The following is a 59,398-nucleotide window of genomic DNA, read 5'->3' on the forward strand; positions in this document are numbered from 1 at the left end:
TATATATATATATATATATATATATATATATATATATATTAGACCAAACCATCAAGGGGCGCCTAAGCGATCAGCAAAGATGTGGATATTGTGTATAGAGACGATCCATATTTTCCTGACTGGTATAATGCTATCTCCACGTTAACCAATGCTGCTCTGAATTGTCGTAGCATCTCAAGCAAGCTGAGTCGCCTGGGGTGGTTGGTGGCAGGATGGGGAGGGGAGGGGAGTTGAGATACAAAGTCGGGAGAAAAAAACGCAAAAACAGAATAGATTCCTTTTCTCACGAATGCTGCATGGCGCGTGCAAGATGTGAGCATAGTGAACATGTACATGATGTGAACATAGTGAACATGAACATGATGTGAACATAGCATGCAAACAACACGCCAAAATAACAAACGAACCGAAAAATACCATTTAAAAGAGGTAAAACATTCTCTTTTAGATCTTCTTTGCGCGGAAAAAATTTTCGGCCAGGATCCGTGATGGCTACTGGCTCATTCGTGAACAGCATGGATGCACCCTCTCTGCTCAAAGTGTCAAAATGTATACATGCGACGCCAGTTATCTCTTCCTCGTAAAACTCTTGGTACCCAAGTCGGCAAAGTTGAGAAGGTCGTAGGGGTCGCGTATTAAGCTCAAAATTCGCCATTGTGTTCGAAAAAATTTCCAAACCGGACAAGTTTGCTTCTAAATATGAGGACACTTTCTGTATGCATATGCAGGTGCCACCATCGTGTGCATGGTGGCGCCTACACTTAGTTATTCAGCCTTCCTTTCATTGCCATTGAGCACTCATGTCACTTTGATTGATAAGCATTGATATACACCTTCCAGCACAGATGAAATATAAGATTTTACATATCTTCCGAAACGACGGCCTTATACGTGTGTAGATGAAAAGCGATTATGCAGACACTGGGTTTCGCTACCGCTACTCCATTTGACACTATGCAACTGTTGGTGCCCATCCATAGCCAGACCCACATTTTTACAAGGTCAGGTTAGGTCAGATTAGGGTTGGTCAAGGACCGATTGAATTTTCGAACTTTTGAAAATTCGAACTTTCGAGCATTTACTTTTGAAATTGCCATCGGTGAGCATCGATCGCATCGGTGCTCTCTCGGCTCCCATGTGTTGCGTCATTTTTCGAGACCACGTGTCGCTTGTACGGTTATCTTGAGGACTCTTTTTAATTATTTATCAAAGGCTGAAATGTCCGTCGTGCCTTTGCGCTCACCAGTAAGAAAAATTGCGTTGTGTGCTTAACCAGGTCAAACGAAGCGACCTCTGTTGATGCACACGTGGCAAGTGCGATCGTTTGGTACATACGCTCGAAATTTAACGCTCCAAATAAGTGAAAAAGGCGTTTCAATCTGTTAAGTACGTTGGAAAAACGGCCGGTGGCACTACCTAGGCAATTGTAGAGTGGACGACATCACGGGCAAGATTTCCTTTACCAATTCCATCCTCTAGTCATGGGATGTGCTCACATAAGATACTTGACCAGTAATATCTTGCTAGCCCAGCGCACCCTTTACCATGAGGCTATGCACGAAGCGAGACCTAGACCAGCCCTGTTCAGTTATGCTCACCTAATTACCCACTCGTTTGCATTTTTCCAGGTGTTGAATTATGTATTATGGAAGAGTGTCAGGAACGTTCATATTACAACCTTATCGTGTTATGAGGGTAACTGCGAAAGCTGTGCAAATGACGCTTATTATCTCTAAATGAAGCGCAAGCAGTGACATTGTGTAGTAATTCCGGACAATCCACCTAACATTTCGTATACCTTACCCATGTCAACACACATATTTTCCCGAAATCCACGCCAACCCACTTGTTAGCCATATCACATAGACAACATGAGTTTGTCCAACCTGTGGAGCCTTAAGTCCACACAAACCCGCTACCGATTCTTAATCGGCTCTACCTTCACCTTGCTCACCGTTCGATTTTTCTTTTGCCCTATGCAACCTCTACATCATGGGAAAGGTTCAGGAGAGTTTTCGTCATTCTCGGCAGCTCGGTTGGTTTGAGCATCTCCCTGATCCATCGTCAGTGGCAAGTTGGGTTTGAGTCGCTTATGCACTTGCCATTTGCCCACGGGATGTCTCGCGGCATGTGGAGCAGCTGGGTTTGCGTTCAAGGGTTGCTAGAGAGCAGGAAGAAGCGTGCCGGGTATTCTGGCATGTAAACTTTTCTTCGCAGAATTCTGCCGATGACCCAGGTTTCTACGGTGAGGCAGCGCTCGCGCAACAGGAATTGCTGAGCACGGACTAATCTCAGGAATACATAATCCTGGCAAGAAACTCCTGATTGACAAGAGCTTCCTGCTTGGCAAGAAATTCCTGCTTGGCAAAAGTTTCCTGCTTGGCTCCTGCTTACTCCGGGCATAAAGTGGTGTCGTCATTGGCGTCAGTAGGTCTGCCGCCAGGACGTAACGTTACTCGTGTACCTACAATATGAGGCCAACCGAATTCGCGCGAACTTGGACAGAAATTCTTGTAAACCGTTCTGCATCTTGTGTAAGCCTAACGGCCCAGAGGGGTCATGACCTCCGTGGTCCCCCCCCCCCTACGCTACGTCCCTGAGTTCATATTTATGAACTGTTGAACACCCGTGCAAGCGAGACTTTTATATTATATAATTCTTGTAAAACCGTTCTGCATCTTGTGTAAGCCTGACGGCCCAGAGGGGTCATGGCCTCCGTGGTCCCCCCCCCCCCTACGCTACGTCCCTGAGTTCATATTTATGAACTGTTGAACACCCGTGCAAGCGAGACTGGACCAGCCGCACACTTCGTCCGCACCAGCAGCGCCGATCCGCGCTCTTAGGACACCGTATATCTATTCCCCGCTTGCCTCACTACGCGAGGCGCCGGCGCCACTGGCGTCACCATAGCGCCGCCTTCAGCCATAGAACAACAATCCGCATTTGAATGACGCACACCGTGTTCTGATCTCCCTCTCAAACTAGCGCTTTAGTGTCGACTCTATCGCTACACCAAAAAGGTGAGGATTCATTGCAGTTGTGTGGTGTATAAGTGACACGGATGTCACAGTGCAGCACACATACGCAATCCCAGTGAGAAAAAGCTGCAGAACAGTAAAAAAGAGGAAGGAAGGGGAGGAGGGAGGCAGATAACTGTGTAAATACTTTGTACGCCCTGTTAGCTGGTGTGACTGAACATAGTAACGCGGTGAACTTATAACGAAATGGCTCCTTTGATGATTTCCTTGATACGCAAAATGTGGTTAATTACTGACGCGACAGGGAAGCCAATATTGAATCAAGCTTCCAATTCTCGGCAAAGCGCAGGTGTAGGATGTCGGTATGACCGTGTTGAGAATGAGAAAATGCAGATCAGATTTCAAACAGCCCATACATTCCCAGCGGCCACAGGGAATGCCTGTCGGCAGACAGCATACGAGTCCAGGTACGGTACCAACAGCCATAGGCTGGCGCCTATTATTCAGGACGGCACAGACCTATGTCAGGTAATCGCCATGGTAATCAGGTACGAGAAACACGATGAAGACAACTGGCACGAGACCTTTTTTGCAGCAACGCAACCTTCAAGGCAAGGTTACGAGCAGATCCAATAATTTATTGGCATTTTCGCCAGCCTCGGCTGCTAGGACTCGTTAAAACACCATGTGAAGCGAAACATACCGCTCCAAATGACACTGCCCCTTCAGCAGCAGCAGACAGCTGGGGCCAGAAGCTCACGGCTGTCACACCAGAGCCGAGCGGCCCCAGCTGCAGGTAACTCGCGGTGGCCAACGGTCAAGCGAAGGCGCCGTATGGACCCCACCAGAGCGGCCCCAGCTGCGGGCACTGGCTACTCACGGTGCTGGCTGGTCAGGTGGACGCGCTGCAGCTGGCCACCCGGCTGGTCGTCGTAGATCAGCACGGCCGAGGCGTTGCTCGGTAGGCATTCTCCACTTTGACGTCGAACTTGCAGCGACCGCGCCGCACCAGCGCGATCCAGGGCTCCGCCGGCGGCTCGTTCTCCCAGGGCCAGTCGCAGCCGTGGTGGGCCGAGCCGTTGTGCGAGCGCACGTGCACAGCCGGCCCATGGCAATGGCCACAGGCCGGTCGAGTACTTGCCGATCTCGCCGCTCTGGTAGTACAGCTCGCGCGTGCCCGGATTGTGGTAGGTCACGTTGACGAACGCCAGCACGTACTCGTTGTCCTGAATGATCCAGTCGGAGCGAATCTGATGAGCCTGGGAGCGCACGGCTCCAGCCAGCGCCAGCAGTGCCAGCAGCCGGACGGCCCAGCACGCCGCCATCTCTCGCGCGCGCACTCACTGGCGCGGCCGGCAGCGGCGCTCTGCCCGCTCGGTCCGGCGATACCTGGCCGGCCGCCCGGCCGCAGCCCGCACGGCATTGATCGGCGCCCCGCGTGACGTCACCGCCTGAGCACAGCTGACGCGCAAGGTCGTCGCCGCGGGCAGCGATGCGTGCGGCCGGAGGCGTCCGGCCATTCTCTGCCGCCCGGCCATGGCAGAGGCGATGCCGACACACCACGGGTGCGACACCCCCGCCCTTCCGGCGGCGCGGGACACCACGCGGGCGCAGCTCACGCGACAGCTCATTGGCAAACCATAATTATGCTGCCGTAATGAGCGTAAACCAGACGCCAGCCAGCCGAATCGGACTGAATGGTCGATAGACGAACAGCGAATAAACCAACGGTCATTTTACGTTTGCACGACAAGATTTTTGTAGCCTGGACGGCGGGGCTATGGGTCTAGAGCCCTGGTCAGGCCCAAGAGCTATGGATCAGACCGACCGGTCAGCAACAGCGCGGTCAGCATCTGAGGCGTCTAATAGGCGAGATAATCTGGCGCTTTGAACTAGAGCGTGGGGCGCATTCTTTTCAAGCTCAACGAAACAATCCTTTTAATTCGGATGTTCAACCTTTTGTCTGGAAAGCTTTTTGAATCGCGTTCTGCTGCTTTTCAGAATCGCCCGGATTTTAAACTTCCCGAAGTTTTTAAAGCAATTATGTTTTATGTGGCATGACATGAATTGGTAATTGACACCCTTTACGCGGCGGAAAATTTCATATAGCTGTATGTGTGGTCAAATGAGCTTTTGTAAAATTCGTTTGATTTTGGTGGTGACTGGTGAAAGCTTAAAACTTTAACGTCTTCGAAGGCAGGATTGCGTGCATTTGATATGGTGTTTCATTAAAGCAAGACCAATACGGTGCGTAACATATTTTAGACATAAACTGCATGGGTAGATTACAATAGATAGGATGTTAATATGTGTTGACGCCATCAACGAAATGAAAGCTCATAGCATGCGTGTGCAGTCAAGAAAAGTGTGCCGCCTGAAGCCAAGTGGTTTCAGTCTCTGCTTTTGATGTTATTTTTCTTCGAAAAATAGATGTACAGACATTGGAACAGACGTAGAATTTTTTTGAATTCACGCTTCTTAGTTTTTAAACGTAACTTGTTTCTTTCCTCTGCCTACTCATGGCAACAAGCACAGTTTAAAATAGCGAGTATTTACAACGTATCCAACGTCTGCTTGATGAAATCGTTTATTCAGTATCTCCGGGTAGATTAAAGATTAAAAAAGCAAATACCTAGTTGCCGCGGCAACGAGGATCAACCTCAAAATGATGAATGACCAAGCGAACTCTGTGGCCAAGTGACCAAGTGTAATTGACTTCGCTGAAACCATGTCCTGATTTTGACCTGCCATAGGTCAGCCACCTTACAAGGTACATCTAATTTTTATACCAAGCGATCCGCTATTCAGTTGTCTACAGCTATGCAAAATTTGGCGCTGCCGCGCCGCGCTGTTCGGAAACCATTGTGGAGAAATCTTCGGTGGTGGTGAATTTGCCCCCTCCCCCATTTTTATTGAATTTTAGGCGCACGTTTTGTTTTGTCTCGCCTCTATGTGTACTAAAGGTCACATACAACCTAGTTACAATGAGTTCGTGTTGGTAACATTTCATTTCCACCAGGTTCGAAAACTGGCGCATTCTCGTAAATCGTGTGAACAGTGAGGTCGCTCCAACGCAGAAAGAAGGAGATGGTCTTCCACAGCGTCCATGCAAGTTTATGCGCCTCAGATGTACTGCGCCGGTCGTCAACTGAGGGAAGCGCCACGTGACTGTTCTCTCGTGCTCATGTCTCCTCGGGGTAGGTGATGGCATTCGTTTTGTTTTGCAGTCATAATTTTTCGTCTGTCAATTGGTCAATCATCAATTGCAAGGGTCAGCGTGTTCTTGGAAAACCTGTCTGAACATTTTGGGTGTCTTTTTGTCCCGCTGCTGCATCGGGCGATACATTAACTATTTGCAGAAGCTGGCATTGCCGTACGGCGGTTTTAGCCAGGCAGGCTGCTCGTCGTGGCCTCCGGTCTTCACGAACAATTGTGTACTGTGACCTGGGGAGGGGCCACGGATTTGTGAGGGGAGGGGAGAGGCAAAATTTTACGGCGGGCTTTCTGGAATAATGGAGTTTTCTCTCCTAGGCCTTCTTGCATATTGACGTAAGCAAGAGGGGAGGGCAAGCGCCCTTTGTTTAAAGAACACGGGCCCTCCGCAATTCATTTTTGGGTGATTCTTGACTCAGCAGACGGCATTCTTCTTTTTAAGAGGTTGCCTCTGGTTTCTCTGTTTTCACAAGCTATCGTGCATGCGTTCCCAGAAGATGGCACAAAGGCAACCATTTGCTTATCGCAAAGGGTCTCGGTAATAATTATTGCCACGGTGTGTGCAATTCAGGTTGGAGAACAAAGTACACGTTAACAGGGCAGCAGCTTCGTTTTTTAAAGGAGTTGGTCCGGGGTTCATTGGACGTTAATCAAAAGTGAACCAAAGAAGTTATCCATGGTGCTGAAGTAAAAGTGTGCGGGTCTAAGGGGTGAGGCAGGGTGAAACACGCCCCCCTCCCCCCCCCCCTCTGGCTGCACCCCAGCATGCTTACCCCTCTTAACGCCAACCGACAACGTCCTCTTGTTGTGTTGGGTGTTTGCAAAGGGACGGTGAAACACATGCTCCCATAAAAATATCTGTTTTGACCCATGTGACCCCCGTCTGCTCTTTCCAATGCCTAATATATATATATATATACATATATATATATATATATATATATATATATATATATATATATATAAATGTTGCAGCTCACTCCAATATAGGCCGAGGGCATTTAAAATAATACACTATGTTGTTGTGCTTTAGTTGGTTTTGGTCTGCTTTCAGGGGATGTTTTATCATTAGGCAGGTAGTTGTCAAGGCTTTGTAATAAATAGCAAATTTTTTCGCTGCCTTCGTCAGTTGGTGCAATATTTGTCCTGATGGTGTTCGGCAAAACTTTTTCTGCCCCTTATATAACGAGGACATTTGATTTCGATAAGAAGTTAATGGGCCAGTTTCTTGGCTTCTCGAGCGGTTTTAGGCTTCGGCTTTTCAAGTTAGACCTAATATCTTTGTCAAGGCACTCTAAGAAAGGCCGTGTTAACGAGCAATTGCTTCCACTGTTCAAGTTCGTGGTGCATGCTGGACCAGCTGGAGCAATGTTTTAGAGCGCGTCGTACAAACGAACAGATGACGGCCGTGCTGTAGTGCTCTGGACTTTCTCTAGCCCCATTTTCTCTATATCTAACATCTCTTTCTATCTACACATCATGAATTTGCCAGCATCAGTTTGTGAACCATTTCTTGACTTGGATGTAGGTGTGAGGCGTCCTGTGTCTGGTCGAGTGGCTCCGCAACTCGACATACATTGAAATGACTACATCTCTATCGCGATGCGTTACAATACACCTGTACGGGAAGCGCCGAACCAGCATATGCGCGAGACCCCCAATAAAAAAACGCATACGCTCCGACACAAAGCCCTATAACAGCCTTACTAACAAGGCTCTGACCTAACTGAAAACACACTGCTTCTAAAATAGTGCGCAAACAGACGCCGTTTGCACGCTTTCGAATCCATCTTCCTCAGAGAAAGAATGCCCGACTTAAACAAACAGCTTAGGTCATGCATCAATTTGGACCTATTCGGTCACCCAACGACAGCAAGGAGATTCAAGGAATTGAACTTGCCATGGTGTCAAACTGGCTGAAAAAGTGCGGTGCTTATCTGTTGTATGTGTTTTGTACTTTAACGTCACATCCGGATGCATTATCTGTAAACTGATGGTGCAACTTTGATAATGTCTCGTAGAGCACGCGAGGTATTTCGCCATATTCGCGTGCTTTCCGTCCGATTGACTTACAAGGTTTTGATAAGAAGGAACGAATGTCCTTGGAACGTGAGGTAGCTTTAGCTTACATGGATGACTATAGGCAAATTAATTTATGACTAACCGAAGACGACGAACGAAATACACACACACACACACATATATATATATATATATATATATATATATATATATATATTTATGAGTACACTTCATGTCAACAGCCATTCAGAAAAGCAGAAATTGTTGATCGATTGATGAATTCGATTGATCAACTGATAAGCTCCGTATAAATGGCCATTGCATATGCCTTGTTTTACCCGCCTGGTGTCGGCTCTGCACGTTGCATATTATGACGTGGGTATATGAGGTGCTGTTAGATTACAAACATGCATTGCATGTTATCGTGTGCATGCTTTAACAAACGAATAAAGTCCTTATTGTACCGAAGCTGTAAATAACTCATAACATACCTGACTTTCGGCTTCCCTTGGCTAAATCGGTACGATCATCAATTTACATGTCTACCAGCTTTTTACAGTTTTTCAAGCATGTTGTATCATTTGCAGAATATCACTGGCTGATAAGTTGCATCATTTGCAAAATTCTTGCACCGTCTGGTGGCAAGGCTACATTAGCCCTTTTCACGCAAGAGTTATGAAACAGGGACCTAATTTAATAACCAATCCGAAATGCTCAAATAATGAGATAAAGCAGGAGTGTCGCCGATAGCTTGTAGTCAGGGCTTTGAAATTAGCCGTACAGTTTCTCGCTGAAGCCGTTTTGTTTCATTATTATGCACCCATTCGTCATTTCGCCTTTGCGGTACGTTATGGTTTGATCCCATGGTACCAAATACACAAACGTAAACTGACAACATGGTGCATGATAACGGGCCAAAACGCCTCCACAGCTAAGCTCACCGGCTGTTTTGTAAGGCCTGACGACAAGTGATTGACTTCGCCCCTTGTTTATCTTATGCTTCGTGGCTTCTAAAACAAGGTGCATTTGGATTGCAGTAGCATCAAATTAGGCACTAGCCGAATAAACGCAAGGGTGAACGGGACTATTATTCTTATAAGTGAAATGGCTTGCGCAAGCGGAAAGCTGAACGCATACTTTCTTCCCCTGCTGGTGCTAGATCCGACCCTGAGAACTCACACGCACTACTTGTGACTTAACTATGTTTGTGACTTAACTATGTTATGACTATGTTTCACATTTGAAGATATTTAAGCAAGCATCAGGAGTGATGAAACGGACTGCCTTGTAACTTTTTTACTTTTATGTGGAAAAGCCTGCTCTAAACAGCAATATGCTCTGTTTAGTTAATATACCCCTCAATGAGTCATGGCCTCATCACGTCATCGTACCTTGCCAGTGATGTACCCAAGCTGGAAACAATATCGGGCTCTAAGGCGGCGCCCTATATACAAACATTTGTCCCGTTCAGTGGCGGTGTGACACCACCCCGTTTTCCAGATAAATATATAATCTTGAAAGTTGACCTTGGAAGGTGGTTTTTACCTTCCTAGACTAGAATATGTTTCTGGTTTTCATATGGAGCCTGTCTTCTGTACGAGCATTCATGTGGTATTGTTACTGATTGCATTTGTTTTCTGAGCTCTGGGGTTCGAATCGTTTCAGAGCAGTTAAAACGCAGGCTGTTAAATACATTTACGAGCAGCATTATGGACGAAGATAGCATGGTAGTAAGAATCTTATTCGTCGGAGAAAACCAAAGAGAATGGAGATTAAATACGTTGATATTTCCGCGACTCACCTTTATTGGAACGAATAGCAGAAGTGAATTTCTGCTTCATATTCACTGAGATATAATCGCATCAATGAATATATAACGTATCATTGAAATACTTAATGTATAATCCACTTTTGTTATTCGTTTCGACGAAGGCACGTTGCCGAAATATCAACGCATTTATACCTCCGTTCTCATGGTTTTTCTCCAAGGAATGAGGGTGCTGTTTTATCAAGAGCCGAAACGGACCACCTCTTTATAACTAGTATGCATTGTTTGACCATGGGAAACGACGATGAGCAGAATCGGAAGTCAACGTCAAATTCTGATACGCATGCATCGCTAACGTAAAACACTTCAGAAAATGCAATGTCTTCAAATTAATTATGACAATTTTAGTAACGTTATTCTTTCCACAAATGCTCTCGTATCAGGAAAATGTTAGTGTCGACCCTGGGTGCTTCAAAGAGACAAACAACGCAAAAATCCAGTTACGCTGTTGCCGACACGCCATTGCTGCCGTTCCACGACAGTAGCGCCATGCCGCGACAGTAGCGCCACACCGCAACAGTGGCGCCACGTGTTGGCGCGCCGAAGGCACCACACTGCGGTGGGGTCAGTGGAGCCAGGGACCATGAAAAGCGGGGTTGGCAGGTTTGAACGCAATGACGGCGATCTGGAGGGAGGGGGCACCGGGTGAAGAGTTATCTTGCTAACTTGCTATCTTGCTTGCTAAATGCTAGTTGCAGACGCGGGAATTGTCCGTTTTCTGTCTAAAAAGAACCCTTCTCAGATCAGGAAAGGCTCCTCGTAAAGCCAACAAGGGCTCTTGTCAGTTTTGGGAAGGGCTCGTCGTAGACCCAGAGAGGGCCCTTTCGGCTCTGGAAGTGCTCCATCATAAGCTCAGAAACGGCTGGTCTCAATTCAGTTAGGGACCAATTTTATACTGACAAGGTGAGCACTTCAGGGCCGTAAAAGATTAGCTGACCACTCAGGCCTGGAAAGGGAACGCTTCTGGTCTGGAAAGAGCCCATCACAAGTTTAGAAAGGGCACGTTTAAGATCCAAAAGGGCCAGTTGTGGGCGCAGAAAGGAACCCAATGTCCCTTTTTACACACGTAAACACACACACACACACACACACACACACACACACACACACACACACACACACACACACACACACACACACACACACACACACACACACACACACACACACACACACACACACACACACACACACACGCACACACGCACACACGCACACACACACACACACACACACACACACACACACACACCACACACACACACACACACACACACACACACACACACACACACACACACACACGCACACACGCACACACACACACACACACACACACACACACACACACACACACACACACACACATATATATATATATATATATATATATATATACTTTTTAAACCTGTGACTCTTACTTTTGTACATACTCTTATATACTCTTTATATACTCTTATATACTCTTATTTCTATGCTTTTTTATACTTTATATACTCTTACTTAATACTCCCATTTTTAAACCTGTGATGGGCCCTTTCTCACATATCAGAATTAGGAAGGGCTCATCTCAAGTCTATAAAGGAGCCCAATTCGCCACGGTAAAGAGCCATGCAAATTTTAGACCTGGAAATGGCCTTTCTCTGATCAGGAAAGACCCATCGCGGACTCGGTAACGGCTCAAGTTAGGTCTGGACAGGGGCCCATAGACCCCCAACACACCCAGCACCCGAAGAAAAGGGCCCCAAGGGCTTCTCACAAGGGACACGCTGAGGTTGGGAGAGGATCTTGAGGCTGGGGAGGGGCCCTCCAAATGGGATAAAGAAAACACGAGTGTGCACGCGTAACACAACCTATGAGCTTAGAAGTTGTCATCAAAAGATCCAGGCTCCTCGAGATGGTCACGTACACATGTAGGGAACCTCTGAATCTGACTAGGTCACCAGGAGTTATACGAGTTCATGAATTCCAGTAAGAACCAAAATGCGTAAGAGGCTGTAGCCACGGTCCAGCGGCCCTGATGATCTTGATATGTGGTATGTACGCCTGAAGCGTCGGTCAAGTTCAAAAGCACCTGCAGACCTGGTTCTGTCGGGGCAAGCGCAGCATGGATCTTCAAAAGATACTGCAGTCATGTACAAATACTCATTTTCATACGTAGCGAGTATGTTTAGTTTGCATATAAGAGTACCTTGTGAGGCTTATCGGCTAGCAACGGAAATTGGTTGCCGGCCTGCAGCATCTATTTTGTTGTGTAACCTCTGCCGGTGCACTACCAAGTGCTGCGTGCCGTCCTGAATGTGATGGCTGGCATGAGTCAACATTGGGAGAAGACAGAAATGATCCCGCAGGCATTGTGCGACCAGTTTGATAAAACTGCAGCATGGCTATCAGCTCGCAAAGTGAAATGCTTGTAAAGCATTTCACATCACTTTTATTTGCGTTAACCACATCCATTTTATTTTCATCCATTCATTTTATCCATTTTATTTATTAGTTGACCACAAACACATCCATTTTATTTGCGTTGACCCAATGACAATCGTATCACTGAAAGCTGACTAGCCTGCCGCTGCGTGGATTTTCAAAGTCATGATAGTCAATCAAAAATGCTTATTTTCTGGCTCACGCGGGCGCCACTTAGTACGTATCATAGCAGTGGGCTATAAGCTGTCAACGTAAATCAGTTGCTAGCAGAAAGCCCCTATATTTTCACATGCCGTCACTGTGGTCTAGCGGAAAGATGCTAGAGATCCAGCGGCAGTATGGTGACACTGTGTACAGTGGCGCTTGTACGCAGCGGCAGTGGGTACAAGTTCCAGATGGGGTGCAACGTTTGGCGCGACTGAAATGGAAAGGTCATCTAACAACTGGCCGACGAGGGTCGACTGAGGCCCGGGGCGACAGTGCCGCAGCCTTGAGCGACACGTAAAACTGCCTTCCTGGCTGGCCGTAGGGCGAAGGCAAAATTGGCAGTTGAACTGGGCGACAGAATTTGGGTACTCGGTTCAGGGTAGACACAACAAGCTATGCTTGGCAGGTACTCTAAACCCAATCCACGTACGCCAGCTGTTCGGAAAGCATCTATTCAAAAACAATCCTATCCTGATATTCCTAAATGAACAGTGGTGTGTGTGTGTGTGTGTGCGTGTGTGCGTGTGTGCGCGCGCGCGCGCGGCGCGCGCGCGCGTGTGTGTGTGTGTGTGTGTGTGTGTGTGTGTGTGTGTGTGTGTGTGTGTGTGTGTGTGTGTGCGTGTGTGTGTGTATGTATGTCCGTTGCGTCACCTGCAGGCTCAAGGGTAAAACAAATTTCGATGAAATTTGCACACGACCGAGGTCCGTCAGCTGGGCTTTTCTGTGTTGCGTCAAAATTCTGCATTTCGCAAAAATCAGCACGTGCCAAACAAAGAAAAAAACGCAATAATCCCAATAGGGTTAACACGGGCGGCGAACGTTTCGCTTCCCAGAGCCGCACCTCGGTAACTAACGGTCGCAGCGACGTGCGACTTACCCCATGCGATAGAGCACCGAATTGGCCATCGCAATCTGGTGCGTTTTTTGGGCCACATGACACGGGCACGTGCACGCGCGTCGACAAGTCGAAATCGGCCGTTTTTGACGGGGTGTTTACGTTTACCGTTATAGTTCGGCGCACAAAGTACCTCGAGGCCTCAGTGTTGTTTCCCAAAATTAACAATGGAAGAAGCCCTATTTTCAGTGCGCATCGCGAGTTTCTGCAACGCACCGTTGCACCAACTGCAGAACAATTTGCTAATGGCCGAGCTTTTAAAAACTGGCGCCGAATACCACCCGCTACCGTCAAAACTATGCGTGCTTTAGCGTTGAAAACTACATCAGCGTGTCGGCCGACGCGTCCTGTCTCTTATGCGCACTTTTGTGGATCTTATTTTTAAAAAGTCGCTTGCAAATAAGCCTAGACTAAGGGGCTGCATGACGGCATTTTCGCCGTGACGGCGGCAAGTTATTGCCCTAGCTTCCGGCGAACGCCCTAAGTGTTAAGGTTTAAAAAGGCCGTTAGCGCGGCGGACTTTCGACATTGTTCACTTAGCCGGCATTTAGATTAACATGCGCTCGGGTAGGGGGGGGGTTAAATTGGACATCCCCCAAAGGTTTTTCCAGAATAGCTCCCCGTGCCAAATTTTGGCAAAGCCGTAGACAAGCAAATGACGGATCGTTTGACATAAAAAATTTAGATGTGCCTTGTAAGGTCGCTGACCTATGGCAAGTCAAAGTCAGGCCATGGTTTCAGCGGAGGCAATTTCTAAGGAATCGTCCAATCTGATACAATAGCGGAGTGTTTGACGAAACCATACATCTCTGAGATGTTTTCTTAGGCACCACAAATATTGAATGAGCAAATTACGTTGATCTGAGGTCAGGTATGAAGGTCAGACCAATGTGAAAAAACAACCTGATTTATTACTATAGTGCTTGCTGTATGAGATAGTTTGTGGTGCTCATTTCGAATTTATTGACAACAGGAACTGCATTCTACATCTTCCATTGACTTATTAGGGGTCAGAACAGGTCATTGATCACTGATGATTCGGGCCGACAATTTGTTTTACGAACATACTGCGTAGCGCAATCTTTGTTGCGTATTCAAATTCAAAACTCTGAGCAGTCTTGTATAATCTTGGTCACCATGACCTTCAAAAGGTCAAACAAGGTCACTGACCTCAAATGGGCCTGCAACCTTTTGCTTACAAACAGTTGTCTAGGTTCCGGGGGCACTTAAGAGACCAATCTGGAATTTGACCTTCTATGACTTTGTTTGACCTGAGGGTCATGAGCTAGGAAGCTCAAACTTTGACCTAAGTGAGTTCACAGTACAGGTCCAGACATCCTGTAAATTTGGTTGTTTCTAGCTTTCTCAGTTCCCAAGATCTCAGGGGGGTCAAATTGACTGCCCCCCCCCCCTCCCCCACCCGAGCGAAGGGTATCTAGCCGGCCACCCGGGCGCGTGTTTAAGAACGAGCATTCCTCGTTGCCTTCAGTTTGTCCGGCCGTGGGTTGGCGGGCGGGGTGACTATGGGCAGTGTGGGATGGCGCATGGTGGTCGGCGACGCGCTGTGTATGACTGATGCTGTGTTCGCAGTGCGCGTGCAGACGTGGGTTTGTTTCCGCACCTTTACAGCTGACGCATCTTCACTTTAAGGCGCATCGCAAGTTTGTGCAATCGAAATGGTACGGTCACACGTATTACGCGTCACGGGATTACGTATGGATTTTGCTCTCTCTCTCCCACGGGTTTGCACGTGTTGTGCCACATTCTGGCACGTATGGCACGAACACACCCGGAATTGGCGCGCTTATTCAGGAGCCAGATTATGATTGTGATAATACGTGCCACATGTCATGGCGCCCATGTGTTAAACTATGGATTTACACGATTTTGCTCTCTTGAGGGGCTTGCGCGTTTTCTTGATATCTCCAGAAACCAGAGCATAAAGTACGTAGATATTGGCATGCTTCGATAAATGATCTAACGGGCAATCATTCAAACGTGTATGACGTCGTGCTGCACGTGTCATGTGACACTGCACATTAGCTGCGAAGCTCTATTCTGCCAATTTCGTCCATTTTCACGCTTTTCGCGGGATTTCCGCTCTTAGGGCACATAGTAACACGAGACTGGCATGCTGCGATAGGGCATTGAACGGGAAATTCCATGGTTTCACAAGTGCAGGGGTGGCACGTTACACGTGTCGAGAATACAAGAGCCAGGAAGATGGCTTTTGTTCCTTTCCAGCGGTTTACACGCTTTCTGCCACATACGGGCGCCCAGGGCACGAAGGTACTGGGGAGTGACATGCAATTGATAAAAAAATCGAACCGATGACGTTGCATGAATTGTCATGCCGCACATGCTGTGTGTAACGCGTGCACGAGCCAGCAAGATAGGCTTGGCCATTACCGAACGTTTTCACATTTTGCGCCACATCTCGGCAACCAAAGCACCTAAAACCACGTTGATGGACGGCTTTTACTTAGGGCGATGGATTTTGCACAATTCTACTCGTGTTGTACCATATCACTGCACTCAGGGCACGTGGCGCACCCGGGAGCAGTATGCATTGACGGAGAATCGAACGGACAATCACGCGGTATATATTGTAGCGCCACGTATGCGCGAGTCAGCAAAACTGATTTGGCCGCTATCGACCGTTTCTCACTGTTCGATGCAACACAGTGATATTTAAAACAACGGCAGTGCGTGCTGCCACCATTCAAAAGGCTGCCCGTTGATAGAAAGGGCAAAAATCGCCGGGCACGTCCCACGATCAATCGCCGATCCCATGGAATAGGTTCGGCTGTGCTTCAGAGAGCGCAGGAGAAATGCGCTCTCTCCCACCGGCGGCTGCCAGAGACCGCCAGCACCGCACGCAGCCTGTGGCTGAATCTTTTTCACACTTTGCACGACATCTCGGCAATCAGGGCACCTAAAACCGTGATTCCAACCACAAAAGATACATAATGAAAATTTCGGACCTTTTCGTTAGCGCAGCGAAGCAAGCGCGCTAGCGCTTGCCTTCTCTATATTACTAAAGGAACAATGTGCGTGTGTGTGTGTGTGTGTGTGTGTGTGTGTGTGTGTGTGTGTGTGTGTGTGTGTCCGTGGGTTCACCCGCAGGCCAACGGTCAGAAGTTTTTGCATGCAATTTGTACACCACCGAGATCCGCCGGCTCCGCTTGACAGAGTAGCGTCAAAATTCTGCATTTCGCTAAAATGAGTGCGTGCCGAGCAAAAAAAAAAAGAAAAAAAAAGGAAAAATCACGGGCGACGCCAATTTCGCGATTCCGGCCAACGGCCCGACACGTTTCGCTTCCCGGAGCTGTATCTCGGCAACCAGCGGTCAAGGCAACGTGAAACTTGCACGGCGCGATAAAGCACGGAATTGGCCATTGCAATCGGGTGCGTTTTTGGCGCCACATTACGCGTGGCACGTGCAAACGTGTTGGCAAATTGAAATCGCCGTTTTTGACGCTGTTTTACGTTTATCGTGATACATCGGCGTGCAAAGCAAGTAAAGGCCTGCATTTTGTTTCCTAACATTCACAATTCAAACGGCTACATTTTTAGTGTGCATCGTGGTTTCTGCAACGTAATGTTGCGCTGCAAATTGCAATACAATTTGCGTCGGACCGAGTTTTAAAAACGGAAACCGAATACGAGGCGCTTCCGTCAAAACTATGTGTAATCTAGCCTTGAAAACTGCATCAGCGTGTCGGCCGATTCGTGCTGTCTCTGATGCACCATTTTGTTGATGACGTTTTTAAAAACGTGGCTCGCAAAGGAGCCTAGACTAAGGGGTTGTTTGACGGCTGTTTCGCCGCGACGGCGTCAAGTTGCTGTCCTAGCTCGCAGCGTACGCCATAGGCGTTAAGGGTTAAAATGACCGTTCGCGCGGTACTTTCGACTTTGTTCACTTAGTCAAGCTTCATATTAACGAACGAGCTTGCTGGCGTGTCAGCAGTCTATACGGTCGTGGGCCGATGGGCGTGCCTCTTCAGGAGCGATCTCGGCTCAGGCATGGCGATCGGCGAGGCGCTGTGCGTTGCGGTCGAGGTGCGTGCGCAGGCGTACATTTTGTTTCCCAGCATTCACAACTGACACAGCTACACTTCCAGTCGCATCGTGAGTTTTTGCATGGAACCGTTGCGCTGCAAATTGCGGGACAAATTGCCAGATGCCGGCGCCTAATATGTGGCGACTCCGGCTCAAACAGCTGGCACAGGGCTGGAGGCGGCGCGACGGTTCCGCGCGCGGTCCACACCGATCACACCGGAGCGTTTTTTATCTCGGGTTCGCATCTTAGCTCTATTTACGGTCATTTCATTAGGCCGTCAGGTGACCGTTATGATAAGAAAACTCACGGGGGCATTCGCCCGTTCCGTCAATATCGTCGTCTCTGGACATACGCTCCTTGTATTTAGACGGGGCCGCAGCCTACCCGGTACCTACGGGCTGTCTGGTTGTGATGTAAACCACGCCGCCTAAAAGAGTCTCGCTCGAAACAAAAATAATCGGATTTCAACCACTTTGCTTCGTTTTAGTTGCATATGTTGCAATGTGTAACTGAAACAGAAAACGCAGTTCTACCGGTATATATAAGATAGTGCATGCCACGCTCCTGTACCGATACAAGTCAGCGGCACTGTGATCTCCACCTGGGCCTATAATTGTTGGCACGTGGCCGCTGTGCCTCCTACCTCGTACCTACACCACTGATCGAGTCAGGGGCGGATCCAGAGAGGGCGGTCCGGAGCCATGGCCCCCTTGGACCCGAAGTGGCCGATAGGCTCCGAAGGGGCCTTTGGATGACCGAACAGATGCGGTTTTTTAAACATGAAACACAGCAAAATGTCTTTGGATTTCCAGGCCGCCGATAACAGTTGTAAGCGAAAGTGAATTGCCTACGAGAAAAGGGAACAACTTTTCCATTATTAAAGACTTTTGTAGTTGGAAATTTTAGGTCTTATTACGCTGTCCAGGGCCCTATCCTGTTTCCGGGACCCGTATGCCCACTTCCAGGGTCATTTCGATCGTTAAGGAGCCTTCCACGCTAGCCTTGACTGCTTTGCGTTTGCTCGGAGGGCCCTGTACTGTTGCTGTGCTCCTTCTGCTAGCGTCCCGGATTGCTCTTGTCAATCAGAGGCCCTCCGCGGAGTCTTTCCAGTCGTCAGAGAGTCTCTGCGGGCTATAGTTGGAGACCCATATGTTAACTTGCCCGGGTATTCTCGGTTGCTTGATGCCCTTTACGTTGGTTTTGGTTCACCTCCCGACACACTCGCGATATGCTCATGGGTCCTTTGCATTGGTCTAGGGCACTTCCAATTCCGTCACTTTCTTGGGGCCCTACACTCTTGTCGGGGGGCCCACCTGTTAGCCTGCTTATGCACGCTTTGTTGTTCGGGGTCCTCCAAATTGTGTCTAGGGTACTTTCTATTTCAGTGGAGGGCCCAGCACACTTGTCGGGCCTCCATCTGTCAACCTGCTCCGGCACACTGGATTGTTTAGGGGCCCTGTACATTTCATAACGTAATGTACGGCCCTACGCTCTTGTCAACGCCATCTGATAGCCTGCTCGGATACACTCGATCTCTCGGGGGCTCTATACGTTGGGTCTTTTTGCGAACGTTGTATTTGAATGGGGGCCCTGCGCACTTGTCTGGGGTCCCCTCTGTTAACCTCTTCGGTCAAAGTGGATTGTTCGGCAGCCCTGCACATTGACTCTTGGCGTTTGAATTTAGGGCCCTGCTCTCCTCTCGGGGCCATCTGATAACCTGCTCGGGTACACTCCATCTTTCGGGGGCCCTCCGCACTGGGTTTTGGGCACTTCTTATTTCAATGGAAGGACCCTACGCTCTATGCTCTTGTCGCGGCCCCTTATGATAAGCTGCTCGGGTATATTCGATTGTTAGGGGACCTCTACGTCGTGTCTTGGGTACTTACGATTTGAATGACGATTATCATTATGGTTCGAACTTATGACGATTGTAGACATTGAGGCAATGAGAAGGTGCTGTGTCAGTCAGGGCCCCAGTACCGAGCGGTGGGTCCTCCGACCCAATTCCAGCATGGGCCTGTTAGGCCGAACTGGGGTCAATGTGTCATTTATTGGACCATCTCAGTTCAGCTGAGCGCGCCGTCACGCGCGAACGCCAGCGCTGCTCGCCCCTCTCTGGGAATTACACTCCTGTCGGAGCCATCGGATGACCCGCTCGGGTACACTCTGTCTTTTGGGGCCTCCACACTGGGTCCGGCCCGAAGGGTCTGAAAGGCCGGATGTAGGTCGTATTCTGTATATAGTGACCTTGGGCTCTAAAAGGGGTGAAGGGTCCGTATGCTCCTGGATTTCAGCCGAGCGTGTTTTGTCCGAAAAGGATTGCCGAAAATGGTATTATCTGTTTTTATAATGCCATCTCGCAGATGTTCATTATATCTTAAGACAATTAGGCGCAAGGACTCCCCGACATCGACGATATGCCCCTTTGTTTTTCACAAAGTTTAGACTTGACACGCGCTCGGGTGGGGGTCAAATTGACCCCCGAAGACTCTTCCGGAATGATTTTGGAATGGGGCGGCTAAGCCGCGCCAAACTTGCACATCTGGAGACAACTGGATAGCGGATCGTCTGACATCAAACATTTAGATGCACCATGTAATGCCGCTGACCTATGACAGGTCAAAGTATGCGCACGCGCAATTTGGATTTCCTAACGATATGTTTGATTTTCAAAAGGAAGTTCTCATCTAAGTAAGGCAGTGTTAAGAATACGTCGGTTGACAGGGCGTGTTCCCGTTTCCTACCGCACTTCCCTCCTACGTGCTTAGATGTTTTGACTTCTTCCAACATTCAACCTAAAGGTCGTGGAGAATGTCCATTGTCCAACAGCTATGTCCATATTTTTATGCTCCTTCCGTCTTTTTCATTGCTTGATAAGCTGCTTGGAGCCATATGGAGTGTGTTTCGAATTATATTGTGCTTAGTGGAAGTCGGATGCGCAGATTCGCAGCGCAGAAGTATACCAGAGCTAACGGGCTTGATCACCGCCCCGTTTTAACGTTGTACGGTTGTTCCTCTTTACTACCGTCACTAGTGCATCCAAATGCGGACGCCCTTTCTGTATGGTCCATTGTAAAAGCTGAAGCGGGTAAATAAATTGGCTTAACACTACCTGACACATATGAACACTTGCTCAGGAAAGCTCAACATGTCCTTAGAAAATTACAACTGCGCTCACGCATAGCTTAAAAGAACGATAAGGAGCTAGAGAACTCTGTAGTTAAATCTCAAATCTCGAAGCCTAAGCACCCGGGGTGCGATAGGTGTCATATATGCATGCATGGGTTTTAGGGGGTTTGCACGCGAAGAAATGTGGTTTACGAACTTAAGTGTAAACTGTGCGAAAAACATGGGAGGTACATAGTCTATGTTGGGGAGTCCATGCGCCCTACTCGTTTCAGTTGTGATAAACCTCTGCGAGATGCTAAAAGCGAAACAGAGTATAAAAACGAACTCTTTCGACGACTATCTTTTTGACAGAACACGCTCAGGCTAAAATCCAGGGAAGTACGGACCCTTTAACCCTTTTTGAGGTCAAAGTTTTCTTCGAAGCGCGGAACCATCCAGACAGGGGAAATGATGAATCTATCTTTATGAGAAGTGGGTGACCAGACTTTAACGTATAGGACTCATCATGAACGATTATGTGAATGTGACTAGTGTCTTGATGCGTTATGCATGCTGGCTTAAAATCACTTTCATGTATCAGTGTTGCCTGACGCTTGATACACGATGTCTGTTTAATTAAAGTCATTTGCATGTAAAAGTGACGCGTGATGCGAGATGCCTGTTTATTTGAAATCGCTTGCGGAAGTAAATGATGTGCTATGCGTGTTGCCCGTTAACTTGAATTCATTTGCATGTGGACGTACTTTTCGCGTATTTTAATTCTCAAGAAATGAATGGCAATTGCTTTTTGTGCAATCCCCTGCATGTTGGTGGTCTGTAAAAACCGTGGCTAGCTGTTTTTTTAAACGAAACTGAAAAGGCGAGTAAAATCGAACCATAACGAACCATTCAACCCTTTTTGAGCTCAAAGCTATCTTCAAAGCACGGGACCAATGGAAACTGAAAAGTAAGGTACTTTATTTAAAAGTTAGGTACTTTATTGATAAAACAACGTCACATCTACTGTATAACACTTTGATTCTTCCTTATTTAAATTACTTCTGCTTGATTTGGGGTATTAGTTATGCTTCTCAGCTAGATTGGTTAGTAATTTGCAAAAAAGGTCTGTGGGTCTTACACAAAATGTGTATCCTCCACAAAGCTCAGAGTCAATCTTTAAACGACACAAAATTTTGAAATTATCGGACATTGCTAAATCCCAAATGTTAATTGTGATGCACAAATTTCTAACTTCGCAATTCCCTGTATCATTCGATTTAATTTACAAGCTCTACGAATCCAATGACACGGATATGAGGCGAGCAAAACATTTGGACCAACCTTTCCCTAATCGTAATTATAGACTATTTACAGCATCTTGCCTTGGCCCTAAACCGTGGAACGACATTATGGTTTCATGTTTTCCAAGAATTACTGATATCCCTGTATCAAAAACCATCGTTAAGAACATCATCCGCGACATTTCGTAAGTACATATTAAAGTAACAAACATATTTGAAGACATTGCAATCCTTTGTGCTGTTCATATCCAACGCACTTCATATTTGACCTCCTTCATGTTTCATAATCAACTTCTGATATAAAGTCATGCACATATGCCCAAATTCACGGCGCTGGCTCCGGTAGTTCTCCCAGCAACAAGCTCTACTTCGCTGGGTGGATTCCCTGGGCATCCAGCTCAAAACCCGGCACAAAAATGACCAGGTAATTGTCCCCTCCGACTAGTGTGACTGTATAGCCCTTACTAACACGGTGAATTGAGTGGTTGTAGCTTATTGAGCGGTTATAGCGGGCTGTCATTAGCTGACTTCGGCTAATGACTACTTTGAGCCTTCTCTTCTATGATTTTGCCCTACTTATCACATAACACAATTCCTTCGGGTCTGCACCACCTCTTCGCCTGCTTTTTTACGTTTGTTTCATCTTCTTAGCTGGGAGTACCGCGACTTGATTTTATGTTTTCTGGTGTTAACGTACGGTTTACTGCTTCGCTGGGATTGAGGGAGGGGGACTCCTGGCTACCTGTTCTTGGGCAACGGCTTAGAAAAAAAATCGGAAAAAAATCGGCGGGCAACTTTGAATTTGCTACCGACATTCTTTTCGATAAACGCATATAGCTGAAACCTCACATTTATCGCTCCATTTTCCTCTGTGTTTTTTAGGAAAAAAGCTATTAACACTGTTTTATTTATATGCATAATGTTACTCGCAAATGCACTTTACAATTTGCGAGGCGCTGCCATCATGTCCATAATGATGGCAGCATGCCCTCTACACAACAGTTTAAACGTAATGTAAAGATTCCGTCCGGTTACCAAGACCAGTCTAGACCAAAGTCATGCAATAACGCCAAGTAGACTTTAGTTACAACTGCGTTTGGAGCTATGGCTAAATGCCTATCCTGTAAATGAATCGTGTGCAGGGTTGATGTATGATCGCGTATGCTACTCCTGCAACGGGAAGAGAGTTCATTGCAATTGTCAAAGGGCGTGACCGCCAGCATCGTCTCGCTTGCACAGGATTGTGTCGCCGCAGACTCACCTTGCGGCCGAGTTTCTCTGTTGCCGGCGCAGTATCACCGTCTGCCTCCGTCGGAGGCTGCAAAGCCCGCCCCGCACCTACCCGCGAACAAGAAACAAACTCGAATTCAGTTAAAAGCCTGTGCCGGGGAACTCAGTTGAAATCGCCGGCCGCGACAGGGTCCGATACCTGCCAGTCATACGCGCGATTTCAAACTGCAAAACCAAGGTGGTGCAGATGGCTCTGTGGACTGGAACATGTATCAGTGTCGCGCTTGAGAGTTGCCCTGTCAACGACGCCATCTTTTTTCCTTTCTCCTCTTATTCTTCCTACCTTTCCACCCGCTTCCCCAATCCTTGAGTTACCCCCCCCCCCCCCCTGCCGAACTTGCCGAATGCGCACCAGCCTCAGGTTCCGCAGGCCGGCAATGAGCGAGTCAGGTTAAAACTGGTTAAAACAGGTTAAAACTGGTGCCTCTAGCCCGTAACAGCTGACAGTGGTCCGAACGGTCCTTAGCAGATTCTGCCGTCGTCATGACGACTGCGGTCGCGACAATGGCAAGAATTGCAGTTGTCATGAAGCCCGGAAACATTCTGGCGCTACCACGAAAAGGAGGAGTGCAGTGTTGTTACAAAATGATTACTTCATTGTACTGCAGTGGCACTGCCTAGTGTTATTGTAGGCATAAATCATCCTGAGGCTTCATCCGAGTATGTTTTTTCCTAATATGCCACCCATAGGTAGGGACTTTCTTTAAGCATAGCTGACACTATACCCGGACTTAAATTTCTTTCTTGAATCATATTGAGAACGTTGAAGCTGTTACGACACATTTACGTAACTGAGGTAGACATAGTGAAACTCCAATTCTAGCCGCATGTTTGCATACCACATGCATCGGCTTTCTTAGGACGGCATGTTATTCGTGCTCGTGCATAGGGAGATGGGCCTTCCCACCATTTCAGCTATACAGTTTTTCTCGACTCTTTGTCGATGCAAAAAAGCATTTCACGCAGGTTTTTAGAAAACGTTTATGTGGAGAAGCTGAGGTGAGGTGCAATCATTAAATTGAATCCCTGATTAGTGCGCGGGGCATGTAGAGGGCTGCCATTGTAGTACTCGGCCCTGCGGGCTGGGCCCCTGAATACGACCTTCGGCCGGGGTTTTGGACCCTTCGGGCCCTCAAATCAAGCTCCTGATCGTAGGTTCCGAAGGGTCCTTGGACACCTCAGCACCTAGGGGAGAGCACGCGCCCCTGTCCACCCCTGTATGCGCTACTGCGCATACAAACAAGGACAAAGACCAAAAGAGATGATGCTCACACACGATGTCAGCAGCAGCGCGGGGCTGCAAAGGCTAACAGCATCTTCGGCATCCTTCCTCTCCAATAGTTCCATGCTGTTCCTTGTTCTTTCGACACAGTTGGCGACTGCAGCGGACACCCATGATTTCTGATGGGCCGACCTTCCGCTCCGTACCCAAGTCACGCACAACCCCGACGCGTCATGCAATGAAGTCCATAACGCATGCTCGTGAAGGCCTGGCCCTGAGAGCTGAACCATATAAAAGCCGCCGCCGCGGTGTGGCAGACACACACCAATTTGCTCCTAGCATTGTCGCCCTCCTTCCGCGAGAGCAAATATGAACTTCAAGCTTGTGGTTAGTAAAACGAGTCTCTGTCGCCCGGGGTCTTGGTCTCCGTAGACGAATGGGAGCAATAATATTGGCATACTCGTGGCACCATTCGCGTGTGTTTCTTCTCTCAGCTGAGCAATCCACTGTCGCTAAAAAACGCTTCTAATTTCCAGCTGCTGTTTTTGGTCATGCTGGTGGTTATTGCATGCTGAGTGTAGAACACTTGAAAAGAGTTGCATATCATAAAAAGCGGAATGTGTGCAACGTTTGCATCTATAGGCGCTGAGAAACGAGACGAAATGCCGGCCAGTTACAAACGTTTCTCCTCCTCTCAGCCGAGGAATCCGCGGTCGCTTATAACGCCTGACAATTTCAGCTGCTGTTCCTGGCCGTGCTGGTTGCGGCTGTTGCTGCCGGAAGGGGCAGAAGATGATTTGCGATGTGGTAGTTGGCTGTTCTGATAAAAATACACGCTACTCGTCATGTTGCATTGTTTTGGCGCTCGCTGGGGATGGAATGAGTGAAACATAATTGTAGGATATCTTGTCGCGTCATGTGTTTACTACGAATCGTTTCATGTGGGTTGCAAGTTGCATGACAAAAACGAAGATGCAGCGATGATGAAAATACGTCAAGAGCGCAAGAAAGACCTACAAAATCGGACAAACCGCTCTTTTCACATTGTTCAGGTTTAGGTGTGAGCGCACACGGATCATGGAGGTCATAACGGCCGGCGGCGCAAAATGTGATGTCGCACGTGTTATGTGTCACGCGCACACTAGCCGTGAAGAAACAGCTTGTCGATTTCCTCGGCTTTTAAGTTTCACGCGAGATTTTCGCACCCAAGGTACGTAGCCACAAGGGACTGGCATGCTACAAAATGGTATTGAACGGCCAATCGCAAAGTATGCTAAACGTGGGGTCACAAGTCCCACGTGCCAGGCACATACGAGCTGGCAAGATCGACGTTGCACTCTTCCACGGGTTTACATGTTTTGCGCCACATGTCTGCACCCGGAGCATGATCCCACATGGGAGTGGCATGCGTTGATACGGAATCGAATGGAAAACCACGCGGTGCAAGTTATGATATCACGTGTGCCAGGTGTCAACATGCGCGGGCCAGCAAAATGGATTATCCCCTCTAGGACGGTTTTCCCCTCGTTTTGCAGCATACAACATTTGCGACGAAGCGACTCGAAAGTAGCATACTTCGATAGGCAATATTAGCGGCAATCATGTGGCTCAAAATGTGATTCCTCACGTGTCATGCGTCGCGCGTACACTAGCTGTGAATATGCACATTGCCGATTTCGGCGGGTTGTTACGTTTCATGGCGCATTTCCGCACCCAGGGCATGTAGCGTCACGGGACTGGCATGCTGCAATAATGAATGAAACAGACAGTCGTGCGTTCTCCAGTGTTCGTACGCACGGGTGACGTGTCACACTCACGCGCTCCGGAAAGACTGAAGTTGCTATTTTTGACAAATTTGCCCCTTTTGTGCCACACCTTAGCACCCAAGGCACGGACCCACTCGGGAGTGGCGTGCATTGATAGGGACTCGACTGCGTGTCATGCGTGCACGAGCCAACAAGATGGATTTGGCCGTTACCGACCGTTTTCGACATTTTGCGCCATGTCTCGGCATCTAGGGTAGCTATAGACGTGAATCTAAGTGCAAAATATAGACAACTTAAACAGACAGAAAAGACGCAGCGAGTGTGCAAATACTTGCATAATGCTAGGCGTGGTTATTCCGATGCGGTGGCTGCATTACCCCGCTGAATAGCATTTGTAGCCACATTCAAAGCATTATGCACTGAACAATGGTATAAAGGGGTACGTTTTTAAAAAAATATTATGCAGGAACTTCATCTAAATTATCAAGTTAGTCACGGCGATTATTGCTTTCATGCTAGCTGGACTCCGGAAATCCCGTGCTACCCTCTCTGTCGGTGATAAATTCATCGAATGATCATGGCTGTATTGCGGAGAAATGAGGAGCCTTTACTCCTAGTTACGAGTTGAAAAATCGAGTTGAAGAAAACAACCACATGGGGAATATCCCGTGTACCCAGCATGAATAATGCTGCCAAGAGTTAAAGAAAAGGCGAGTTGGACAAGAAAACCGCAAAACAAACAAAAACTTAGAATCCTTATATAAAACCCTGCGTAACAAGTGTTGAAAACTCCGCTGGAATCATGGATGGACCCCTTATTTGGGTCTTACATCGATCCATGTCCGTCAACCAGGAAAGAATGAATTGGCAGTAGATTTGTGTCATACCCAAGAATTCTAAGCGACAGTAACAGCGTTTTTGTGACATATCTGGTGCCGTGTATTTTAGGTAACCGCCCACCTCGAAGTCACATGACGCAGGGAAAATACACTTTTTATCAATGGTTGGAACTGTGATCGGCTAAAAAGGTGTCGGGTCCTCGCGAAATATCATATCGTTGGATAATCTTAGCGTAAGTTAAGCATACACCATAGAGTATTTTGGTCGATATAAGCGATTCTTGCGCCTGCGATGACATCGCCGGCGAAAGGAAAGCATGGCCCGTTGGTGGGGGCTCTCGATCAAGGTACCAGCAGTACGAGATTTCTGGTAAGATGATCCTGTCGCTATTAAAATGATGTGACTTTGTGATCAAGGCATGAACATATAATAGTCATGTACTGCTTTTTACATCATGAGCAATATGGCTTTGCAACACAATAATAGTGATGACCTCCAGTCAGCAAATTGTGTCATCATTTTGTCATTAAAACAAGGTAATTGCAATTGATTGACTCATAACCATTGGCTATTGTCAAAGCAAGGACATTGGTGTCAAACAATGCTAACAAGTACAATAGGCTGATCGGTAGATATTATGTCACAATGTGCTTGCATGTATGGGCTAAATGTATTCTTGTTTTACAAGCATGGATGATTAATGATTTAGCCTTGTTGATGAGTGCCAATTACTATTTTTTAACCTTTTTATATTGAATGAGGAGATGCTACACAATAGTGTACCAGAGCTTGTTTGCACAGTGCATGGGTCCAGGGTGTTTCAAGCAACCACATTTGCGTTTATGTAATGTTAACAGGAAGGACATATGGGTCTTCTGCACAGCAGAGCATATGTTGTTTTGGCACAACACAATAGCACATAGGAAATTACCCTAGAGCCTAGCATTGTAATGTTTAAATGCTATGCAAAAATATCACTTAAGGCGCTAGATTCTATCATGGCATAGATTCAGCTGGCAGTGCCTTGTAGTGCAGGGACGTCTCATTGCGGCAGGTCTTCACGGCCAACTCTGCCCAGCTGCTGACATACCATCAAGTGGAAGTGAAGCTGAGCTTTCCCCGCGAGGGCTGGGTGGAGGCCGACCCAAGCGAGCTGCTGCAGACGTCATTGGTCTGCATCGAGAAGACAGTGGAGAACCTGCGTGCCCTGGAGGTGGATGAGGCAGACATCGCCGCCATCGGTCAGTGGGATCGTGAATACCTCATGGCAATCAAGGATGAGAGTGGTGCTGATCCACTCGCAATCTCATGTCAAATGATCTGCCTTTTTTACCAACAATAGGTTTGGAAAAAGCATGTCTGATTGTTTCCTGCTGCTGATCATGGAAGCTCTCATAAGAAGCTCCCTTTGTGGCATACCAAGCGTGAAGTCACTTCACTTTCCAATCATCACCTCACAGTCACTTCAGACCATGCCAGTGACCCAAAAGTGGTAGCCCGATGTCCTGCGCCGCCGTCGCTCGGTTGCCTGGTCGCGACCAGTGACGTCGTTTGTGGTGTCCATGGCCAGGTATCACGAACCAGCGAGAGACGACAGTGGTATGGGACCGCACCACCGGCCGGCCGCTCCACAACGCCATCGTCTGGCTCGACGCGCGCACCACCCATACGGTCCAAAAGCTGTTGCAGAAGTAGGTCGGCCGGCGGCGCGCCGTGGTGTTCCTGCAGGGGTTACGTGGGCCATGTGCCAGTCCGGAGTGGTAGGAGCTGGTGTGGATAGAGAGGGGGTAGTGGTTTTTCTTTTTCGATGGGTTTGGATGCTGGCTGGTATTATGATGGTTGGGTCATAGTGATAAAGATATGGTTTTAGTGCATGCATGGGTGTGTATTTTGCTCCTGGTTTGGTGGTCTGATATCCGACGCGGTCGATACCAAGACAGAGACTCGTGTGGAGCTGTGAGAATTCATTTCTTTTGTGGGTTGCTGCTTCTCCCTGGCATAGAGTACATGGGTTGTATGAGTGAACCACATCACGCTTCCCAAGAAATGCTTTGTCGATCTGCTCTCTTTCTTTCTAGAGAGGCATTTTTAAAATACAATAATCACACGACCGCCTCACAGTCTCCATCCAATAGCTGCGCTCGGCAGCGCCAGCGGCGTGAATTTTGCGTCGGCGTGTGCGTTGTGCGTGTGCGTGTGCGTGTGCGTGTGCGTGTGCGTGTGCGTGTGCGTGTGCGTGTGCGTGTGCGTGTGCGTGTGCGTGTGTGTGTGTGTGTGTGTGTGTGTGTGTGTGTGTGTGTGTGTGCGTGCGTGCGTGCGTGCGTGCGTGTGTCTGCGCCCTTGGTCGCGTTCCCGCTGTTTTGCTGCTCCGTGGGGGCAAAAACGAGTTCCCATTCGACGTCGGTGTTTCGACATCTCCTGACGCGTGACGTCCATTCCTCAGTAGGCGTGTCCTCGTGTCGGCAGATGCCCTGAGAAGGACAAGGACTACCTGAAAGAGCTCTGCGGTCTGCCCATCAGCACCTACTTCAGCGCGGTTGAAGCTGCGCTGGCTGCTGGACTCGGTGCCCGAGGTCGCCGCTGCCCTCCGCGATGGAACCCTCATGTTCGGCACCGTGGATACCTGGCTAGTCTGGGTACGTCCTCCCCGGACACTAGCTAGTCTTGTGAGGTCTTTCCGGGACACCCGGCTGGTCTGGGCACGTCCTCCCCTGGCATCTGGCTGGTCTGGGTACGTCCTCCCCTGGCATCTGGCTGGTCTGGGTACGTCCTCCCCTGGCATCTGGCTGGTCTGGGTACGTCCTCCCCCTGGCAATCTGGCTGGTCTGGGTACGTCCTCTCCCGGACAATGGCTGTTCGGGGTACGTCCTTGTCGGACACTGGATGGTCTGGGTGCGCACCCCGCCGGACACCTGGCTGGTCTGGGTGCGCACCCCGCCGGACACTGGCTGGTCCGAGTACGTTCTACCCCGGACACTGGCTGGTCTGGGAACGTCCCGTGCGGGACGGTCAGAGAGCAGCTATCTGAACTGGACGCCGACTGGACTGTCGAACTGGACCTAGTGGACCGGACAAGTGATAACCGCCGCTGCGCCGGCAGAACCTGACTGGTGGCGTCAACGGTGGACTGTACATCACCGACGTCACCAACGCCTCCCGCACCATGCTGATGAATATCGCCACGCTACAGTGGGATGACTACCTGTGCGGGTGAGCTGACTGGTTGGGTCTGTTCTGAGCTTTTCGGGAATTTCAGGAAACGGTCTGATTTGTTGTGTGTTGCTCGCTGGAAAGTGTCAGTAAATATGAAGCATGGTGATGAGTTGGCGTCCTGCCATTTCAGGTTTGCACGTTACTTTAAGATTTGTCTATTTTTTATACAGTCTCGTTTTGTAGTCACCACTCGTGTGCTGTATTTCTCGCGTCTTGTCGCAGGGGCGGCGCTCGTCCGGTGCTTGACATTAGTTTGATTCCAAAATTATAGATGACACCAAGAAGCATTGAAAAATGACGCGTCCTTGGCGAAAGTAGTACAGATGGGCTTTAGCCGCTATCTCCTCGGACGTCCCGCTGTAGGGCTCTGAGTGGTTATTGCCCATGTATTCGTCTTCAGCGGCCCGTTGCATAAAGTTCACCACCGTCGGCCGGGTCTAAGGAAGACTTTTTTGCGTGAAGAATTGTCTGTAGGCCAACCGCGAATGATAAGAACTTGTTGGGTCCCTTAGCCTTGCCATCGACACTTAAGCGTCACGTGTTTGAACGGATAATCCCTGGGTCGAAGGCATTTATTTTGTCGCCCACTTGTCTCGATCAGTTGGAAGAACCTCGTTTGGCGTTGGTGAGCTGTAGTCGGAGGCTTAATACAGCAAACTAAGCTGAAAGGCAAGAGGAAGTATGAATATTCTGTGTTAGGGGATCTGTACTCCTGATGATGCAGCTTTGTTCACGACAGGGGTAGGATTGCTTCAAGTCAGCATTTTCGTATTTGCTCGATGGAAGATTTGTGTTTTCTTTCTGGTAGCGATGGTTAGTTTTGGGTCGACAGGCCCAAAGTTCACCATCCCCCCCCCCCCCCATCATATCCGGGAAAGTAAATACATGAGTGATGGGCGGGCGTATCGGCCATTTCGTGAATTCCTGAAGGACCCGAGGTCCTGGGCCCGAATGCAAGCAACCAAATGAATGTTTAATACGCTGACGATTACGTGGCTGGCAGTGTCACGTGACTGAGATTGATGGCACCAGCGACCAATGGCCTCTGGTGGTCGGTGATCGGATGAATGTGACGTCATCCTGCGCATGACGACACGGAGTGGAAGCCTGTCTGTCGCAAAATTATGGTGTTGCCAATGGATTTTGTAGAAAGTAAACCGCCTGGTCACGTCAAGTGTACTGTTGAATTGCTTTGTTTTTACGTTTTAAAGGTGAATTCTACCGAGCAGAAAAGGCCATCATCGTATTTTGACATGGAATGTGCATTCGCCACCGAGGAGTGCCCAGGCTTCGGGCGGTGTGTTTGATGTTCGTCCCCCCCCCCCCCACACGCGCGCAACGAACCACGTGCGAGTTATACGGGCTGATTCGCCATGAGCTATCTGGTCTCCGTAATAATCAACTCTCCGGCTCGCTCGGTGCCGGCTGTTGGTCTTACGGATGAGGGTGATGTTCCTATGATTCGTCTGCCTTTTGGCTTTTGCTCTTGCTGTTTGACTATGTTTTGCCGTTTTCAGTTTTTTTATATTTCATTATCCTTGTGCCCGTATTATCGAAATGTAGCATAGGAAAGAGCAATAAGAAGCTTAAGACCCTTCTTTATCACAGAAAGCTGTATATTTGATACATGGCAAGAGTGGTTTCCCACTGGGTGGCTTATTCTCGATGTCATTGCCATGGATAGGGGAGAAGCATCCATGAGCTACAGTAGATACATCCATTGCCCGGACATTGTCTTGGACTTCCGTGGGTTGTAATCAGCGAGCCTTTTTGAAAATGTTGCCGACAGGTACTGTCACGAAAAAAACAACTGAGGCGCCGTTGTCCTTACTTCAACGGAGAAAACCCGCGACATGTATCCGCAACGTCCACAGAGTGTTGCAATCTATCGCGTCTTAGTCATGCGACTTGTTCTCAGGTTTTTTGACATCCCGAAGTCGATTCTGCCGGAGATCCGCAGCTGCTCGGAGATATACGGCCATCTGACGTCCGGTGCGCTGAGCGGCGTTCCCGTCTCCGGCGTGAGTACTGGCCAAATGACTCACTTTGACTGAAAGGCCCTTCGGCGGGCCTGGCGCAATGTAGGCGGTAGTATTGCTGGCTGCGGGTGTTGCTTAAAAACCAAAGACACCCACCGTGTTCTAGTCATCTAAGCTCTAGAAATGTGTAGAAGAAAGCACAAGACAAAGCCTGCATGCCGCGTTCTTGCGTCCCAGGGAGATGTGTCCTCTCCTGCTCGCCGTGGTCGTGTCCCAATTTCCGGCGCCCCGCCGTGCCCTGGGACCAGGTGTCCCCGAGCTGGCGGCGCCGGCTGACGTATCGTGCTGTCGGGACGTACCACGTGACCGCAGACTGTCGCTGATGACGTCAGAGGCTGCACTTCTCCCCCGGTACTGCACGTCTGGTGGCCAGGAGATGGGGGAGGGGAGAGGGGTAGATAAGAAGTGTGGAAGAGATTAGGACCAGCGGATTTGTCCTATGCGATTAGAACTATCGCCGGTCTGGGCATAAAGGCGCTTTTTCCTGCTTGTTGTGTAACCTCATGTAGATATCGCCATCCTAGGTACGTAAGCGTTATTTCCCCGCTTGCTGAGGACCCTCGTGTAGATATCGCCAGCCTAGGTATACGGGCGCTGTTCCCCGGCTTGTTGTGCAACCTTGTGTAGACAGCACTGTCTCCTTTGGGGCGCGTGGTGAGTCATGGATGGTTCTTGCCGTCGGCATGAAACAGACGCGGAGACGCGCGTCTGGTGGCTCGGGCTAGGTTGTGTGCTAAAAGAGTCCACGTTTGTGTCGTTCTGGTGGCATGTGGCCGCATGTCTGCTCTTGTTCAGGACCTGTGCGTTGAAGCGGGCTCTGCTTCTGCTCGGTGAAGCGGAGTTTACACCCCATGTGCCATGTGTCGATATGCAGCACCGGGTTGACGGTGGGTCCGGTCAGTTTTGATCTGCTATCGAGCTCCAGGCGAGACACCCAGACTCGTGTAGATCGAAGCAGTTTGCGTGCCGGCGCATGCTGCAGCCGGTCGGGCCGGTGTATGGCTGGCGGATATAGGGCTGTCCGTGTCGGCACTTGCTGTTGCACGGTCTTGGCTTACGCTACTAGCGTGCTGCTTATGTTAATGTTGAAATTGGGTACACCAAGAAGCAATCCTAATGCCAGTCGCTTAACTCAGGGGTACGGACGGCGTCGACATTGACCTCGTTTTATCGACAAGAACAACAAATTTAATACCGTAACAGAAAGACATGCCGAGGGTTCTGTTACAGATCATTGCAAAGGCGAATTCGCGTAAAACGAGGCACCTTTCCACGTATGCAATCTAATGGCGATGGTCGTCTGGTTGCCACGCAAGTCAGCCACGGCCGAGTCAGTCGGCTACATATTCTGGTGATCGGTTGACCGTTGACCAAAGCTGTTGCACCCAGGGTGGATCTCGCTCACGCCGCGACATCTGTGCGGTGTGCTGTGTTGCGCCGTACCTGGCTGCACCTGGCGTGACCTTGGTGTGTGTGTGCTCTGGTGTGCCACGTCCTACTGCGTCTGCTGCTGTGGTGTCGTTGGGTGCACCGGGCGCAGATCCTGGGTGACCAGCAGGGCCGTTCTGTGCTGTGCTGTGCTGTGCTGCGCTGTGCTGTGCTGTGTTGTGCGGTGTCGCGCCTCAGTTTCTGCGCCGGCCGTCGGCAGATTCTGGGTGACCAGCAGGCGGCGCTAGTGGGCCAGATGTGTCTTAAGCAGGGCCAGGCCAAGAACACGTACGGCACCGGCTGCTTCCTGCTCTACAACACCGGCTGCAAGGTATGTCTGCTAAGGTCGGCCGTAACGCGTGGCACGGCAGACGGCTGCAGGAGGACATGCCGTTTCTGGTTTGTCGGGTGTTCGTAGAATTGCATCGTGTTTCGGACAAGCCGTACAGAACAATACATATTCAGGAAGGTTAACCTGTCGTTCTTGTCCAATTTCGCTCGATTCGGGAAAACGCCTGTAGCTGAAAACAGTCGCAACACCTCGAACAGTGTGATGTTCATAAACTGTGTACCGTTGCAAATTCGAATTGCTTTCGTATCACCTCTTCGCCGCCACATTAAGGCAACTTCGGTGCCCACTTGCCCGCCATTGGCCTGACAGATGCTGGAGTGATTGCTCGTGGTCGTGACACACGTCAATTTGGAGAGGTGGATTGATCTAATTTTATCAGCCGCTCATGTAGTTCTAAACGATAACTACCACGTCTACCATGCGCAGACAGTACTTTGCACGGTTCGTCACCATTGGCACGTCATTTGGCCGCGGCGCATACATGCGGCCATGCTCGGCTCTCCCGTGTGGCAGTGTGCGCCGTTGCCCTCTGGAGCGCGCGCCCGCACTGGCGGCCGTCGCTGTCCGGTGCGCGTGCTCGCTCCGACCGCCGTCGCCTTGTCCGGTGCGCGTGCCCGCTCTGGCGGCGTCGCCCTGCCCGGCGCGCATGCCTGCACTGGCGGCCGTCGCTGTCCGGTGCGCGTGCTCGCTCTGACGGCCGTCGCCCTGTCTGGTGCGCGTGCCCGCACTGGCGGCCGTCGCTGTCCGGTGCGCGTGCTCGCTCTGACGGCCGTCGCCTGTCTGGTGCGCGTGCCCGCACTGGCGGCCGTCGCTGTCCGGTGCGCGTGCTCGCTCTGACGGCCGTCGCCCTGTCTGGTGCGCGTGCCCGCACTGGCGGCCGTCGCTGTCCGGTGCGCGTGCTCGCTCTGACGGCGTCGCCCTGTCTGGTGCGCGTGCCCGCACTGGCGGCCGTTGCCCTCTGCGCTGCGCGTGCTCGCTCTGACGGCCGTCGCCGGCTGGTGCACGCTGACGGACGCGGCGTGCGCGGGGTGTGCTCCCCAGATCGTGCAGTCCACCCGCGGCCTGCTCACCACCGTCGGCTACCAGATGGGCAAGGATGCGCCCGTCATGTACGCCCTGGAGGGCTCGGTGGCCATCACCGGCGCGGCCGTACGGTCAGTGCGCGTCAGGAGTCAGGGCCGGCCGGTCACGGGCTCAGCTGCAGCCGTGCTTGGGGTCAGGCTTCTGCTGTAGTGGGGGTGTGGGCGTGGTCGTCGTCGCTGTCACAAACACGATTGCGGTCGCAGTCGCAGTCGCAGACGCAGTCGCGTCCGCGGCATCAGTCACGTTCACGTTGCCCGTGTCCCAGTCGCGGTCCAAGCCCCCCCCCCCCCCGCCCTTGTAGCGCTCTCCGCCGCCGCTTCAGCTCTCTGTGACACAGCTGCCTGTCCGGCCCCTGTCCGCAGCCGGCACGCCCTCCGTCGCCGCCCCAGCTCGCTGCCACGCGGTGCCCCGTCCGCTCCCCGTCCGCCCCCGGCGCGCTGTGTGCTGTTCACTGCACGCGAGTGGCCCGGTGCCGGCCCGAACAGCACCACCCTGGTAACTGTGCGCGGTCGCGTGGCGTGAGTCGCCTCCGGCCGTCCGGAGCGCAGTTGGCCAGCTGGTCGCTTGCGTGACTCGATACCTGTGGGGCGTTCGTCTGGTGGCCATGGCACGTGCTACGCCGCTGCGGTCAGCACAGACGGGGGGGGGGGAGGGGGCGCCGTCAACAGGACATGCAGCGTGCAGTGACGCATGCTAGCGAGGTCTGCGCGTTACATTCCATACGTGCTCGTTGCGGCGTAGGGACTGATGCGGGTGATGGCCGGCTTTGCAATGTTTCCCTGCACTGTGACACGAAGGGTGCATTGCAATTTTTCCCTGCACCTTGCTGCCTTCTGTCCTGTGTCTAATTTGTGGGGTCTCCGGCGACAGCGCGGGAACAGTGACTGCGATGACCGGCCTTGACGATGACGTCATGACGACGGGTCATGCGCCCACACACCAGCTCAAAACCTGAGTAATTCCTGTGGGACATTTGTCCAGACTGTTCACAACCGAGCCGTCCTGAATACTCTGAATATGAGAAATGCATATCCTGCTACTTGCTCACATTGGTAAATAATATTTATCACTTACCTTCGGGGGTACACCGACAAGTTTTTTCGTCTCACTTACGATGGAGCCTCCTCCGTACTCCATTGTCACGTGCTCACGCTGCACGCTGCTCCGTTGGCCGAGACGGTAGCTTGCTCAGTCGTGCGTGACTACACGGCCAGTCGTGTGCTTGGCGTCACCACAGCGCCGCGTCCGCCGCGTGCTCGGCGAGGGCGGCGGACGGCGACCCCGCCTGACCGGCTCCGGTGACCTGCCCGGCCGCCAGGTGGCTGCGGGACAACCTGGGCCTGATCTCGGAGAACGCCGAGGTGGAGGTGCTCGCGCGTCAGGTGAAGGACACGGGCGGCGTGTACTTCGTGCCGGCGTTCACCGGCCTGTACGCGCCGTACTGGGACGACACGGCGCGCGGGTGAGTGAGGGACGGCAGGGTGAGCGGGGTACCCGAGGACGGAGGGTGTGGTGAGGGACGGCAGGGTGACGGGGAATCCGAGGAAGGAGGGTGTGGTGAGGGACGGCTGGGTGACGGGGAATCCGAGGAAGGAGGGTGTGGTGAGGGACGGCTGGGTGACGGGGAATCCGGGGAAGGAGGGTGTGGTGAGGGACGGCTGGGTGACGGGGGAATCCGAGAACGGAGGGTGTGGTGAGGGACGGCTGGGTGACGGGAATCCGAGGACGGAGGGTTGTGGTGAGGGACGGCTGGGTGACGGGGGAATCCGAGGACGGAGGGTGTGGTGAGGGACGGCTGGGTGACGGGGAATCCGAGGAAGGAGGGGTGTGGTGAGGGACGGCAGGGTGACGGGGAATCCGAGGAAGGAGGGTGTGGTGAGGGACGGCTGGGATGACGGGGGGAATCCGAGAACGGAGGGTTGTGGTGAGGGACGGCTGGGTGACGGGAATCCGAGGACGGAGGGTGTGGTGAGGGACGGCTGGGTGACGGGGGAATCCGAGGACGGAGGTGTGTGGTGAGGCACGGCTGGGTGACTGGAGTATCCGATCCGAGGATGGGAGGTGTAGTGAGGCACGGCAGAGTGACAGGGGGATCCGAGGACGGGAGGTGTAGCGAGGGACGGCAGGGTGACGGGGGGGAGGGGTGGGAGCGGGTCCGACGACGGGAGGCGTAGTGAGGGACGGCAGGGTGACCGGGGATCCGAGGACGGAAGGTGTAGTGGGAGACGGCAAGGCGATGGGGGGGGGGGGAGGGGGCGGGTCCGAGAACGGAGGGTGTGGTGAGGGACGGCAGGGAAAAGTGTAACTGCCGTGGGGAAAAGAAGTGAATGGGTTGTGTACGGGCGTGCCAGAATGTTGAATGAGAGCAAAGGTATGTGGCTGAGCCCGCCACTGTCTTGAAACTGTGAAGCGGGCATTGTCTATCGTCTGAAGCGCACACATGAGAAGCGTCATTATCCTGCCTCTCAGATTGTCAGGAATGCCTGCTCTCGTGCTGTGAATTTAGTGAATGCCGGCACAACATGGCTCAGCTATTCATGGCTTCCGCTCCCGCTGTGTAACTCATGTTCCCTCTCCCCTGCGCCTTAGCACGATATGCGGCCTGACCCAGTACACCACAAAACAGCATATCTGCCGAGCCACGCTGGAGGCCATCTGCTTTCAGGTACGTGGTGGGCGTGACCGGGACTCGGCACGGGGTGTTGTGCTCGTAGCACGTCGGTCACGTGCGCTCCATGCAAGACTGAATCGAAACGGCATGGCAGCCCAGTTGTACTGGGTTCCGAAGTCTCCCATTGAGTATGGAGTGCCTGGGTGCGGTGAAATGCGCGGTAGGCGGCGCGCTGGCTCGTCGCCACAGACGCACATCGGCGCTGACACCGGCTCTGCAGACGCGGGCACCGCAGTCCGAGCCGACGAACCAGGACTCTGGGATCCGCTCAGTGTTAGTATCGCTCAGGATACCGCTCCTGCTTTTCCTGGGCGTTGATGATGATGATGAAGATTTTGAACGTATCGAGTCGGTGCTCGGCGATCCGCCGTTGATGATGGTTGATGCCCGGGTGCGGTGCCCCCAGACGCGGGAGATCCTGGACGCGATGAACCAGGACTCTGGGATCCCGCTGACGGCGCTGCAGGTGGACGGCGGCGGCACCGTCAACACGCTGCTGGTGCAGCTGCAGGCCGACCTGCTCGGCATCCCCGTCGGTGCGTGCTGTGACGTCAACATGGACGCTGGCTGACGTCACCGGTGACGTCACTGTGCGCCGGGCACAGAACGCGTTGATCTCGTGGTGCCTGGTGTTGATCGCCGGCGACACTTGTCCCCTTTTATCTGCTGTCCGTGGAGTGGCTAAGCCGAAGTGTAAACGGATTTCGGTTGGTTTTGGCACGGGGCGGACGCGTGGCGAGTGTTTACACAACCTGTCTGTCTGGAAGCTGTCTGGAAGCGCGGAGTCCTCATTGGGGACACTGCCCGGCGATCGCGCAAAATGTCAGTTCCCAGAAGATCTTGTATGCAAGCATTCATTTGTGTGCGTCCCGTTTCATCTGGCGTACGCTGCACGTGCAGCGTACAATTAATCCTGATGACTGCAGTTCGCGATCCCGCTGGCCCGCGGCGTGATCTCACTGACCTGCGGCGTGACCTCCCTGACCCGGACTTGACACCGCGTGTACATCGACAAGCGACCGCGTGTTGGCTCGGCTGTGTGTCTTTAAGAAGCTGCGGTGCGCCTGACCGTGCGTTCGGCGTACGTCTGGGTTTGGGGCTACATCTCGTGTGTCCGTGTGTGGCATGTCGGTGCTCGTGGTTCTCATTCGTGGCAGTGGTGTGTCAGGCTGTGCCTGATGTGCGCTTGATGCCGCACCTGCAGTATGAGTCTGTCTAAGGTGTGCTGCGCTGTCCGTGGCATCTGCGTTGGTCTTTCGTGTGCGGCGGACTGTACGACGCTGAGCGCAGGGTTTAGCTTGTGGTGTTAACCCTGCTGGCCCGCCGTGTGACCCCCGCTGAGCAAAGTGCGATCCCGACGACTGCAGCTCGTGACCCTCGTTGATCCGCAGCGTGCCCTCGCTGACCCGGAGTCGACCCCGCTGACCCGGTGCGTGGCTCCGCCGCCCGCAGTGTGCCCTCGCTGACCCGGAGTCGACCCCGCTGACCCGGCGCGTGATTCCGCCGCCCGCAGTGCGGCCGACCATGCCCGAGACGACGGCGCTGGGGGGCGGCGATGGCGGCGGGCGCGGCGAGCGGCGTCGGCGTCTGGAGCCTCTCGCCGGAGGACCTCAGCCACGGCACCACCGACCAGTTCAGCCCGCAGATCGGAGATGACGGTACGGCCACGGAACCGGAGGCGAGCGCTGCGGCAGCCGCACCAACTGTCAGTGCGATTGCCGTCCGCTAGGTGGCAGCTGAATTGGTCTCGTTTTTGTTCGCCGCCGCTTTCGCTTTCGTTCTGGGACCCGGTGCCCGGCGGTTTGTAGGTGAAGTATTGAATGTTGCGTTGCTGACACCCCAAGGCTGTTCTAAAAGGGACAGGAGTCATAACAGGGAGGAGTCAGAGAGCTCAGTGAAGCTGTAGCAGACCAGCTCTACTGGGCCGCCTTGTCCCCATTGATAGGCGTGGACTGTCATTATGACGGAGCACTGGCACATGGATCATCGTGGTTATCTCAGATGTTGTAGGCTGCGGCAGTCTGCAGGCAGCTGTGGTGGGCAGCCCAGTCCCCACTCAGCAGCCTGCACTGTCGGTCTGATTGTTAGCGGGCGTCTGCGGCGCGCGACCTCGCTACGTACGCGTCCCTGCGCGCTATTTGTTTATGGGATTGTTTATGTTAGTTTTACCGCCCAGGCAGCAGCCGTATGTCGGTGAACATTGGCTGTGTTGTCATAGGGGCTTACTACGCACTCCCCTTCGGAGGCTGTTTGCCTTCGTCCTCCGCTCACCCTGGCAGGAAGGGCCGGGATCGCGGGGAACGAAGCCCCTTCATCTGGTTTCCCAGACACGCAGCCGAACATCGCAGCCAATGCTCGGGGTTTCGGTCGCCCAGTGGTGAAGCTGCGTGTCTGGTGAACACAGAAAACTGATAACGTCGTAGTGAATGCTCAGGGGTTCCGGTAGCGCATTTGTTATCAGTGAAATGTTCATTATGTGTGCTTGGGACGGGCTTTGCCTGGCCACCTCTGGTTCAGCCATCAGGCAGCCCTAATGATGCCTGTGCTGTCTTACCTGATTCTCTGATCCCACTACACCCAGGTTCTGCTTTTCTGTCTAACCTGACCCTGGTCTCCTGCCTGACCTTGTCCAGGCCTCCTGTCTGACCTGAGCCAGGTTTCCCGTGTAACCTAGCCCTTTTCTCACATCTGACCAGACCCCACTTTCGCGCCTTGCCTGAACCAGCCGCCGGCGCCGTCTCGGACCTTGCCTGACTTGGTCGCCAACCGCCGGCGCCGCTTCTGATCTCGCCTGATCCGTCGCCTCGCCCGCCGGTGCCGCCCCGGACTTCCCCTGACCCGTCGCCCCGCCCGCCGGCGCCGCCTCTGACCTCTCCTGACCGGCACCCCCGCCCGCCTGCGCCGCCTCTGACCCCTCCTGACCCGTCGCCCCACCCGCCGGCGCCGCCTCTGACCTTTCCTGACCCCGCCCGCCGGCACCGTCTCTGACCTCTCCTGATCGGCACCCCGCCCGCCTGCGCCGCCTCTGACCTCTCCTGACCCGTCGCCCCACCCGCCGGGGCCGCCTCTGACCTCTCCTGACGCGCCCGCCGGCACCGTCTCTGACCTCGTCTGACCCGTCTCGCCCCGCCTGCCGGCGCCGCCTCTGACCTCGTCTGACCCGTCCGTTCCCGCCCGCCGGCACCGCCTCGACCTGCGCCTGACCCGTCGCCCCGCCCGCCGGCGCCGCCTCTGACCTCCCCTGACCCCGCCCGCCGTTGCCGCCTCTGACCTCCCTGACCCGTCGTCTCGTCGCCGGCAGAGCGGGACGTGCGCTTCGACCGCTGGAAGCAGGCGGTGTCCCGCTCTCGGGACTGGGAGCCCGTCACGGAGCGCTCACCGCTGCCAGGTACGCCGTAGCTGGGCCGGCCGCCGAGCGCCGCCGCCGCCGCCGCCGGACGCGCCGTCGCGGCTCGGGTGCGCCACTGGGGCCGGCCCACGTCCCGCCTCCTGCGGCGCCTATGTCAGCTGCACGCGGTGGAGGGCTTGCTCGCGGACTTGGCTGCGGTGGTGTGCACGCGTGCCGTAGTGTCGTGTCAGACAGCGGTGGCGGCGGACGGCTACGTCGGGCCGTTTATTTACACAGCATCGGCCGGTACAAACTTCGGATGACGACTGCGGCGCGGTGACATACCTTCCAGACGAAGTCTCCACCAAGGCCAATCATGATACGTACTTTCTACTGGGTGACGGTCCTTTGAGATACTTTCGTAGTCTATCGAGTGTTTATGGCGCAGTCATTTCAATCGTGCAGTTGGTGCTTATTCGTATTATTTTTTTAAAACTTTTTTCGGAAAGGCATGTTGCAATCATGGACTTACGAATCGCGCATCGGGGTTGACAGTTGATCATGGACTCTAGAGTGGCATCTTTGGAGCTGGGAGCGTTGATGTCTGGTATCCGTTTCGTATCGAGATGGCGCATGTACTTTACTTGGGGTTTTTGGGAAATATACACTGCTCAAAGATTTCCCTTAGTTGTTTTGGTTCCTTTGGTGCTCAAACAGTCTGTTTTTGCGGACGCTTCAAAATGCGTTGTCCCGCTTTTTTGCCTTTTGGTTCCCTTCTAAACCTTCTGTATACAAGAAAATCCATTAGTGTAAGCTGGTGCTCTCAAAAAGTACTGCGTGTGATTTTCCGGCTTGCCAAGATGATCACACTCCTCACATCTTACCCCTTGCGTTTGTGGCAAATACGTTCTAGGTGACGATGTTGAGTTTGGCAGCAAAGTGGCCTACCTTTGAGGCGGCATTCATGGAAGGGGTTGAGGAAGAACCAGTAGTTCATGATGTACTTCGGTTTTTGGTAAGGCTCACTGCTTAATGTGTGCGCTGGATACGTGACTTCCCTCAGTTTGCATTCGAGGTCATTGGACAAGGACATGCTCCTTAATTAGGGGGCATCTTAGGGTGACCCAGTTCTGCCGAAATCATATTCGTTTCGGTCGCTGTCACGCCAGAGCTCCCAGATGTTGCACTCACACGGTAGTTTTGCCTTTGGTCCAAATATTTACTGCACTGATCTTTCTGAAATGGCCAATGCCAGCTCCGGCATAGATATGAGGATCTTTGATTCTAAGGTTCAGGGAAACACAGCAACGCCCCCAAGCCCCAAACTGTGACTGCTACATGTAATCCCCCCGGGGGGGAGGGGCAGCGAAAGTAGTGGGCCCTTCTCCAGTCGTCACTTTTCAAGCGTGACAGCTGTATACGCTCTCTGCGAAGGAGGAAGCCCGGGATTTCGGCCCTTGCGTAATCCCGTAGCATTACGGGGGTGGGGTTCGGCTTATTTTTGGTTTAGATCAACATGTGTTACCGATGATGTTAGCGTGTTTCCCATCGCCTCCAGTGCATGTACCTCTCGGTTTGGCGACTTCTCTAACGGGCACGCAAAACTGACATTCACATTTTACACCCACCTGAAGCGTATTAACCCTTACAGGAAGCTAAGAAATCATCTGAGGGTCTTAAGATGTGTTCATGCTTTACGTCGACGTTTGTAAGTTTCCTTTCAGCAGGATGTTACATTGTTTGGCATATATTTGGTGGCTGTTTTTCGCATACGTTAGCCGATGCATCATGCTATCGTTTGATTATTTTTGCGCCACTGCACGCAGAGTTATTAACAATGCCAGGTTCTCCAGCCTTCGCCAGCTAGGTCAGCGTCGCCACTTTCTGTGACGCGCGAAGCACGCCCGCTTCTGATTCCGCACGTGGTGTGCTGGAGAGAAAAAAACAAAGTGGTAGTGCGGTGCGTGAGCCCCAAATTTGAACCGTCTTACAACTGGCCGATCAGGTTAGGGTAGGTTGGAATTTCAAACTACCCGATTGCCGCCTGCGTAACCTTGGACGCATTCGCAGGATACGCCTGACGTGGTGCGAAGCATGCCATCATTCGCTTCCAAGGGGCATGTGAGGTCGTCGGATGTCATTACATGACCTCATGCGACGTTGACCTAGAATGACCGTGCGCGGTCTGTCCTCACGGCAAACGGTGTTATTGCTCTGCGATCAGGCTCCATGTACCGCACGTAAGCGGTTTTGAAGGTCAGACCGGACGCGGCATCGACCTTCAATGACCTTTACGTTGGACACGGCACGCATTCGTCACCTTGGCTCTTGAAACGTATAAAAAGCAGATCTCATGTAAATTTTCAATATTTCATTTGACGTGACCTTGGGCTGCAAGTGAACGTCCGTAAGTTCATGAACATGGATGGTGTGCATTATGCAAGACATCCACATATCCAGGGCCACTAGGGAAGAAGTCTAGTAAAAACGGTTCAGAATGCGTCAGAACGCACCATTTGGTTGCGTTTAATTTGTCCTTGCACAGCTGTGATACGACGTCATTGGTGGGTGGCCCAACATGGTAGGGTCTAGAAAGTTGCCAACAAGAGTAAAATACAATGCACACGCACAATTCTCAAAAAAGGAAAATACTACGACGCACCGGACGTTGCGAGAGATAGCCACGAAAAACAGGAGGCGGTGGTACGTCCACACCTTCGGCGCCCTAGCGAGGGTTAAAACATCAGAGTTATCCGCCAGATATCGCGTGGCTGCAGCTCGCTCTCACAGAAAGACGTTTTGCACATTGTGATTTTCCATTTCCGCCTGTTGGGCCCACGCGGATCAACCTCTGGCCCGCAGACGGTGCCCGCTGACCTCCTGCCCTGCTTCAGATCGGCGCCACCGCCTGCTGACGTCCCTGCCGCCCGTCTGGTTCGTCTTCTGCTCGGTGCTGCTGCTCGTGCTGGCCAGAGAGCGGGGCTCGATGACGGCGAGATGACGTCACCACCGGGCTGGTGTGACGTCACCCGGCAGTTGACCAGTATTAAGCGTTAGGGAACGGTGATGCTCATTTTCCAGGAGAAGTAGACACGTATCACTCGCCGCCGGCAGCGGTCGCCGGTCTGGTTGTGAGGCTGGAGCTGTGTACCGCGGTGTTGGTGTGCGGATGTGGACCAGCGTAGGCGAGCGTCAGGACCTCCTTTTCGTCTCAGGTGGCCGGATCCCCGGTCACGTGAGGCCCACCCCACGGTCCCGCCACGGCGCAGCTGATGTTGCCTCTCTGGCGGACAGACCATGCCAATCGTGATCACCCTGGGGCAACCATGCTTCAGGGCATGCTCAATGCCCTGAAGAACGCTTTGACGCCAAGGGTTGAACTTCAGATGCCAGCGTTTGTTTATAAGCTTTCGATCCTCATTTGCTTGTGCTACTGTCAAATATTTATTTCGATCTCACGAGTTTTGTGGGGACAGGATGCTTTACAATAATGTACCTGGTCCACTCATTTGCTTCCTTTCTGTCGACTTCGCGGGCATTTGCGGGCTGCCTTAGTGCCGCGCACTTGATGTCCGCGGCTCTCCCATGCTTCCAGTTTGCGGTATCTCTTCGGTTACTGACGTTTCCGTACCCTGAATATTTTCGCGGTGATCGTATCCAGCCAGATTCAGATCGTGGGGTGTTTTGACATCTACAAGTCGTTTTGGAACCGTGAAGTGATCGTCCATTGATAAGTGGTCTTTTTTGGAGTTCAATGTGCAATAACTAGGCTCAGGTTCTATAGAAGCAGGCCCAGATTGCGTGGATGGCACGATTGGGTAGGATCAGGCTAACAGTGCATGGCTCGTGCCCTGCAGAAACAAATTAGCTCTGGTGGCGTGCAATGAACCGCCATGTAGTCGTAAACCTGTGTGCAATAAATGTAATTACTGGTGACCGCCTGTCCAATCGCCTTCGCCAAACAAGCAGCGATCCGATGCGAGGTCGCTAGTTCTGCTTGCTAACGAGCAAGCAGCGATCTGGCCGGATCGACTGATGGAAAGAAAACAAGCAAGGAGCGGTGATGTCACCCGGTCAGCGCCGGTCAGCGGCCCCGTGAGACCCGGCATTGCGGCTTGTTGGACGCCGGCCAGGGGCGTGATTACCTGCACATTCCCCGGCGTAATGAGACGCGTCGCCGAAGGGCAGCAGGATGACGCGCGTTTATAACCAGCACGATCAAATCCGGGAATGAACGTCGAGAGACTGGAGCTGCTTCAGTGACGCGCCGGGGGAGAGCCCCGCTTAAACCAAGCTAAAAGCCAAAAAGCTTTCACAAAACTGAACTACGGAGTTAAGCGGTATCAAGACCGCGATTGTTGAGCCCGAGGGAACCCCGTTCTGGACCACGAGGAACAACCCGTCACGTGACGCGTTCTATCCAATTCCGGTCCAGCAAGACCCGCCCAACACCGGGCAAAGGTGTCGCATATTTACCGCGAAGGGGACGAATTACCGCAAAGGGGACATTATATCAGCGCGAGGGGGGACCAAGCCAGCCACCTTCCTATCGGTCCCCTGTCCCCTCGACAGTCGCATGTCGAGGCCAGACGTGTGAGTCTTTCTTCTCCCCCTCGATGAAGCTGCTGAGAACCGGCCAGCGAGTCAGGTGGTCGGCTAAGAACCGGCCGGCGTGCCAGGTGGCCGGCTAAGAGCCGGCTGGCGTGCCAGGCGGCCGGCTGAGAACGCGTGCCAGGTGGCCGGCTGAGGTGCCAAGTGGTCGGGACTTTACCCCGGCCATGACGGCCGCCTTAAGGCGGGGCCTACACCTATATATATATATATATATATATATATATATATATATATATATATATATATATATATATATGCATATAAACTGGGGTCGCACGTCCCCAACTCTCCCGAATGGCTGGACCACCCGGCCTTAGCTGAGTAAATACATTGTATGTACTAAGGTCATTCCACAACAAATCGGCCGCGGTTAGATGCATTTTAACACGGCATCCGCTTCAAATTTGACGGTGACGGCTCTTAAGTCCGATTCTGAAGTTTTAGAGCTGGAAGAGATACCGAAAAGAAACAAGTACGAGAATAGGCGATGACGTCACGAACCCTGGTTTTTAGCTTCCTCTTGCGAAAGCAGTTTGCGGAGCCTGTTTTGGAAATGTATTTCGAAAACACATATACCAGTATACTTCTGAATTATGGGTCGGCATAAAATTCAACGCCATCCAAGTATCTAGTGACTGAGGCTGGCCGTTGACCTCATTTTCTGAAAAAAACTCGGTGCCTTGAGTTTCTTTAAACTGGCATGCAATTGAAGACCATCTTATTGCTTTTCAGGCTAAAAAAATCGATAACATCTCTTCTAGATCGTTCGCGAGTCAGATCTGAACACTGGCTGATTGTACACGGTGGCATACCATGAGCCAACAGTTCGGGGTCGGGTGCGATCGGCTCACTGCGTCGGGAACTGTGACCGTGACCTTGAGACCAACCGGTACTCTGGAACTATGTGTAACTGAACAAGGCATTTTCATCGGTCTTACGTACATGTCATCTCTCCCGAATCACGTAGATAGACCCAAATGTGGGGAATAGACCGACCACGTTCTCATACCGGAAATACAATGCCATTATATTCGATCACGCGTGTCAAGAGCAATGTTGCAAAATATCAACTGAAGTACGTTATCATATCGCTTGTAATGCATTTGAAGGGCACGCCCGTCAGCATGCGGCTGTGGATTGACCGCCTGTTGCTCGCCGCAACGCCGGACAATGCTGTTTCGCGTACAGCTTGCCCGGGAGCTGATATCGTTCTCGATGCCGGAGACGTCTGATTATTGGACCTGCAAGTTTGCCTAGCCATATGTAACTAGAAATTACCGCGCCGGAAATTAAGCTTGCGTCGTGTTGTCCATACGTGAATGATGAAGCTAAGCGGACACATTCGAAATTGAAACAGCACGGCATAATTCATGGCATACACCATGAGACGCACAACCGCCCCTGTCCCTTAACTTCCGCCACAGCTGCAAAACACCGGCGCTCAGCTGGATGTAATGCCATCGCAGGGACAGCTCCCGACGGGCGATACCTGACCGATAACGCCCCCGGCCGCCCGGAGCTTTATCACCGGACACTGTCACCTCAGCGACAGCCCCGGCCGTGTGAGGGGTGGCACATGACCTGGTCTTGCCCGCAGACCGTGTGTGGATGGGATCCAGTAATGTAGCGTTGGAACGGTGGTGCTCACTGTTTGGAGCATCGAATACAACTTCCGCATCGTTTTCAGAGAAATATTTGTAGCATCGAATACAACTTTCGCATCGTTTTCAGAGTAATATGTGCGCTCTGTTTCGATTGATCTGACGATAAACGATAGGTTTCGCCCCTTCATCACGTTTTCGTGCATATCAGATGTGGTCCTTAATAAGGCCCCTGTCTAATAACGCTAGCGTGAAAAAGAGCTTATCTTTCCTTGCCAGGTCAGCTCGGTCATATGCTATGCCAGCCTGCAACAGCTGGTAGACCTTTCAAGACAGGACAATGGCATCTGACCAGTAAATGAGCTCCAACATTCCGCAGTTCCATAAAGTTAAACGCGCGCCCGGGTGGCTGGTTTGATACCCTTCGCTCGGGCGGGGGTCAGTTTGACCCCCTGAGATCTCAGGAACAAAAAAAGCTAGACACCTAATTCACAGGGCGTCTTGAACTGTGCCTGAACTCACTTAAGTCAAAGTTTAAGCTTCCTAGGTCATGACTATTAGGTCAAATAAGGTCAAACAAAGTCAAATACCATGCTGGTTCCCAAAGCGTCCCTAGAACCTAGATAACTGTTTTAGCAAAAGGTCACATGCTCATCTTAGGTCAGTGACTTTTTTATCTTTTGAAGGTCTTGGTGTTGAAATGTCGAAAGAATCAAAGTCGAAATGAGCGCCGGAAACAACCCCACACAGCAAGCCCTAGGTTTATAAAACAGGCTAGTTTTGACTTTAATCTAGGGGTGTCAATTTTTGTTAATTATTTGGGGGGGGGCAAACCAAAAGCCCGACAATCTACCCCAACCCCATTTTTTCTCACCGGATTTAGCCCACTTTATTTTGACTTAATGTATGTTTGTGATCTTTGCATAATTTATGTCTTTAATTTAAGAAGTTAAGAGGTCATGCAGGGTTGGATCCAGGGAGCAGGCACTGGACGCAAGCGTTGCTTCCGATCGGCACGTGAAGGTGCCCCTTTGGAGGCCACCTTAGGGCGCCGATGGTCCTCTTTTATGGCGATCATGGGAGGCGGCAATAATTTTGGTTGTGGAGGACGGGGCCGGGGTTAGCCATGAAGGACTTAGGTCATCCCCATATTCCAGAGCTTTTCACTCTAACCTCACAAGCCATTGCGTGTCTTATAGCGTTAGGTATGTGAAGTTAACCGCATCTTTTTTCCGCTCAGCTGTTACGATCTGTATCTCGTAGTGGGAGCAACGATGACTTTTTGTTATGAGAGTGGTGCGAAACACCGCTTCGCAGAAAGATCAGAGAAATAGTGTGTGTTATGATTATCTTTTAACCACGTTTTTTGTAGCATGCCGGCCAAAAACATTGGAGGGGGGCGGGTAAGCCAACATTGAGAGGGGTCACGGCCCCCACGAAAGAATATAAATCGACACCTGTGCCTTAATGTGAACTTCATACCTGACCTAAGGTCGATGTCTTTTGTTTATTAAATTGTTGTGTTGCCCAAAACGTATATCAGAGATGTATGGCTAATACTCCCTTGTTGGATCGGATTGAACAACTCCCGAGAAATTACCTTCGCTGCAACCATGCCCCAACTTTGACCTGCCATAGGTCGGCGACCTTACAAGGTACTCCATATTTTTATGCCAGACGATCTATGCATTTGTCTCCATCTGTGCAAAATTTGGCGCGGCTGCGCCGCGCCGTTCGGAAACCATTCCGGAAAAAACCTTCGGAGAGGGAGGTCATCTTGACCCCCCGCCCGAGCTCGTGTTAAGAAGCAAAGGGCATTTCCAGCAAAAAAAAACAAACACATACTGGGAACGATAAGATGGGGTACGTAGGTATTGTCCCCGGGCACATACCCTCTAATGTAGCGATCAGCCAAGTCCTGTCACTGCATCTGTATGCTGTTTGCTTAGAGTGCGTCTGTCTGTCCATTTGTTCTATTTTGCAGTGCAAATGCTCATTGCAGTTGATGCGTCCTTAAACCGCGAAACAACGAACTGCCCCGTTTTTGCGTTGCGTCCAGCCCAGGATGAATGGTGGGCTACTGAACGGTGACTTTGGTCACGACGTGCAGGCGCACGGTGCGGTTGTCCACACATAGGTCGCGTGCCGCCGCGGTCCGGGATGCGAGCGGGGGCACGTGCCGAAAGGTCTGTTTGGACTGCATTGATTTTGCAAAAGCGGCCTGAAAAGATCCCCCATGACAAAAACTGACGAGTAGTCATTTGAAACCAGGACCACATCTCGGCAAGCGGGAGTCGGAGCGATAAGAAACTGTCATGTCTCGATAGATAACTGAATGGGAAATCACGTGGTGCCAGATGTGCTGTGGTCCGTGCCAAGAGTCACGTGCACAGCAGCGGGCGAGATGGATTTGCCCGTTCTTGATCGTTTTCACGTTTCATACCATATATTAGCAGGCAGAGCGGGTAGAGGCGCGAATCCAATTTCAAAGCATCGTTCCCCGTACCGTCTGGCTGCCGAGGTGGAGTCCAGGTCGTGGGCGCTGACGAAAAAATGTGCCCAGCCGGGACTCTCACGTAATTCCCAGCTGGGTGTTGGAGGTGTCGCATCGCGTCCTGACGCTGCGCTGTCGGAAGTTCGGCGACACACCTGAATACCCGCTTCGCGCAGGATCACCAGTATAAATATGAAGCTTCCATGCCAATGTGTAGTCTACGTAGTTATGCGTCGCGATATTTTTTGGAATTTTTTGTCTCTCGTATGAAACTGCAGTTGGGGGGGGGGGGGGGCGACTTTCCCTCAACTGTATTTAGTATGCGTCTAGCGGATCACAAACACCGATGAAGGTCCTGGTGGTGGGTGCAGACACAACATATTGTGTACTGCACAAGGAACTAGACTTGAACGCTGGTAATGCTGTTCATTTTTAATGTCCGTACGATGTGCGACCACCTGGTCGTAGCGTCTCGCTATCCAAACCTGTTCAACTCGTTACGTTTCAGTTACGCTTCACTAAACCCTCCCTCTTGCTCATGAATAACGTAATTCATGGGCTACCTTGTGGACATTGAGCACAGTATATGGGCCTGGGCCCCAAGCGATGGTACCAGGGATAAACGAATGCTGCTGTCGTATTGGAAGTTCCCTTTTTTCTTTTGGTGGGACAGTGCGAAGCCTCTTCTCTCCCTCTACGGCCTAAAGCCATCTCCGAGGGTGAATAATTGCTTCCAGCTCAAGGCCGAGCAAGGGCCACGTTAAACCGGCTCATGCTGTCCGGTGCAAAGCAAGGGAGAGGGCATTGTTGATGTCACGTTACGTTGACCTGGTTCATTCTTGTCCAGAAAGATCATAGCAGGTCAAGTAAACTGCAGCAATAGATAGATTTATGTCACCACCACACAGCACGCATTCAATGTCTTGTCTTGCCTCGGATTAGGGGGCATAGCCTGCTGGGCTCAAGCACCCGTTTCAGTTGCCTTCATCGCGTCCCCTCTGTATTCAGATTTTCCTTGCAGCTTTCTTTTGGTATACTATGGAGACTAAGCATGGTAAAGGAAAATGAAAGATTTAGCCACAGGATGGATCCTAGTGCAAAGGGTATATTAGCACTCAGCAGTAAATAATATCTCGAGGTACAGAATAAGGAGGCAGCGTCTACATACAACGGAACTTCTATTTATACCAAAGAGGCCTGGTCCCCTCGATCACCTCGTTTGTTCCACACTCAAACAATAACACAAGATCTTGCAACTTCAGCGGCACGATACAACGTGAATCGCGATGGCACACACGTTTGTTTGTCGACTGAGGTACTGCAGCAAAGCACACATCACCTTGTGATAAATTACAGCAACTCATTCTGTCAGCATTCCGGCACAGAATGTGCTCTCCATGTGTCACATGTAAATATTTATATGTTGCTATCTTATCGATCAGTTCAAACACGCATTCAAGTTTCTGTCGAATGCTCCCAAACTGTCTTTTGAGCGCCAACTACGAAACAGCAGATAGAGAGAAATTATATTCTAAGAAAATTCGTTGCCTTACCAGTATCATGCCTTACCTGGGCAAAGGAAGCGCCCTTAAAGGATATCTGTATATTTTAAACACCTTTCTCGCCTTCTCAAATAAACCAAATACTTAAGTTTTCAAAAGTTCAGATACAAAATGCCTAATACAGCAGGCCAGTTTAAGCAACAGCTGCTTTCATCACTATAAACAAAAAGTCGCGTTTTCGCCACGGAGGTGACCTTCGCTGCGGCGCTCGTGAGCGGGTTAGGGAACGGTAAGGATTTGAGTCTACACGTTGGGGCCGGAATAGCCGTATGCTGACAGAATTGTAGGGATTTTGGAGCTATTTTTACCAGACAGCACACACAAGATGGTATATCTGACATATACATTGCATGCTGGACATTTCCAAACGACGTGTGTGCTTTTGAAGAGCCTCGCACGTCTGGATGGTAGGGCTAACCAAGATTTAACACGAATTTAAAAATTGCATGCAATATGCAGGTCCAGAGTTGTCACGGAATACTTCTCTGGGACTCAGACCACCAATTGATATGAACATATGTGTGGAGACAGTGGCCTCAACACGTTCAAAGTTGTTGGAGCCTCAATCATTCCTGCGAGACGTTGCCCTGCACAGGCCTGTGGTTGGTGATTGGTTATCTTAGGGCTCTCCAGCCATTAAGCCCTACCAGAAAGAAGGTGATATGTAATGTGGCAAGCCAGAATGATCCAGGCAGGCATGTAAGTAAACCATAGAGCTGAAAGTAACCCAAAAAAGGTTTGACTGCCACCCTGAAGAGGATATGCTGACAAGTCCCAGATACCTCAAATTTTGCCAGACCTAAAACAGTGCTTATGCTTCTGAACATAGAGACAAGTCATGCTTAAAGTTCAGGTTGCCCTGGCTCTTGCTGTGTGGAATAACTGTGACTAGTGAGTTGTCTGTTTATGGTTAATGAGGAACCAGTGTTGTTGATGACTTGGGGAAGCACATGATACTGGATCTTATGATGTTCATTTGAATATTATGCATTTTGTACAATTATATCACTGCTTAGAACAAAGGCTTTCAGTTTTGTATGTACCTCTCTCACTTCTCTTGCTGTCTCGCTCAGTAATGTCCTTGTGCCCAAAATTTCTCTGATGACAATTACCTGTTGATAGATCCAACATTAAGCAGCTACATCATCATTGTTATGTGGTTCAACCTGTTTCATCTTTAAGGTGTTGTGTGTGTGGTCAAGTGATTTAGCTAGGATTTATGATTTCCATGTAACTATGTTAGTTTTCCTTTGATAAGTGTGGTGGTATATACTTCTCAACCATGTCTTCCTGAGCAAAAACATGCATTTTGTCTTTTTTATTTCAGGGCCAAAGAAACAACCTGGTCTACTATTACTGAAGACATGGGATCTGATGGTGAAACAAAGGTTTGTGCAGAATATCTAGCTGAGACTCTGGCTCCTGACCTATTCCTATATATTTTTTAATGGATCTGCCTCTGATATTACTTTTAAATTATTTTGATTCCAGGTAAATGGTTTGCTCTGTTTACTGTCATTCTCTGGAAGGCACATACCTAAGGTCTTAGAATGTCCATTATTGGTAATCAAGACCTTTGGGTTATGCCTGAAAGTCCATGAAATTTCAAGATTTGCAATCATGTCTCATACATACACACACAGGTGCAGAAAGACATATATGTCTATGTACTAATATATACCTGTCTATGTATGCAAATATATACCTGTTTATCAGTTTGTACATGCACAGACAAACATATATGTTATATGATATGTTTGTTTGTGAGTATGTCTACAGACCATACCAGAGATCTGTGTAAGAAGCTGACTCAAAAGTGACTGGTTTTGTTTTGAAGCATGCAGTGTGGTACAGTAGCAGAGATTTGAATGTGCATTTGATTCCCAGGGCAGTGCATTAACCCTCCAAGGAGGCACTGTGTGCCATGAGTGGCTGCTTCATGCTCTCACATGGTCTGGCCCAAATATCCTTCACTTTTGGGTTGCCATGCTTAGGAAAAATTATTTGCTAGTTCTGACCACTCATGTCACCAAGTCTATGCTGTGGTTTGCAAAGTCTCTGGTTGGCCCTGATGCTGAGGGAAAATCCTCATGGCAACCATATTAAGCAGAATATTTGTTGTGTCCCATCATTCAGCACAGATAACATCGCCAAAGGTGTGTTGTGTCACTGTAGCTTGCACTGCACAATGTCACACTTACCACCTGTCAGGTGCAGCCAGCAGTGATTTGTGGCTGCACGCCCCGCTGTCGAAAAGCTCCGCCTTCTTGAGCGCCGCCGCCCTCGCTAAGACCCAGCTGTGGGGCACTTCCTGCGTCAGCAGCGCGGGAGTGGCACACAGGCTAGGGAATGGGGGTAGCGAGGAGTGGATTGGCAGGGTGGTGCTGCCCAACAGGAAACTCCTGTCTTGTCTCATGCCGCTTATGAGAGACGGCGCCTAAGAGGAAGCTCCCGTCTGGTCCTGTGCTGCTCATGTGTGGATGCGAGGATCGCATTCGGAAAAGGCCACATTATGACACACGTGGAACATAGGTCATCTGGGTCAGGGGTCCAATGGATAATTAGTTCACTGCTAATGCGGGCATAGCAGTAAAGTTTGGGCTTTGCTCGCTTTAATCGTAGCTTCTCACGTGATGTCCACCCACCATTTTTTGAAGGATGAGAAGAAGAAAGCACCAGTGACCCGCCTTCAATGGCTCCCTGAGTTCGCCTCGAAGTTACGGGGCAATGGATGGGTGAATAGGACGCCTGTAGTGTCGTTCACGGTTCGCCGTTGCGTCCTCTAAGAATCGGTATGAGCTGGTGAAACGGATATCAGCGACTTCTCGCATTGTTGCAACGTTTCAAGTCGACCGGTCGGCCTAAATAAGAAACGTGCCGAACTATTGTCCAGTCAGACCGTTCCGAAGAGCACCTGGGAATGCGCTGAGGCGGCGGGCGGACGACTCGCAGGGCCGCCGTGACTGGCGGTCGGTTCCTCCGCCCTCGCACCTGTGCCGCCGTCGTCGGCCGGCCGACGAGCGCGCTGACGGGGCGGGGCGTGACTGGCCCCCTCTGCGGCGCGTCTGGCGGCGGTGGAGCGGAGCGGCAGCGGCGGCGGCAGGCGCCGTCCTCGCAGCCCGCCCGGCCGCCGGCCGCCACGCAGGGAGACAAACATCGCGCCCGCCCGCGGGCCCGGCCGTTCATGGGCGGCTCCAGGAGCGACGCCGCCGCCTATCGCCCGGCGGCGCGGCCCCCATCGGCGTCAGCGAGTATGGCGAGGTCCGGTTCGGATTTGGCGTGGCTGACTTCGGTCGCGGAGGAGCTTCCGCCTACCACGGCACTGTGCCGGGCCATACGGCTGACGGTTGCAGGGCGCGGCGAGCGTAGTGCACTTCTGGGGTCGATGACCCTGATTGGCGCTGGCCGTTCGCGTAGCGTTGTATCGGCAAGTCGGCACGGTTAGTGGGTCGCGGAGTGGTTTTTGCTGGCGTGTGTCGGTGCGGCCGGTCGCCCCGCTCAGCACGCGCGCCCCGCCACTGCTCGGCCGCCGCCAGAGCCGCCTGCATCTGCCCCTGCCGGCGCCGGACTCCCGTACGAACGGGAGTCTTTTGACGGGCGGCAGTGGTGGTCGACGCACGCACCAAGCCTCTCGCTAAAATGCCTTCGCACACCGTGAGTAGGTCTGCTTGCCAGCCGCTGGATAACCGCAAACTAACTCCGCCGAAATATGAGGTGAGTCAAGTGGCTCTGCTATCTCGAGATCCCGTGCGCTCCCTTGAGCTTGTGTACAGATCGCATCTTGGCCTCGTTTTTGCATGATTTACAGCTTTTCGCCGGGGCCATGTCAGTTCTTAGGCTGCGTGGGACGACGCATACAAATACAATTCATGAGGACTTCGCGTTTTGCCCGTCCACCTCGCCGCAGACTCCAACCTGGATATGGACCGTAATGCTTACCACCCCTGGCGCCGTCTGTGCATGCATGCGTCCATGGTCCGCTGCTACGAGTCCGCGTGGACGGCTACGGTGTCTGGCGATACGTGCCGCTGATCGTGTCCAGGCCGGCCGGGCGGCGGCGGTGCGTGGGTCAGACGGGGCGCGCGGCGAAGGGCAGTGCCCCGCCGACCGGCCCCGGCTGTATGTGACGTCACTACTGCGTGCGATTGTCGCGCACCGAGGGAGACGGATTGGAACACGGTGGCAGCAGAGAGAGGCATTCAGGTCGGGGTTCAGGTCGGCGTCATGAGCTCTTACATTGAGAATAAGAGACGCCATATACTGCGGGAATAAGTGAGTAAACAACGTTATCAAGCGAACATCATGACATGACCGATTGGTTTGCTGCGTTTGCGCGTCTACCACTACCGTGTCATTTTACGCCCAAATGGTTTTTCGTTGTCAAGGGCACTCCTTTCCACTTACCAAGTGTACCAACGGTTATAAGTGAGTTTATTATTTCATCATATCTAATGCTTACCTCAGTATCTTCAAATGTGAAACATTCCGGTGAAGGAATGCAATGCTCCTCGGGACTCATGGGCAGAATATGTACTCAAGCAATTGCCCAGTTGTGATGCGGTAGGCCCAGCATGAAAGCTTACAAATATGGCTCTGTGAGTTCTCCGCGTACAACACCATAGTTCGTTCAAGGAGCGATTCTCGGGGTATGCAATGCGTCCGTACTCCGCTGGAGTGCACGCCTCATGCGTGTACTGGTGCGCGGTACGCGGCCTCGATGTATGGGCCGAGATGGCCACCTCACGCTTTAGATGACCTGGGCTGTCGCTGACTTCGGGTGCCGCTGACCTGGTTGCGCGACTTCGGGTGCCGCTGACCTGGGCTGCCGCTCGCTTCGGGTGCTGCTGGCCTATGCTGCGCTCGCTTCGGGTGCTGCTGACCTGGGCTGCTGCTCGCTTCGGATGCTGCTGACCGGGGCTGCGCTGGCTTCGGGGGTGCTGCTGACCTGGGCTGCTGCGCTCACAAGGGTGAGCTGCTATCCATAAGAAGCGACAGCCGCCGGTGGTGGCGGCGAGAGGATGGCCGCCATCAGCGCCACGACGCTGGAGAGGAGAGCTCCGTCACTGGACAGTGGATTCGGACGCCAACCCGACCGCCAGTGAGGACCGTGGCGGCAGCTGGTGCAACGAGCGCACGGTGCGGCTGGACCGCGGGGCTGGGCTGTTGCGTCTGGGCTGGGAGAATCTGCTGAAGAGGGCGTGAAAATCCCAATGAGAAGTGCACCGAACTGCGGGGTCACTCCCGCTGAGCACTGTGCAACAAGCAGTTCATAATGCCTGCGCACCGTATAATTATAGTATTCAAACCTCCTGAAGGGGCTCAAAGTGATAGTTTTGTGTTGATTTTAAAAGATTAGAAGAAAATTTCTAAGCGGACATAAACGGCACAACGTAGCCGTGTTTCGGAAACGTCATTCAACAGGAAAAGGTAGACCCGAACGTGTAGACTGTCACGATAAAGCCACTTGGAACGGAGTTATCGTTCCGTTAGTCCGGAGCGACCTATCAAAACTCGCAGTTCGTCAAGTGGAACGCTTGATTCCACGCGAGCTGTAGCGATATGTTGTCAAGAGGAGATTTTTTCCGGGATGGGTTCATGACGTCTGTGTGCGGACTGGTGGGGCAACGTGTCTGTGTGCGGACTGGTGGGGCAACGTGTCTGTGTGCGGACTGGTGGGGCAACGTGTCTGTGTGCGGACTGGTGGGGCAAACGTGTCTGTGTGCGGACTGGTGGGGCACGTGTCTGTGTGCGGACTGGTGGTGGACGTTTGTGTGCTGGCTGGTGGTGGCTGTTTTGGCCGTCGTGTTCAGGTGCAGACGTGTACGGACGAGTCTCCGACAAAGAATGGACCGAGCGGCTCGCGACAGTTGTGTCTCTGGTTGGAAGGTGTTTAGAGAAGAACGAGAACGGAAAGGTATTTTCGCAGGACCAAGGCAGGGAAGACGCCCGGTGTTTAAATTCGGACACTAACTGATATTTTGACTTCAAAATGGTAGTGGAGGGCACTGGAGAAGAGGGGTAAAGATGATGGAGATGCTGCGGACGTCGAGAAGACTTGACAGGAAGATTTGAGAAACGGCGAGCCAATTATTTCAGCGCTCAAGTCGAAATAATCCCCTCGCGAAAGGTCCGCACGTTAATAGTATGGTCCGCGAATGGTCCCTCGCGAATTGTCCGCGGATCAGCGACCTGTGCCCGAGTATTTGTAGTCAGACGGTTTGCAGTGAGTGTTTGCAGGTCGGGTCAGGTGAAGGGAGGGGTGTCATCAGGAGCGGGTGTGCCGGCTGCGGATGGACTGCTCAGGTGACAGTGCATAATTGCAGGCGCGATGGTGCACGAGTCGCAGCTGGGCTGGGAAGGGGGCCCGATCCCGGTGCCGCTGCACGGGACGGGCGGGTACCAACAGCCCTGCCGCCAATGACCGATGAACCGAGGCCGGTGAGCCGATGGCCGATGAGCCGATGGCTGGTGACCGATGGCCGATGGCTAGTGAACCAATGGCCGATGAACCGGTAGCAGTGAACCGATGGCCGGGTGGTAAACGCCTTGCCATGAACCGATGGCCGGTTGTGTAACGATGCCGGATGAATCGATGCCGGAGAACGTTCAGGTCATGATTTGAGTCGTGATTGAAAACGATGGTGTTCACGTCGGGCATTGAGCTGGTTCAGCGTGATAGTTTTACGTTCGTCCATCCCGGGCCTGTTATCAATGACATTTTGAGGCACACTTCACTGGCGCATGTGCCCACTGGCTGCAAATGTAAAGCTTCAAATACGGCAAGTTTAAATTGCCGGAAAAGAGGATTTTCATATAAGCTGATCGCCCAAAAATTGCGCAAACCTTTTAGGCGTCGACGTCGCCGCGCATTTTTTAAAACTGGATTTAAAATGATGGCTCTAGCTGTTTGTTTGGCGTAATATACCGTTAATCGTTGGATGCGTGATCAGCTGAACATAAGATCATGCGTCTTTCAGAGCCGGGTTGTAAGATTTTCTGTTTCAACGTTGTAATGGTATGCACGGTACCTGTCTGAAAATGCAGAGGGAAGGGATGTTTCGGCAATATTTCTACTCCAGCATCTCCAATGTATCTACTCTACTCTTCCCGGAGTACAGAATATCATTCGACTTATAACTCATGAAGACTACCCGAATACCATTGTCAGGCTTCCACCGCCCGACGGACGGGTTACGCTTCCATACAGCTAAACCTGTCAAAGGTGCAAGAGCTTAGCACGAAAGCACTTTTCCACACAAACAGCGCACCGCGTGTGCTTGGTAAAACGGCCCATGTTGTGAATCGCCCGTCTGATTGTGTCCACAGCTGTGCCTCCCGCTTTACAGCTGGCTGTAGCTGCACCGGCTTCCGTTCTTTTTGCAATAATAATGTGTTTAGATATTATTTTACGAAGTTCAGACCACTGTCGCTAAAGGAGAACCTGGTCGTGCGCCCAAGCTCTACCACTTCATTAATGTGACTCGGCACGAGTCGTGCACATTTTCCCAAAGATCGTTCGTCTTATCGTTTATTTTGAAGCAGACGGCAGAGCTACAATGCATTGTTACCACGGCGGGTTGGGAGAACATTGGCCCGGCGCACAGAGCCGGCGCGGTCGGCAGCGGGGTTTTTTGTAGGTGTGTGGTTTCATGGCATTAAACATGATTTGTTGTGTTGGTGCGGCGGCTGCATGGCTGTGCACATCATGCTGACGCTGCAGGCGGCGGCTGTCTCTGCCCGGCCGGCTAACTAAGCGCTGAGGATGGCACGACAGACCCACCAAGGTTCGTCGGTGTCGGCTGCTGTTGGCAGGACTTCGCTGGAACGCCGGCATGTGTTGAGAGGTCGCAGGT

General features: G+C 51.5%; 2 protein-coding genes across 2 annotated transcripts in view; both read left to right on the forward strand.

Annotated features, from left to right (window-relative positions):
* Positions 1 to 27,285: 27,285 nt before the first annotated feature.
* Positions 27,286 to 44,625, forward strand: LOC119093326 (glycerol kinase-like). Its single transcript, XM_037216271.1, is given in 16 exon segments — positions 27,286 to 27,529; positions 28,215 to 28,401; positions 28,731 to 28,851; positions 29,627 to 29,696; positions 29,698 to 29,796; positions 30,261 to 30,370; positions 32,292 to 32,394; positions 34,061 to 34,171; positions 35,234 to 35,346; positions 36,594 to 36,737; positions 37,865 to 37,940; positions 38,353 to 38,482; positions 39,460 to 39,491; positions 39,493 to 39,604; positions 41,248 to 41,334; positions 44,169 to 44,625. Coding segments are annotated over 16 exon segments (1,680 nt in total). The 5' UTR covers positions 27,286 to 27,451; the 3' UTR covers positions 44,276 to 44,625.
* Positions 44,626 to 57,873: 13,248 nt separating this feature from the next.
* LOC119094470 (major facilitator superfamily domain-containing protein 6-A) overlaps positions 57,874 to 59,398 on the forward strand; it is a 24,693-nt gene continuing 23,168 nt past the window's right edge. The window contains exon 1 of the mRNA XM_037217527.1: positions 57,874 to 57,937. Coding sequence (XP_037073422.1) covers positions 57,874 to 57,937 — 64 coding nt within the window. The remainder of the gene's footprint in view (positions 57,938 to 59,398) is intronic.

This window comes from Pollicipes pollicipes, unplaced genomic scaffold, assembly GCF_011947565.3.
Source record: "Pollicipes pollicipes isolate AB1234 unplaced genomic scaffold, Ppol_2.1 Scaffold_4002;HRSCAF=4701_pilon_pilon_pilon, whole genome shotgun sequence".
In the NCBI taxonomy this organism is placed as follows: domain Eukaryota; kingdom Metazoa; phylum Arthropoda; class Thecostraca; order Pollicipedomorpha; family Pollicipedidae; genus Pollicipes; species Pollicipes pollicipes.